Source organism: Coenobita brevimanus, chromosome 68 (assembly GCF_032717465.1).
Source record: "Coenobita brevimanus isolate Jiangsu-jjx chromosome 68, ASM3271746v2, whole genome shotgun sequence".
Classification (NCBI taxonomy): Eukaryota; Metazoa; Arthropoda; class Malacostraca; order Decapoda; family Coenobitidae; genus Coenobita; species Coenobita brevimanus.
Window position 1 is genome coordinate 26,465,943 of NC_137021.1, and position 72,089 is coordinate 26,538,031.

The 72,089-nt window shown below is 42.1% G+C and overlaps 1 protein-coding gene across 1 annotated transcript; it reads left to right on the plus strand.

Moving 5' to 3' along the window:
- The first annotated feature begins 36,937 nt into the window (after positions 1-36,937).
- On the plus strand, positions 36,938-47,725 carry LOC145405870 (uncharacterized). The gene is made up of 3 exons (XM_080277128.1): positions 36,938-37,074; positions 40,699-40,867; positions 47,516-47,725. The coding sequence occupies exons 1-3, from the start codon at positions 36,938-36,940 to the stop codon at positions 47,723-47,725; spliced, it is 516 nt and encodes a 171-aa protein (XP_080133254.1).
- The last annotated feature ends 24,364 nt before the right edge of the window (positions 47,726-72,089 follow it).

The following is a 72,089-nucleotide window of genomic DNA, read 5'->3' on the forward strand; positions in this document are numbered from 1 at the left end:
AAGAGGAGAGCCAAAGGTGGTGGTGAACATTGAAATCTCCAAGAATGGAGACTTCAAAGAAAGGAGAAATGGATAGAATGTGTTCCATCGTAGAAGATAGTCGAAGAATTTTTGATAGTCAGTAGAATTAGGGGATAACTAAACAGCGCAGATATATTTAGTCAGAGAATGACAGGAAAGCCGAAGCCAGAGTGTGGAGAATTCAGAAGAATCGAGTTCAGGAACACGAGAGCAAGATAAGTATATATACACAACAGCCACCTTTGGCTTTGAAATGAGTATAGAGAAAGTAGGAGGATACAGAAAAGGGTTTGCTGTCAGTTGCCTCAGACAGCTGAGTCTCCGTTAGAAAAAGAAGGTGAGGTTTAGAGGGGGAGAGGTGGTGCTCAACAGAGCGAAAGTTAGAGGAAAGGCCGCGAATGTTGCAGAAATGAAGAAGAAGAGAGTCAGACAGTGGATCCAGGCACCTCGAGTCATCACCTGGAGAGGGGCGGATGGTGGGGGCATTTATGGTCCCCCCCCCCTGGGGACTCCGAGGCTTGATGAATAGACGCCATTTTTTTTTATTTTGAATAGGAAGTGTAGTGTGTACTGTGCATGTAGTTTGGTGTAGATAGTTAGAGAAATTTGTTCTGGAGAGCATGCTGGCCTACTCTCTGTGTAACTGAGACACTGAAAAAGTTCAGCAAAGGGGAATGGTCAGGAACTAGTCCTGAGGGCTGATGAAATGGGAGCTCCAGCACTCCCTGTCATCAGCTTTCCATCCACCTCGGGAGTACTGCCCTGCTCGACTGGTGCTACAGTCTACTCATACATAATCTCTTGGACGCAGATTTTACGAAAGATGAAATATGATCTTTTCAAAATAAGTCCCGAGTGAATGAAGCCCCAAGCATGTTCAAGGGTGATGCAGGATTAAGCTGAATATTATTTAACATTAGCGGGTACACCTGTGGAAGATTCCATCGGGTTGATAGGTGTAAGAACTGAGTCTTTGATGCATTAAAAAAAAACAAGATTATTTTTACTCCAGTCAGAGATACAAGCCAAGTCAGACATTAGGTGTGCCGTGGCCTCATCCTTTCTTTGTTGAAGTAACTGCTGAGATGAACGTTGCGGGAAAATAAAAGTGAAAGGTGGAGTCATCAGCATATGAGTGGACAGGATTATATGTACAGCTTAGAAGGTCATTGATGAATAAAAGGAAGAGAGTTGGTGATAGGAAAGAGCCCTGACTGGTTATGCATTGTTTTCATAGTGTCTAGCATTATATTGAATATTCCCATGTGTGTTTTGATGTGTAAATACGTACAGTACAGTAGATGAAAGACCGAAGAACATTGCCACAATTAGAGGAGGTACTGTACATGTGGGCCGGGTATAAGTAGGATATTGGTAGGTAGGATATTGCTCTGTATCCGGATTTCGTCCACAACTGGATGCATCGATGGCTTTATTACGTCGGATAATTGAGGGATTTCTGTGTGTGTGTGTGTGTGTGTGTATATATATATATATATATATATATATATATATATATATATATATATATATATATATATATATATATATATATATATATATATATATATATATATATATATATATATATATATATATATATATATATATATATATATATATATATATATACCAGAGGCAGGATCCCACTGAATGTGAATGAAGAGTTTGGGAGGAACCTGAGTGTGAAATGGAGGGAAAGTAAGAAATTGTTTTGGAAGGAGGTAAAGGAAGTAAGGCAGTGTGAAAGAGGAAATAGTAGGGGAGTGAAAGATAGGAATGATAGATTGTTGGTGGAGAAGAGAGAGAAATTGAGGAGATGGAAGGAGCACTTTGAGGATTTGTTGAATGTAGAGAGTGACAGCAGTGTGAGTATAAGTAGTTGGGGAATGGCTGGGAGAAGAAGAGATGAGAGGAGGGAGGAAGAGATCAATAGGTCGGAAGTAGTGGAAGTGATGAAGAAGATTAAGCTGGGAAAGGCCCCAGGAATTGATGGAGTGTGTGGTGAAATGCTTAGGTATGGGGGTGAGATTGTTGTGGAGTGGATATGGAAGTTGTGTAGATTGGCTTGGGAAGAGGGAAGGGTTCCAGAGGACTGGAAATCAGGTATAATTGTTCCTCTGTACAAAGGAAAAGGGGAGAGAGAAGTATGTGGTAACCATAGGGGTATTTGCCTTCTTAGTGTGACTGGTAAAATATATGGTAGAATACTCATTGATAGGGTTAGGCATATGACAGAGGAGCTAGTTGGAGAAGAACAAGGGGGATTTAGGAAGGGAAAAGGGTGTGTAGATCAGATATTTGTTCTAAGATGTTTAGTGGAGAAGTATCTAGAGAAGGGAAGGAAAGTGTATGCTGCCTTCATGGACTTGGAGAAAGCTTATGACAGAATAGATAGGCAAGGTATGTGGAAGGTATTAAGAATATATGGAGTTGAGGGGAAATTGTTGAGTGCTGTGAAGAGTATGTACGAGGGAGCTAGGGCTACGGTGCGAGTGGATGGTGAGCTGAGTGAGTTCTTTGATCTCAATGTGGGACTGAAACAGGGGTGTGTAATGTCTCCATGGCTGTTTAATATATATATGGATGGGGTTGTAATGTAGGTACAAGGTAGGGCAGTGGATGTGGGGGTGGCCCTAATGAATGAGGGTGAGATTTGGAAGCTTCCGGTGTTGCTGTTTGCTGATGATACAGTATTGTTGAGTGAAGATGAATGGGAGTTGCAAGGTTTGGTGAATGAATTTGGGACAGTGTGTAGGAGGAGGAAGCTGAAAGTTAATGTAAACAAAAGTAAAGTTATGGTGTTTGAGAGGAATGAAGTCACAGAGTGTGCAGTGAGGTTGGATGGTGAGGATATGGAGAATGTGAGTGCATTCAAGTACTTGGGTAGTGTGATGAGTAAGGATGGAACTTTGGGGGATGAAGTACGTGAAAGGGTACAGCAGGGAAGAAAGGTTGTTGGTACACTGAAAGCAGTGATGAGAAATAGGGAGGTGAGTATGGAAGTTAAGAAGTCACTGCATGATGGTATTGTGATCCCTACCCTGACGTATGGAAGCGAGGCGTGGACATTGCAAGAGGGGAACAAGTCAAGAGTGAGAGCAGTGGAAATGAGTTACTTGAGAGGAGCATGTGGAGTGACGTGGAAGGACAGCTTGACGAATGAAGAAGTGAAGGAACGTTGTGGGGTAGATGTGGATGTGGTTGAAAAGATTAGGAGAAATACACTGAGGTGGTTGGACATGTGGAGAGAATGGAGAATGAAAGACTGACTAAGAGGGTGTATGTAGGTGAGGTGGAGGGAGGGAGAGGGAGGGGTAGACCGAGGATGAGGTGGAGGGATGGAGTTGAGAGGTATATGAGAGAGGGGGGGTGAGTTGGGGGGAGGGGAGTCAAATGGTGGGTGACAGAGTGACTTGGAGGCGTTTTGTCTGCGGCCACCCTTTGCGGGATTAGGGCGTCGGGCTATAGATAGATAGAATAGGATCCCACTGTAAACTGGCACATCCCTGGATAGCATATAGGGGAAGGCCTTGCAGATACAAGAGGTACCACCTTAGACAGCGTGGACCATGGGACGCCGTAAAGTTATTTAGGGCTCCACTGAATGTACTGAATAGGTGGCACAAAAAAAAAAATCTCATCAGAAACTAAATGGTAGGGAGGTAAGATTATTTCCCACAATCCTCCCAATCAAACATGAGTTCTGCTGTTAATTATTTGATGAACGTTCCTCTTGGATCATCATCTTCTAAAGGTCCAACAGCACTGCCTCCTGTGCATATGGTCAGTGTACCATTGAAGGTGAGAGCCACTGTCTAGGCAAATCAGATACCGGGACATTAAACAAACTAAAATCCATGAAGATCTATATGTACAATGTATGAAGCCTCGCAGATTATTAGAAATTCGATAACCTAGTAACAGTATTAGATAACATTAGTTTGGATATTGTCGGTCTGAGTGATATACACAGAAAAAAGGAAAAATTATTTCAGCTCCAAGGTGCACCAAGATGCAACTACCTATTTTACCAAAGAGGAAGGCAAAATGAAGGAGTTAATGGTGTGGGATTTCTAATAAACACAAGTCTTGCAGGAACATTTGTAATTCAGCAGTGCATTTGAGAGAGTAGCATGGATCATAATTAGACTACGCAAAAGATACACCTTGAAAATAATACAAGTATATACAATGACTTATCAAAGTTCAGGTGAAGAAATAGAAACATTCTATGACATCATCTACCACATTATGGATGAAGAAACACCAGATATACTATACCCTTTGGAGACTTCAATGAAAAAATTGACTAATCCAAAAATGGAGAAACATGGATTGGAAAATTCGGTGTGGGAGAAAGGAATGAAACAAGAGAAATGGTAGTAAATTTTGCTGAAATGTGTAACATGAGAATAATGAACACATTCTTCCACAAAAGAACAGGAAGAAAATGGACCTGAAAAAGTCCAAATGGAGAAACAAAAAATGAAATCGACTTCATCATAGCAGATAAATGTAACAAGATAATAAATGCAAGAGTTATCAACAAAGTAAATATAGGACATGGTCAGAGAATGGTGGGTTGCACAGTCAGATTCAGTTTCAGAAGTGAAAGAACGAAGATGATTAAAACTAAAAAGATATGCTCAATAAAAGTAAGAAAAAACAAAGCAGCCTTTCAGCTAGAAATCAGGCTCGAAATTTTGCTGCATGCGGCGTTCATGAGTTGAATGCTAGACTAAAAAAAGTGCTAAGAGAAGCAATGAATGTAGTAGGGAAAGCTAATACAACCAAAGGAGTAGACTGTAGCACCAGTCGAGCAGGGCATTATACCCAAAGTGGATGGAAAGCTGATGACAGGGAGAGCTGGAGCTTCTGTTTCATCAGCCCTCGGGACTAGCTCCTGACCATCCTCCTTTGCTGAACTTTTTCAGTGTCTCAGTAACACAGAAAGCAGGCCAGCATGCTCTCCAATACAAGTTTCTCTAACCATCAACACCAGACTACATGCACAGTACACACTACACTTCCTTTTCCAAAATTCAAAAAGAAATCATGGCTTCGAAAAATATAGTCTTGGAGTCCCCGGGGGGTGGAGGCATAAATGCCCTCACCTTCCCCCCCCCCCCTCTCCCGGTGATGACTTGAGCTTCCTGAAACCACTGTCTGACTCACTTCCTCATTTCTGCAGCATTCACGGCCTTTCCTCTAACTTTGCTCTATTGAGCACCACCTCTCCTCCTCTAAAGCTCACCTTCTTTTCCTAACTGAGACTCAGCTGTCTGAGGCAACTGACAGGAAACCCTTTTCTGTATCCTCCTACTTTCTCTATGCTCATTTCAAAGCCTAAAGTGGCTGTTGTTTATATATACACAACGACTTATCTTGCTCTTTTGTTCCTGAACTCGATTCTTCTGAATTCTCTGCACTCTGGCTTCGGCTTTCCTGTCATTCTCTGACTAACTATATCTTGCTGTTTACTTATCCCCTAATTCTATAAAAAATTCTTCAACTATCTTACTTCTACGATGGAACATATCCTGTCCATTTCTCCTTTCTCTGAAATCTCCATTCTAGGAGATTTCAGTGTTCACCAGCACCTTTGGCTCTCCTCTCTTTTTTACTGATCCACTTGGTGAACAAGACTACATCTTTTCTATACTTAATGACCTAGAGCAGCCTGTACAGCATCCTACGAGTATCCCTGACCACCTTGGAGAGAGCTCCAACATATTTGACCACTTCGTTACAACTAAACCTTTTGCTTACACTGTTAATCTTTTCTCTCCATTGGGCTCCTCTGATCAAAACCTTATCACCTGAACCTGTCCTATCGCTCTAGTACTGCCTGTGGACCCTCCAAAGAAACGTCTGTGGCACTTTGGAGCTGCGGATTTGGAGTACCTCAGGCAGTACTTTGATTTTTCCCTGGAATGATTATTGCTTCAGTGGCCAGGAGTCATCTGGGTGTGCCTTGCACATTACAGAGGTTATTCTCTCGGGCATGGAAGCATACAATCCTTTCTCATATCGTTTGACTAATGCATGAAAGCCTTGGTTTAATCACGCTTGTTCTAATGCTGTCCACAACAAGGAGAGGGCCTATAAAAGGTACTGGAGCCAACCTACCCCTGAAACACATATTTTTTTACGCTTATGTCTGGAATCATGCTAAGTCTGTTCTTCACTCTGCTAAAAATAATTTCATCCATACTAAATGCTCTCAACTCTCCAACTCGAATTCTTCCCGCTCCTTCTGGCACCTTGCCAAAAATCTTCCTAACAACTTTACCTCATCATCCTTCCCTCTTCTTTTCTATTCTGAGTGTTCTGTAGCTACTTCTTCTACTGATAAAACAGATCTCTTCACTCAGACTTTCTCCTCCAATTCCACCATAGTTGATTCAGGTGATGTTCCTCCATCACTTCCCTTTCTGATTTCCTAATGGCTGACGTTAAAATTTCTTCAGCTGACGTATTTTTTTGTCATCACTCAATCCCAGGGAGTGTCTGAGTAATCCAGCCATCCAGGCGACTTAAACCATTACGTATGAAGGTGGATGTCAGTGAGTGCTTGGTAGCATCCAAGTGATCTGGGCAGCTGGGGGACTTCGACTGTTTAGTGAGGAGGCAGATGGCAATATTTGTTCAGCTTCAGGGTTAAGGTCTATTACCCGCGCTTGGCCAGAGAGAGACCGGCCAGTCACCAAACCAATTTTTTGCATTTGTTGGCAGCCCAACTGGAGATGTCAGAAATTTTGTGTCTGGGTACGGACGGATAAATCCAAATACGGAAATAATAGAGCCAAGGCCTATTGGTCGGATACAGAGCATGTGGGATGCATAATGTTTGGCATTGCTGAATCCTACCAGGGAGAGGAGGTTGCCATTGCTGAGTTAGTCGCCTGAGCTGTTCGAGCTGCTCGATGTAAATAAGTCGCACCTGGATGCTCAGACAGACCCTCGCAAACCTAACCAAGACCACTAGCCTGTCGCCATGTCATTCCAGGACGATCTAGCTAAGTATCCTTAGAGATTTGGCCAAGTTGAGAGGACCTAGCTATGATATGAGGATGATAATAGGTGAGCTAGAGTATCAACTATACCCACTCACCGACAAAGACTCCTATTACTTTTAACATTTGATGTTGATAGAAGAATATCTTCAAACCGAATTTATTTTATTTTTAATTTTTGACATTTTGATGCCCAGAGTGAGAAAGGCAGATGTGTGCTGGGGACTTAAACAAGTTCAAGGTTAGATTCTTGAGTCAGAAACTGCACTGTCCTCTTTCTGGGAGCAAAAGATTGTGGGACAAAGAAATAACCCGAGCTGTTTATCAACTAGGGGAACAGATCTAAAAGAAAACGCTTCTCTACAATCATCAAAATTAAATGTGATTAACTGCTATTGGACTTAGATAAATCTGTTGTTTACTTATGGGTTCTGATTGTGGGGTAAAGGTATAACCCAAGGGGCTTAACAACCCAGGGGGAGAGGTGTAAAATAAAACTCTCCCCACAATCATAAAAAATTAAAGCGTAAATATAGGATGTTAAAACGTAAATAAGGTAATCAGCCAAAATGTTCATTTCCTTGTTAAAGAAGTTAACGAGTGATCAATCAGGGTGGGTAACAAGAGCTATAAACGATTATATGGAAGTATTAGAGGAAATACCACTGTCAAAGTTGCAAATAAGTATTCTTCTGAACATATTATTGGACAGACGGACTAAGTATGAAGAAAGTTATGCTAATTTAGAAGTATCTGTTGTGAAGGAAGATAATGAACATCTGCTGGAATCAGAAAATATGAAATATGAAAGTAATGCAGAGGAATAAAATTAATAACAATCATTAAGTTGCTTGAAACAATTTTGCTAATTCTACTGCAGGAACTCGAATTGTGGAACCGCGGAATAAAGCCACACTTCCAGAAATTTCGCAATTGGAAATCCTTTTGGGATAATTTTAAATACTTAGTCCATGACAGAACAGACCTCTCCAATGTAAGTAAACTCACCTATCGATTAGGACAGGTCAAGGGCACGCCTTACAAGTTGATAAGTGAATTACCAGTTGGAGAAAATAATTATTAGGTGACTTTGACCATCCTTAGATAGAAGTATGAAGATAGGGTGCAGGTCATTACCAAGTTACTGAAGACTCTAATTGAATCACCCATACCTAGTGATGATTTTGACTCCTTGCAAAACTTTCTGATTGCAGTGAGTTGTAATTAAAAGTTTAGGAACTTACGAGGATGTAGTAGGAGTAGACTGGGTGATTTCAAGAACTGTACCTCTAAAGTTGCTACCTAGAACCAAGGATGCATTGTATGATAGGTACCAAGAGGATAATTTCTCCTGTGTGGACATTGAGGTGGGCTTAATGCAACTCCGTAAACATCTGCAAGGAACAGTGAAGCCTGCTGAAAGCAAACAGAAGGTTGAATTGAAGAAAACAACAACTAACCAACTGGCTGTGAAACTTAAGTCAGGGTCAATTAAACCTGTAAATAAAGATGAACTTGACACTTTTATTAGCTCCTTATAATCTGAGGAGAAATTACCAAGGACAAAGAATGGACAAGTGGATGATCATAAGGAGGGAAAAAAAGGTTGTGTGTTTTGTAGTGAACAACATACACTGTATTTTGTCAGAGTTATCCTGATTATGTCTCTAAAATAGTATGAGTGATAGAACTTGGATGTTGTATGATTAATTTGAATTCAGGACACTCATCCACGGACTGAAAAAGTTAATTAAATCTTTGTTTCAAGTGCAAAGGGGGTAATCATATTGCTTTTCTTCCAAGGGTGGTCAAGTACGGTATGAGGTTCCTAAACCAGCAAGTGTCAGATTTAATATGATTGTTTCGGAAACAAATACTCCAGTAACAATGCCAGCTGCAATTCCAATTGCAGATGTGAAGGTAATGATAGAAAAAAGAAGTGTAGCAGCATGTACTCTTTTTGATACGTGTGCACAGAAAAGCTTTGTTTCTGCTGATACTGTAGAGAAATTAACGTTACCCGTTACAGGCAAGTAAATCTAGCCATTACAGGATTTTTAACTATTAACCCCTTAACCGCGGGGCGTCACTTTCGTGACGCTTGGGAGCAAGGGATCATACCGCGGGGCGTCGCTTTTGTGATTCTGTGTTATTTTGAATTCACCCGGGCTTTCAAGTGGGGGCTTGTATCATCTATCAGTACTGACAATGTCCAACACTAGTCAGCACTCCTAATCTCATCTGTACTCCCATCCATTGTTGACAATTTAGCCATTTCTCCCCGTTCTTGACTCCCCTCCCTACCCCCCCTCCATTACCCTATCCTCTCGCCTGCCCGGCCATGCTACGCTAAGTAAATCTTCCCTGGAATTTTTCACTGATTTCATCCATTGAAATAAGCCCTATGTCGTATTCTTATACCAAATAATATATACAAGAAAGAAATCAGGTAAGTGAGAGTGCCATACACCTGGAATTGGCTAATTATCACCTGACAACACCTCACGTGCACTCGTTCGCTAATTTTCGCTGTTTTTTTCCCCTTGAAATATGCCGTATAATCTATTTTCGTAATAAATATACATGTAAGGAGAGAAGGGAGGAGCCTAAGTGATATTTACATTCACCTGGAACTACCTAATTTATAATGTATTGTCTAGATTTCCTGCCAATCATATCAGTGCTACACAAAGCTGTTTCAAGATTTAACATTGGTAGCTCTGATTATATATCTCCTAAGTAGGCCTCTAATCTATTTTCGTAATAAATATACCTGTAAGGAGGGAAGGGAGAACCCTAAATGATATTTACATTCACCTGGAACTACCAAATTTATAATGTATTGTCTAGATTTCCTGCCAATCATATCAGTGCTAGACTTAGCTGTTTCAAGAAGTAATATTGGTAACTCTGAATAACCCCTAAAGCAGGCCTCTAGGCTAGCTGGCCTGGCAACTGCGTTATCAGTGTAGTCTCATCTTCCGAAGTGAGAGGACGTACGTTTCATCTTGCTAACTTCAAGGCCTTTTTTCACCCCCATGCAAATGGCTCTGTGACCTTTACCCCCTACTAAACCTCGTGTGGAAAGAGGTAAAGGGCTGACAATTGATAAAAGAGTGACTACGATCTTTCTATTGAGTAAAACAGTGCAAGTGGAATTGTAAATAATGTGTAAATAATGTGTAAACAGCAAGTGAAAGTAATGAATGTAAATATACGTGAACAATGGAAAATAGTTTTATAAGTTATTTCAAGTGACAGTGCATAACACTGTAAATAAAATAGAAATGTAAATAACGTAAATAAAATAGAGAACGTAAATAAAATGTAAATGAGTAGTATTATAAGAATACGAGTAGGCCTATATACCCTAGGAGTAATGAAAGTGAAAGTTTCACTCTAGCATGTCTGAATGCTATGAGTTATGAGGGTGAAGATGAAAGTGACATTCACTCTCAATGCCAGTATACAGGACGAGAAAGTGAATGCTACGTATTTTACTGAAAGAAATTGAATCCCTACAGTGACAATAAACTAATACTACTGAAGGAAACTTATGGATAAAGACTGTAGATATATATAAGTGTTATATAGTAATAGAAATATAAAGTGTGAGGGGTTTTATGAATAATAAATGACAGACTACCATGAGCGAACTAGTGCCAGTGCGACGATCAGACGCGCTCGTAATTTCCATTGCTTTCACAGTGTTTTTTTTTTTTTGAGTATGGATCCCAAACTACTTGAAAATTGTAGAATAGTGTTTATAGTGTTTGTATCTGGCTGTGGTAATCATATTACGGGTTGTTGGGAAGTGTAAAGTGGAGACTTCGTTACCCTACTTCAGAGGTCTCCACAAGTCCTACGGTAACCGACGAAGGCTCAACAATCATTCCAGGAGAAAGCTGAAGGTATGTGCCATAAGCATATGTAATTTTATTGTTCTAGGACTAATAACTGATTTTTGGCAAATATTTTTTGAGAGTCTGTCGGAGCCCAAATAACCCCGCGGCACACGCAAGTAATTGGTAAACAAGCCCGCGGTGTAGGGGTTAAGGAAGCACAATCCTTTGAATTAGTTAGACTTTTGTACAATTTGGCAGATATAAATGCCGTGTAACAGCAGCTGTACAGGATAAGATGGAAACAGGTATATTCATCAAGGGATTGAAGCAAACCTCTGATCATCTACAGAGCTTAGGGATAAGGTTAGCTAAACGGAATGTGAAATCAGACACTATGGGTCCCATAAAAATGATTACTGGGTCAGATTACTGTGGAAGATTCCTACATAGGATTTTCAAGAAAAATAAAGTACAATTGTTCAAGAGTCCAAGAGGTAGCCTTATTATGGGTCAATTGCCTTTTCCAAAGCAAGCCAGAGGAGAGGCCAAATTATCAGATGCAGTCTTTGTTACCCTCCACACATTCATTGATGGTAGCTAGAATAATTGCAGAATTAGAACCTACTCAAATAAATGACTTGTTGAAGGAGAAAATTGAACCTGTACACAAATTGTGGACTTCAGTACTGTTGGAATACATCCAGAAGAACCAGCTCCAGAAGAGAAATTAAATATAAATGAGTATGATCAGTCTGTGGAATTTAAAGATGGACAGTAGTGCGTTGGATTACCGCAGAAGCTAAACCATTCAGCGTTATCAGTGAATTATCAGGCAGCTAAGACTAATTTAAATTATCTTCTAAGAAAGTTGAGAGAAAACCCTGAATATCTATTAATATATAATATTATAAGCAACGTTGGGTCTGGTTAGTACTTGGATGGGTGACCGCCTGGGAACACCAGATGCTGTTGGCATCCCTACTTGTCAAGTGGGGTTGGTGGAGGATTAGTGCCCCTCCCTGTAAAACAATTAACTCTAAGCCCTTGACCACCCCGTTTGGGATACATGGCGTCTGGCAATGGATGGAATAAAGGATCAATTTACAGAAGAGGTAAAATTCCCTGCTAATCACAAAGGTGGACACTGTTTGCCACATCATGCTGAAAGGAAAGATTCATTAACAACTCCCATAAGGATAGTTTTTAACTGTAGTAGTAAAGCATCCAAAGGATTAGCTAGCTTGAACTGCTGCCTATGCTGTGGACCTGCATAAATAGAGAAGTTGGCAAATATGTTATTAAGATTTAGCCCGAGACGTCCCGTCGACGTATGGGTACGTTGCAACATTTTGCATTTGCCAGTCCTGACAACGTACTGGTATGTCATGCAATTGCAAGGTCCCTAATCTGCACAATTTTCGATTTTCACTCGTGATTTTTCGTACATATACATGGGACACCTTCCTCTATTCCTCTACAAGATGCCAAGCAGGGACAATGCCTTACACCGCATAACCTCCTCCCCCCGCACGCCATTGTCTCGGCAATTCACCTGTTACCAGTGACCTGGCCAATAAAGACATTCAGGGCCGGAGTGATTCCCCAATCGATGACAATGTGGAGGACAAAGTTGACATAGCATTAGAGGAAGGAACTGTCAGAAATTATGATCAGGTAATGTAGCAAAAGAAGGTCAGGTATGGTGATGAGTTAGTGAGTGAAACAATGCTTATAATGCCTATATTACTGTTTGAAAACCAATATACTCTTGTACTACATATAAATTCGTACCAAGTAAATGAATAAATACCGTTTATGAGTGGTGTGAAATAGTTACCCTACCATAGGACTCGTTTTCCTTGATCGAGTATTTTAAACCTCAGGGGAGCAATTTCTCTATGAAATTTCGATGTTTCTCGCCAAAAGCGGAGGTATTAGCCAAAAAAAAAAAAAAAAATCGAAAATACCTCGGGATTTGGGGGGTGTCAGAGGTGCGAAATAGCTCGGGACGTGACGGGTTAGAGAGAAACCTTATGCTTATACAACAGACATTAGTAAGGCTTTTCTCAAATTAGGATTGAAAGAAGAGGATAGGAAATTTACAATATTCATCTGGACTCAAGACCCTCAATATAAGGATAGGCCTTCGAAAAATTACTATTTCCTACTGTTGCTCTTTGGCTCTTGTGATAGTCCTTTCCTGCTATGCAACACTTTGAAGCATCATTTTGAAAATGCCAGATGCCCAGAAATAGGGCAAGCCTTCTATATGGATAACTTACAAGGTGTTGTTGATACAGAGGCGGATACATTGAAGGCTTATGAAGTAGCCAATTCTGAATGTGGGAAGGCAGTTTAGCTGTTATACAGCTGGAATACAAATTCACCGCTTTTAAGGAATAGAATACAAGCAGAATATCCTAATAATGACATGCCCAAAACCCAGAATGTGTTGGGTCTCAACTGGGATTAAATAGCTGATGAAATAAGTTTAAAATCAATTAAGTTCTCTGACATAACACTCACCAAGAGATCCTTGTTTAGTCAGGTTTCTATGCTATTTGACCCATTAGAATAGGCCAGCCCTATAGTTATTAGGAGCAAATGCTTAGTGCAAGAGACCTGGTGAGAAAAGTTGAACTGGGACACAGAATTAGGTAAAACATATGTTGAACAATGGAAACAGATTAGAAAAGAATTGGAAAAATCATCAAGCATATCTGTTCCCAGGAAAATAAACAGTAACAAGCAGTCACATTTGCATAAATTTCGTGATGCATCTCAAAAGGCATATGGGGCAGTAGTTTATTGTGCAACAATAGATTATAGAAATATTATCATGTCCAAAGTCAGAGATGCATCAGTTAAAGGAAGAAACTTCAAATGGAATTGGCTTCCATTGACGTAGGAACTAAATTGGCTATGTATGTAACCACTTCTCTTGACACTCAGTTTGAGGATATTACTTACATATATGGAGTGACAGTGAGATTTATCTTTACTAGATAGGAGAGGAAGACAGTAAAATTCATTTTGTCCACAATGGAGTGAAGACCATAAAAGAACTGTCTTCCAAATTTAGATGTGTGCATGTATCTTCCAATCAAAACCCAGCTGATCTCTCTAGAGGCTCGACAGTAAAGATATTGATCAAAGATGACTTGTTTAAGGGTCCTATACTGTTACTTACTAAAGAATGGCCTGAACAGAAACAGTATAGTATTCCTGAGGGAGGTGTTGTAAACCTGGACCCTGTAGTATATGAGCCAGATGTGATAGACATCAGTAGATTTTAATCAGTAAGACAACTCCTTAACACTGCTAAATATTATTAGCTGTAAAATTTTTAAATAAGAAAGTGGAGTTTGAAGAGTTTGATCCCATGGAATATTTGGTGATAAAGCTTCAAAGAAAATGTTACAGAGAGATTTTTTATGTTTTAGGCCAAGGCACTAGCAACAGTGATAAGCTGATAAGTGATTTATTATATTCTTAGACGGAATGGGTCTAATCAGATGCCGTACAGAATAGTAAAGGCTGATTTACCTCTCCAGACTATACATCCTATATTGTTACCCAAGAATGCTTATTTTTTAAAATTAATTGTTAAGGAAGTCCATGAGTTAACTCTTCATGGAGGTGTGCCACAGACTCTGTCCGAAGCTGAGAAAGATATTGGATTATTAGAGGTAGAGAGGTTAAAAAGAAATATCTCAAGAGTTGCATTATATGTAGGAGGTATGAACAACAACCATATGACTATCCAGGCCCACCGGCTTTACCAAAGGACAGGGTAAAATTTAAGTTGACCCTTGAAAGCATATGGAGTTGATTACACAGGGGTCATAACTGTTATAGGTGAGGAACCTCCACATAAAGTGTATATATATATTTGTTTACTTGCACCTATACTAAGGCAGTCCATCTAGAAATGACAGATGATTTAAGTTCAGAGACATTCTCGAACGTATTCTGAAGATTTGCAGCTAGAAGATCTTGCCTTAGAAAATTAATAAATGACAACAGAACCGATTTCATTGGAGCATCACCTCTAATTATATGTAAAATGAATGACCCAAAGCTTAAGTCGACACTGGGAATCTGAAATTGTACCTGGCTGTTCATAGCTCCTAGAGCCCCATGGTTAATCGGGTTCACAGAACGAATGATTGGTATTGTGAAGAACTATCTGTCTATCTATATAACTACATACCTAGGCTGCTTCCCCCCAAAGAAAGGGAGGTAGCCGAGATAGGACGACACACTCCCAATTTACTCATCTACTCAACACATTTATTCTCATCTTAGCCCAAAGGGGAGAAGGGAAAGATTCTCACCACACCACACCGCACGAGGGTCAACTGCCCAGTGCAATCAGTGACATCCGCGGCAGGGCCCGACAGCAGAGCAGGTTTACCCCTGCCAGATCATAATATGCCCATCCCCTTACCCGCATCTGACCTGATGAGCTGATCAGACAAAATGCTGGAGAATATCCCCTCTGGGCTGCGTCATCATTTATTATCTCACAATTTCTTTCCATTCATTTCTGTCATGCACAGCTACTCTTCCTTGCTCAACAGACATCCCTCTCGCATCCAACACTCTCTTCACACTCTCCATCCATCCTATTTGTGGTCTTCCTCTCAGCCTTACACCTCGAACATCAGCTCTAGTTATCTTTTTCACCAGTCACTCATTATCCATTCTCTCCATAAGCCCAAACCATCACAACACCCTCCGCTCAACTCAATCAGCCATCTTCTGAACAACTCCAGTTCTCCTTCGTACTTCAACATTTCTCACTCGATCCATACATGTCACGCCAAACATACTCCTCAGATACCTCATCTCCATTACATTCAAACTTTTCCTCTCTGCTACACCTATTTCCCATGTTTCAGCCCCATATAATGCAGTTGGTACCACAACACCATACAGCCTTCTCTTTACAAACATTCTAAGCGAACGACATCTAAACACTTTTCTCATTCCTCCCAGCACCTTTCCTACTTCACTCATTCTAAACTTCACTTCTGCATCTATTCTTCCATCCACAGCAACATGTGACCCTAAATACTTAAAACACTCTACCTCCTCGAGCAACTGACCATTCAACACTATATTCATCCTCCTACCATCAACCAACCTCGTACACATAATCACTTTACTCTTATTCTCATTTACTTTCAAAATCCTCCTTTCACACACCCTTCCAAACTTCTGTACCAACTGTCTCAATCTCTCCTCTGAATCAGCCACCAGTGCAGTATCATTCGCAAACAGCAGCTGCTTCAGATTCCACTCTCCACCATCAACATTCACTAGACTCAGACCTCCACCTAACACTCTTGCATTCACAACCCTTACAACACCATCCATATATAAACCCGTTACTCGCGGGGATGGCTGGACTGCGGCGTGCCCCTCCCACAGTGATAGCAAATCTAGACAATACACGATAAAATAGCTACCTCCAGGTCAATGGAAGTATCACTTAGGCTTTTCCCTTTATATATATATATATATATATATATATATATATATATATATATATATATATTTTAGTATGGGAATAGGCCATAAGGGACATTTCAATGGGTAATGAATAAGGAAAATTAGCGACCAAGTGCACATGGGGTGTTGCCAGGTGATAAATTAGTTACTTCATGGCCAGTGGCAGTATCAATTAACCTTTTCCCTTTTCTTTTACATATATATTTTTTAGTATGAGAGTAGGACATAGGGCACATTTCAATGCAAAAAATTAATGGAAAAAAAACGGCTGGGAGTTGCATTGCTTGGGGGTAAGGGAGTGGAGGTGGGGAGGGAGGCAAACACAGAATAATGGCTAAATTGGTAACACTGGATGCGAGTACTAGCGGTATTATTAGCGCTACATATAGCTACACACTGGCAGTACTGACGGATGATGCAAGACCGCACTTGAAAGCCTGGGCAATTTAAAAAATCCGTGGATCACAGAAGTGACACCCAGCAGTATGGTACTTATGTAACAAGCATCACGGTAGTGACGGCCTGCGGGTAACGGGTTAAACAACCAAGGCGACATCACACATCCCTGCTGCAGCCCCACTCTCACGGGAAAACAATGGCTCGCAGTATTTCCCACTCTTACACACGCTCTACTATTTAGTCTTTTTGGTAACCTGCCATCAAGTCCATACAATCTCAAAACTTTCCACAAGCCTCCCTATCAGATCAATCATATACTTTCTCTAAATCCATGAATGGCCAAAACACATCCTTATCTTTTGCTAAATACTTTTCACACACCTGTCTCACAGCAAACACCTGATCAACACATCCCCTCCCTCTCCTAAAGCCACACTGCTCATCACCAGTCACTCGCTCCGTACCCTCTCTAACTGTCTTGACACTCTACCATACACCTTACCTACAACACTCAACAGACTTATACCCCTAACGCTACTACATTCATACTTATCACCCTTACATTTATACAACGGGACCACACAAGCACTTGCCCATCAATTGGAACCATACTTTGCACAAAGCACACATTCAACAATCTTACTAACCAGTCAACAATAGTCACTCCACCAGCTTTAAGAAATTCCACAGCACACCCATCCATACCTGCAGCTTTCCTTGTTTTCGTCTTGTTAACTGCCTCCTGCACTTCCTCCTTCATGATCAAAGAGTCATTCAACTCTCCCAACACATTTATTCCTTGCACCCTTCCATCCACCACAATCTCAGCCTCCCTTTCCTCCTCTGGATTTAACAATCTTTCAAAATACTCTGCCCATCTCTTCCTTACTGCATCCATCTCAATTAACATCCTTCCATCCTCTGCTTTCACTCGCTCTTCCTTCCCAGACTTTCCCTTTTTGCACCCTTTTCACCTCCCTCCAAAACATTTTCTTATTCTGTTGAAAATTCTCAGTCAACTGCCTACCCCACTTTTCATCTGCTGCCACTTTAGCATCACGCACAGCCCTTCTCACCCTATTCCTCTTTTCCTTATACCTCTCATATGACACCTCATCCTTCCTTTGCAGCCACACTTCATGTGCACATCTCTTCTCAGCCAGAGCCATACTTACTTCTTGCACCACCATTCACTTCCTTTTCTTACACCACCACTGCCTTAGGAAAACTTCACACAGAACTAAGATCAATAGAGGAAGGCTGAAGACAGTAATAACTGAAACTGAGGTTAAAAATAATGATACTCCTTTAACCTATCTGGATGATACTAGTGTATCAATTGAAGACTTGACACTAGCTCATATGTTGTATAGCAGATAGCTCTACCTGATGCCTTGTGCAGATAACCAGGAGGAAAGAGATGATCTCATCATAGAGAATAATGAACTAGAGCAACATCTGTGTAGGGGATATCAAAGTTTGAAAAAGGTATTGGTCATCTGGAATAGACATTGGGGCAAAGATTACCTTTTGACCTAAAAGGTTTTATGGGGCTCAAGCTGACAGTAACAAGTCAGTCATAAACATAGATGTGCTTTTAAGAGAAAGAGACCAACCAAGATCCCAGTTGCCATTAGCTAAATTCATCTCCACACCCTGAGATTTGGAGGGGGTGCTGAGACTTGTAAAAATTAAATGTAGGGGGATATGTCAAAAAAGAAAAAAAGAAAAATTCGTGCCTCTTGAGTTAATGGCTATAGAGATTGTGAAGGTTGGAGAACAATTGGGTCAAGATGCACAACCTTGAAGGGCTGCAGCACAGGGTTCTCAAGACTTGTGGAGAGATCTTCTGGCTAGGGGTCACATTTCATGATACAAAGTATCATTCATTGTCCAGCATCTAAACTGTGGAAACTATTTTCCCCTAGATCGAGGTACTGTATCATGTGTTTATTAGTAAAATGTACATGATTAAACTAGTTGTCCTTGTTCAAGGCAGGGGAAAATTCCAGAGAACGTTTATTGCTATTTCAAGCCAGTTACTAACCAAGATCCTGTTTAATAATCCATATTATTAATAAATTAAATGCTATTGTGTTTAACTCCTATGGACAACTGTATTGTAAATACATGCATAAATACTGAAGAAGTTGCCACTCTCCTGACTGCGGTTGCGTGTTTTGGTGACGTGGAAAATGGGAGAAGGTATCACATCTTAATATACTTTAAATGAGTATTTGATCATATTTGACAATAAGACTGATTTGTTATGTTTGACATTTCTAGAAAATTTCGAAAGGTAAATCATAGTATTCAAGTAATTATAATTAAATAATGTATGGCATCTCTGAATAATATGAGGGAGAGGAGATTGCCATTGCTGAGTTAGTCCCTTGAGCTCGTTCAAGCTGCCCTCTGTAAATAAGTCGCACCTGGATACTTAGACAGACCCTTGCAAACCTAACTAAGACAGCTAGCCCATCGTCATCTGTCATTCCGAAATGATCTAGGTGGGCATCCTTCAAGATTTGGCCATATTGAGGGGACCTACCTATGATATAAGGATAATAATAGGTGAGTTAGAGTATCAATTTTACCCACTCATCTAGAAATACTCCCATTACTTTTAACATTTGATGTTGATAAAAGAGTATCTTCAAACTGGATTTATATTATTATATATTTTTGACATATGCTACATGTTGGAGTTTGAACTCACACGGGAAGTTTCCTGCCATCGCCTGCACCTGGGGTTTGGTGCCAGCAGGCAGTCTGACTCATGCTGCCCTAGAGAGAGGACGAGCCCTTGCCTGTACCTGTTAGAATAAATCTCGAGCTGCCCTCGCTGTTTCCATCTCCCTCCTGGTTTTCACCCCAACATGGCTCAGTGGAGTTATATGGGTGACCCAGGAGTGGCATTGCCAGTGCTTGAGCAGGTGAACCCAGAGTCAAAAGACTGGTTCCGTTGCACGGTGCCAGGAGACCAAGTATGCAGCAACACAAACAATGTGCGACCACCCCAGCTACAACCTCCAGGAATGGGGATAGCCTACCAGGCTGGTGTACCCAACCCTGCACTCGTAGGCACAGGCCCAGTGGCAAGTACCTGCACTACCAGCAGCTCCCGGTAAGGCTAATATGGGAATGTCACCATCCCAGCTCAAGTCATGGGCCCACGGCATTGAGTGCTACAGCATTGGTTGCAGGTGGGTCCCATCCTTGGCCATGGGTTACGTGAGATTGCTGTGTGATCCTAAAGTGCAGCAATATATGGATGCATGGGTGGTCAAGCATAGATTCGAGGCCATGTGCACAGAGGAGGTGAACGGCATGGTAAGGAGTGTGGTGGTGGGCCCCAGGTGCCCTGCAGGAGCATGGTCAGACTTCGTCACATACACACAGAAGCCCAATGATAGTCTCTGGTCATATGTGGCAAAATACTGAGCCAAGGCAGTAGAGTGTGATTTTAAGTGCCCCAGTGTTCCATAAATCTCGACGATTTCATGCAATAAAAAAATGTTGTGATGGGGCTGTGCAACCTTAGTATGAAAACATAAGTGCAGCAGCAACTTCCAATATTGCAATCTATGGAAGAAATCACAAACGCCTATGATGTGTTTGAAACAACGGAGAAAATGGCATGACTGAGTGGCCATAGTTTGGCAGGTGCTTCAGTGAGTGACAAAGAGGAGACGGAAGCAGCTGGTGCCACTTGGATGCACCAAGTAGAGTAGGGCCACCCCAGCCTTGTGCCCCTCCCCCACCAACAAAGGGCTGCCGAAGGTGCGGTGGCAGCAAGTGCAGTGGGGAGTGCCAGTGCCATGCCATCAAGGCCACCTGCTGCAGATGTGGGAAGTTTTTATTTTTTTTTTATGCAAGGCAGAAGGAACCAAAGGCTATGAACCAGTAAAACAATTCCTTCTAAGAAAAAGAAAAATAATACAAAAAAGAGCCAAATTCAAGATCTGTTCATTTCGAAATGCCTGGACACACTGCGTTTAAAAGACTGGAGATCATTGGAAGTAGGAAATACAGACAGAGGGAGACAGTTCCAGAGCTGACCTGTTGCATAAATAAAGGATTGAGAGTAACGGTTAACTCTTGCATTACAGAGTTGAACAGAAAAAGGATGAGAGTTTATTGCTAGACGGGTGCCACGCATCTGTCATAGAGGTGGAGGGATGCAAGCAGACACTTCAGAGGAGCAATGACCATGGAAGTAACAATAGAAAAGAGATAAAAAGGCAACAGTGGAGCGAGGAGACAGAGGTTGATGGGAGCCAGTAAGAAGAGCAGAGTTCTGTCTGTCTATCTATTGCCAGATGCCTCAATCCCGTTTAGGGTGGCCACAAACAAATCACCTCCACGTCGCCCTGTCCCCCGCCATTTCACTGCCCTGCTCCCAACTCACACCCCCCTCACTCATATACCTCTCCACCCCATCCCTTCATCTCATCCTCGGCCTCCCCCTCCCTCTTCCCCCCTCCACTTCACTCACATTCACTCTCTTCGTCAGTCTTTCACCCTCCATCCTCTCCACATGGCCAAACCACCTCAGTGTGATCCTCATAATGCTTCCTATCACATCCACATCCACAGCACAATGCTCCTTTATATCCTCATTCGTCAGCCTGTCTCCATGTGACTACACAGGCTCCTCTTAAATAACTCATTTCCACTGCTCTCACTCTTGACTTGTGTCTTCCAACAATGTCCAAGCTTCACTTCCATATTTACAGATATTTTTTTGGCAAATGCTCAGACGAAGTTGCGTCCATGGTGCCACCTCTCCATGCCTTCCCTCGTGCTACACGGGCATTTGGTAGCGCTCATGACTGGAATGTCACTCAACCATATTGCAGAACTTCTGCCTATCAGAATTCTTTCATTCTCCGAACTGCATCTCTTTGGAACTCGCTTCCCCAGAGTTGTTTTCCTCCAAATTTCAACCCACAACTGTTCAAGTCTAACTGTTACAGATATTTTATGAACAGAGGACACCAGTAATCTGGTGTATGGATTATTATTTTTGCCCATTTGTTTTTCCTTCCTTCGTTCTGTTATTTATAAAAAAAAAAAAAAAAAACGTTAGAGTTGGTATCACAATACTGTCATGTAGTAACTTTTCACTTCCATGTTCACTTCCCTGTTTCTTATCACTACTTTCAAAGAACCAGCAACCTTTCTTCCCTGCTGTACCCTTTCAAGTACTTCACCCTCCAAATTTCCATCCTTACTCATCAGACTACCCAAGTACTTAAACGTACTCACATTTTCCAGTTCCTCACCATCCAACCTCGCGTACATTCACTGACTTCACCTCTCTCAAAGACCATCACTTTACTCTTCCCTACATTCACCTTTAGATTCCGTTTCTTACACACTCTCCCAAACTCATCCACCAAGCCTTGCAGCTCCCCTTCGTCTTCTCTCAACAACACAGTATCATCTGCAAACAACAGTACAGGGAGTTTCCAAACACTATCCTCTCTCACCAGGGCCACTCTGACATCCACAACCTTACCTTGTACCTCTTTTATTACCCCATCCATGTACAGATTGAACAACCATGGAGACATGACACATCTCTGTTTCAACCCAACCTTCGAAGAGAAAAATTCACTTAGTTCACCATCCACACGTACTGCAGCCTTGGCACCATCATACATAATCTTCACAGCATTCAACAACTTCCCATCTACTCCATATACTCTTAATACTTTCCATAATCCTTGTCTATCCACCCAGTCATATGCTTTCTCCAAATCCATGAAAGCCGCATACAACTTCTTTCCCTTCTCTAGAAACTTTTGCACTAAAGATCTAAGAATGAATATCTGATCTACACAACCTCTTCCCTTCCTAAAGCCTCCCTGTTCTTCTTCAACTAATTCTTCTGTTCTTTCTCTAACTCTGTCAATAAGTATCCTACAATACACTTTTCCTATTATACTAAGAAGACAAATGCCCCTATGATTACCACACACTTCTTTTTCCCCTTTTCCTTTGTACAAGGGAATAATTATACCTGACTTACAATCCTCCGGGACTTTACCTTCCTCCCAGGCCAATCTGCACATCTTCCACATCCATTCTACTACTATCTCTCCCCTATACTTCAGTATTTCACCACATACTCCATCAATTCCAGGGGCTTTCCCCAATTTAACTTTCTTCATTGCTTCCACAACTTCTGTCCCACTGATTTCTTCCTGTCTTCTCACCTCCCTCCTTCTCCCAGCCATTCCCCAGCCACTTATACTTGCATTACTTCCATCCTCTATGTTCAACACTTCCTTAAAGTGTTCTCTCCATCTGCTCACTTTTTCTCCCTTCTCCAGTAGTAATCTACCATTTTTATCTTTCACTCCCCTGCTAACCTCAGTTCCACCCTGTCTTACTCTCTTCACCTCTTTCCAGAACATTTTCTTACAGTCCCTACATTTTACACTCAAATTTCTTCCAAATTCCTCATCCACTCTCTTCTTACTCTCTCTTACTAATCTTTTCACCTCTCTCTTTCTTTCTACATATAAGTCTCTCTTCCGCCTCTCAACTTCTTCCAAGCCCCATTTTCTCATCCATTCATTGTATGCTTTCTTCTTTTGTGCCACAGCCTGTCTCACCTCTTCAGTCCACCACGCTGTTCCTTGCACTCCCCTCCATCTTCTCTTCCTCCCACACACCACATCACATGCTGCACATGTTTCTTCTGTAAATATCCTGCACACACCTTCTACGTCCCCCATCTGCTCCAATTCATATTTGCCCAATCGTTCCTCCACTTCTCTCTTATACTTTGCCTTTTTCTCATCCTCTTGTAACCTTTCCACTCTCCTTGCAACTACTCCTTCCTCTCGTCTTTCCCTTCTTCTATTTCTCGAACTTACTTGGATCCTAATTCTGACCACCACCAAGTAGTGGTCAGAAAGTCCACTTCCCCAACCTCTACAAGCTCTTGCATCCATTACACATCTTCGCATCCTTTTATCCACACACACATAATCAATCATTGCCTTCCTTTCATTCAGTTCACCACCCACCCTTCTCATCACTCGCATGTATACCTGTGGATCATTTTATGCCTGAAGAGGATATTGGCTATCACCAACCCCCTCCCAGCACAAATGTCCACTAATGCACTGCTATTCTCATCTATCTCAGCAGGCATACCCCACTCACCAACTATTCCATCCACCTTCACATTCCCTACTTTACCATTCATATCACCGATCAAAAATACTCTCTCATTCCTTCCAAACTTTTCCATGCACACTTCCACATTTGTCCAGAACTCTTCTCTCACTCTGCTAGCACGATCTTGCATTGGTGCATACACACACAATCGCCCACATTTGTATTCCAACTTTCAACTTTACCCACACAATCCTTGACCCAAGTGATCCATACTGTCTTATGCTCTTCTTCCATCTTTTACTCACAACTATACATACTCCTTCCTTTGCCCTCTCATTCTCACCTACTCCTGCAAATATACCCCATTCATACTCCCATTCTCTCACACTTTCTCCTCTCCATTTTGTTTCAGTTATTCCACATACATCCACTTTCGCACCCTCAAGCACCTGGACAATCTCTCTTTCTCTTTCACCTCATCATTCGCTCCTCTTACATTCCATGTTCCTATTACCAAGTCCTTTGTCTGGTCCTGGGTCATCATCGTTTGGTCAGTCCTTGTCCGAGGCTTCTTGTTTGTCTTTTTAGTTAGCTGTTTTCCGGGGAGGGGCACTAACCCTCCGCCAACCCTTTTAGTCGCCTTTTACGACAAGCAGGGATACTGGGGGAGGACTCTTGAAAAAAACCCCTACCCCCAGGGGTAGGAGCAGAGTTAATGAGACGAAATGCCTTTGATTCCACCATTTTAAGAAGAGCTGTATATGGGGAGCCTTCCCACACATGAGGGTTGTACTCCATACAGGAGCGAATAAATCCCATGTATAAAGTCAACAACTGTGCAGAGATAAAAAAGGTACGTAGTCGGCTTAACGCACCTAATCTCTTGGAAGCAGATTTTACCAGAGGTGTAATATGATCTTTCCACGATAAATCCCGAGTAAATGAAACCCCAAGCATGTTCAAGGATGATGCTGGATTGAGCTGGATATTATTAAATTTTAGTGGGAACTCCTGTGGAAGATTCTGTCGGGTTGATAGGTGTAAAAACTGAGTCTTAGATGCATTAAAAACAAGATTATTTTTACCCAAGTCAGAGATACGAGCCAGGTCAGACATTAGGAGTGCCATACTCTCATCCCTTGTTTATTGAAGTAACTGCTGAGATGGACATTGTGGGAACCGAATGGAAAGGTGAAGGGTGGAGTCATCAGTGTATGAGTGGATATGGTTAGATGTACCGCTTAGAATATCATTGATGATTAAAAGGAAGAGAGTTGGTGATAGGACAGAGCCCTGAGGAACACTACTGTTAATAGATCTAGGAGAAGAACGATGGTTGTCTACAACAGCAGCTATAGAACGACCAGAAAGGAAGCTGTAGAGAAAGGCACAGATGGAAGGATAGAAACCGTTAGAGTGCAGTTTAGAAATTAAAGATTTATGCCAGACTCGATCGAAAGCCTTTGAGATGTCAAGTGCAATGGCAAAGCTTTTGCCAAAGTTCCGAAAGGAGGATGACCAAGAGTCTGAATGGTAGGTGAGAAGATCGCCAGTTCAGCGTCCCTTACGGAACCCATACTAACGATCAGAAAGAAGGTTGTTCTAGGAAAGATAATGTAAAATTTTCTCATAAGAATAGACTCAAAAACTTTTGGGACACAGAATGTTAAAGCAATTGGACGATAGTTAGAGGGTTGGAAATGGTCACCTTTCTTTGGGACAGGCTTAATAATAGCAAACTTCCAGCAAGAAGGAAAGGTACAAGTTGAAAGACAAAGGCAAAAGAGTTTACCTAGGCAAGGTGTAAGCAAAGAAGCACAGTTCTTGGGAACAACAGGAGGGACTCCATCAGGCCCATATGCCTTGTTAGTACTGAGGCTAGTGATGGCAGAAAATACATCAGCTGAAGAAATTTTAATGTCAGCCATGAGGAAGTCAGAGGGGGGAAGTGATGGAGGAACAGCACCGGAATTGTCTAAGGTGGAATCGGAGGGGAAAGTCTGAGAGAAGAGATCTGCTTTATCAGTAGTAGAAATAGCTACAGAGCCATCAAGGTAGAAAAGGGGAGGAAAGGATGATGAGGTAAAGTTGTTAGAAAGGTTTTTGGCAAGGTACCAGAAGGAGCGGGAAGAATTCTAGTTGGAGAGTTGAGAGCATTTAATGCGGATGACATTATTTTTAGCATGATTCCGGGCAGAAACATAAAAAAGATGTGATTCAGTGGTGGGTTGGCGCTGGTACCTTGTATAGGCCCTCAGGCCCTCTCCTTGTTGTGGACAGCATTAGTACAAGTGTGATTAAACCAAGGCTTTCTTGCATTAGTAAAAGGATATGAGAAAGGAATGTATGCTTCCATGCCCAAGTGAATAACCTCTGTAATGCGCAAGGTACACTCAGATGGCTCCCGGCCATTGAAGCAATAATCATTCCAGGGATAATCAAAGAAGTACTGCCTGAGGGCCTCCCAACCTGCAGCTCCAAAGTGCCACAGTCGCCGTTTCTTTGGAGGGTCCACAGGCTGTACTGGAGCGACGACAGGCTAAGGTAATAAGGTTGTGATCGGAGGAGCCCAACGGAGAGAAAAGATTAACTGTGTAAGCAGAAGGATTAGTTGTAATGAAGAGATCAAGTATGCTGGAGCTCTCTCCAAGGTGGTCAGGGATACGGGTAGGGTGCTGTACAAGCTGCTCTATAATATTAAAGATAGAAAAGATGTAGGCTTGTTCACCAGGTGGATCAATGAAAGGAGAGGAGAGCCAAGGGTGGAGGTGAACATTGAAATCTAGAATGGAGATTTCAGAAAAAGGAGAAATAGATAGAATGTGTTCCATCATAGAAGTAAGATAGACGAAGAATTTTTCATAGTAGAATCAGGGGATAAGTAAACAGCGCAGATATATTTAGTCAGCGAATGACAGGACAGCCGAAGCCAGAGAGTAGAGATTTCAGAAGAATCAAGTTCAGGAACACGAGAGCAAGATAAGTCGTTCCGTACATATACACAACAGCCATTTTTGGCTTTGAAATGGGGGGAGGCGTGGCTCAATCGGTAGAGATGTTGCCTGCTGTTCTAATGGACCCAGGTTCAAATTCCCGGTGGGGCAAGGAACAGTTTAAGGATTTGAATTTCATTAATTCAGGCTTTACTGATCTACCAGAAGACTCGCTGACATGTCGTAAAAACACCCCCGCTAATACCAGTACACCAGTCCTGTATATGAGACAGCCCTAGCATGTATTCAATATGGACGGTGGGTGTTAGCGCCGAAGTGGTGACATGTAGAGGTGTATGGTATGTAGGAGGACTGCTAGGCCTTGATAGCAGGCTGTGAAGCCTATGCCTAGAGTCAAACACATAAAAAAAAAAAAAAAATAGAGAAAGTAGGAGGTTACAGAAAAGGGTTTGCTGTCAGTTGCCTCAGACAGCTGAGTCTCAGTTAGAAAGAGAAGGTGAGGTTTAGAGAAGGAGAGGTGATGTTCAACAGAGAGAAAGTTAGAGGAAAGTCCGCGAATGTTGCAGAAATGAAGGAGAAGTGAGTCAGACAGTGGTTCCAGGCAACTCATTGCGTCGTCATCGGGAGAGGGGCAAATGGCGGGGGCATTTGTGGTCCCCCCCTTGGGAACTCCAAGGCAAGGTCTAAATGTGTCGTTTTTCTTTTAATTTTGAATAGGAAGTGTAGTGTGTACTGAGCATGTTGTTTGGTGTTGACAGAGAAACTTGTATTGGAGAGCATGCTGGCCTACTCTCTGTTACTGAAACACTGAAAGAGTGGGCCACTTCCAGTGAGTGTGTAGGTCAGCGAATCAGCCCAGCTCTGCCAAGGCCACTGGCATCATCGTTGCAGCCAGCGCTGAGGCGTCAGAGTGCTTCAAAGTGGAAGTGAAGTGTGACGACCCACCGGCAGCATGCGAGATGATGGCAGTAGCTGACACGGGTGCACAGGTATGAATGGCGGGATGCAACATTATGCGGGGCCTCAAGCTGTCTCCACCAATTCTACAAAGACCTACTATGAGTATTCATCACCTAACAGGTGGGAGCATACACGTTGTGGGATGAAAGGAATGCAGCTTCACCGTGGGCAGAAGGTCTTCTAAGGCAAACTTGTACTTTACTGATGGGATGCAGTGGCTGTATCTATTGCTGCAGACATGCAAAGCACTGGGCGTGGTGCCACACAACTTCCCTAATGTGCCTGCAGCAGTAGGGACCGTTGAAGAGGTGGAAGAATCCCCCAATCCCCGTCCAACCTGATACTCTCCCATATGCCCTGACGGAAGAAATTGTGAACCTGTTGGAAGAGTGGGTCCTAGAGCACTTTGGGCACACGACATTCGCAGTGAACCGTGCCCCCCTGCTGGAGATGAAGGGACCAGCCCACCACATCCACCTGTGCTCCTGTTCAAAACCCTACACAGTGCACACACCAGCGTCTGTCCCCCACCACTTCTACAATGAAGTTCACCAGCAGTTGGAAGAGGACATAAGGAAGGGTATCATTGAGCCCATACTGGCTGGAGAACCCATAGAGTGGTGTTCTTAGGTGGTGGTGGTCCCAAAGAAGGACGGGCAGCCGTGCAGAACAGTGGACTATCAGCAACTCAACCAGGCAAGCCAGCGGGAGACCCACCACACCCACCCACCCATTCTACACAATCACCAGCATGCTGAATCACACTCTCAAAACAGTAGTGGATGCTTATTAGGGGTGCCACCAGATCCCCCTGGACGAGGAATGGAAGAAACTAACCACCTTCATTACTTCATGGGGCCACTTCCGCTACCGTGCACACCCATGGGCCACTGTGCAGGGCAGTACTCCTTTACCATATGCTTTGACGATGCAACAGCAGAGATCCTCAGGAAACTGAAATGTGCTGACGACATGCTCCTGCAAGACAGTTGTGTCGCTGATGCTTTCTGGCACACATACCAATTCCTGCAAATAGGTACAGAAAATGGGATCATGCTCTGCTTAGACAAATTCTGCTGCTTCAGGAGAAGCGTTATCCGTGCAGGTTATCAGCTCGGCTGGGAGGAGTATCAGTCTAGCCAGGACTTGCTAAGCAGTATGACCAATTTCCAGATGCCACCACATCCCTCCCTCACAGATATCCGATCACAGTTTGGGCTGGTGAATCAGGTGGCACCATTCCTCGCCATGGCACCACTTATGGAGCCCTTCAGAGAATTACTGGAAAAACCATTAGGGAAAATGGTGTACTGGTCAGTCCATCTTCGAGTCAACAATGAAGGCTATAAGCAAGCTTGTGGCAGAGGGCCTCCTGTATTATAACTCCACTTGGTCCTCAGGAGTGGTCACCGACTTCAGCAGGCTTGGCATCAGTTTCATGATCATGAAGCAGTACTGCCAGTGTGTGTCTCAAGAGGCCCACCTGTGTTGCAAGGGTGGGTAGAAACTGGCCCTATGCACCAGCCACCATCTAACAGCAGCTGAGAAGAACTAGTCAGCTTCACATGGTGCCTGAAAAAGGCTTAACTGTTCCTATTGGGATGTCTGGACCTCACCTTCATCACAGACCACCGTGCACTCACCAAGATCTTCAAGGACAAAGATCTGAAAGATATCAGCAACCCCTGCATATTCAACTTCAAGAAGACATTGATGTACTCATTTTGCATAAAGTACCTTAAGGGGGAGGTGAACCAAGCAGCAGATGCACTCTCAATATATCCCCTGCCATGGAGCAGACCAGATGAGACAGACCTGGCGGAAGATGAGGCTACATATGCCACGGTCGTGGCAGCGATGGCCTGCACTCCTGAAGATGAAGAAGATGCCATAGTGGACTTCCTTCAAGTGGAGGAGGAAGTGCACCAGGAGGAGGACTACAGGCTCCTCCTTGAGCGTGTGAGCACTGGGGACTGAACTGACCAGAAGGGCAAGGAACCGATAACACTCCACCTATATTACAGGATGAGGAGGCACCTGTCCTGTCATGCCAGGGGGACACTGCCATGTACGTCTGCAACAAGGGGCATCTGCGACTTGTAATTTTCACAGCCCTTCTCTTCAATGCGACTATACTTGGCACCGGGAATATTGCCTATGATAAGGTCAAATAAAGGTTCTGGCATGACAACTGCGCCTGTCGTACCAGTGTAAAATGGAGATGCCACCTGGATACGTGCCTCAGGGAACAATCTCGCTGATCCATCAATAAGGTTGGCTTGGATCTCTCGACCTGTGTACTCCTCAGGCTAAACTAGACTCTGCCTGACAGAGCAACCTGAGGACCCATTGTCTCTCACGACCTTCACAGGAACATTTCCCACAAACCCTGGCTGAACAAGGAATGTACTGTCACCTGTGGGAGGGCCTGTGGAGGAAGCAGCTAGCCACTGATTAGGCTGCTGAATAAATGATGCAGCAAACATGGTTCCCTGTGAACTAGATACCTGAGGGATCGTACTCACTGCCTGAGGAGATGGTACAGTGGCAATCTGTGGAGGGGGGTTCACTGTCACTGTGGGACTAGAGAACTGTGGGGGAGTACCCGTACTGGTAGGGACGTGACCACTGTGCTGCTGCTGAGGAACGAAGGCTGCGTTTGCCTCCTGTCTCCTATTCACTTGAGCTGGTGGTGAAAAGGACAGTCCCGACAGTCGGTTGAGTGGCTGATACTGCTGCTGGTTAGGGTACTTGTTGTACTGCTTCCACTTAGGTTTCTGAGTGTTTTGCCCCTGGTCCTTCTTCTGCGGTTTTGGACCTTGGCCATTATTCTGAAAACGGCCTTGTTGCTGGGGTTCAGTCTGAGATGGTTTCCCAGATTTATCAGGTTTCCTGTTCCAGGTATGCTGCTTGCGAGTTTGATACCCGTATGCAGTGAAGAATGCATCAGCCTTCTTCACCATTTGGCTGGCATCTCTTACCTGGCAGATCTTAAGCTGAGCCATAAGTTCAGTAGGCCACGACTTTTCTAGCTGCGAGCGCAGCATAAGGTCAATTATCCCCTCACGCATGGAAGGAGTTTCATCTTTCTCCATCCACTCATCTAAGTAAGCAGTAAGCCGCTCAAGAAACTGAACGGCAGTGTCTTTTTCCTGTAAACGCGCCCTCATGAACTGACTCTTGGCGTCGTCAACTGTGAAACCGTACGCTTTGGTAAGTGCGGCCTTCATCATCTCATACGTGTGATTGTCTCCATGAATTCTGTGGAGAATATTGAGGGCAGGGCCCTCAAACAGGCTAAGAAACTGAAGCTGCTTAGCTGCATCATCCAGCTGGTAAAGTTGAGCCATGTCTTCAAAATGAGCTATGTATGGCTCGATTCGCTTGCCTTCCTTGTATGGAAGAAGTTTGATGTGTGGGGTCGCCATATTATGTGCAGGGATAGCGCTCGTGGAGCTTGGGCCAGCTGCACCAGATGTGTCTGAAGCCAAGGAATCTCGCTTGAGCTTCAACATTTCAATTTCATGTGTTTCGCGTGCATCTCGCTCGGCACGTTTGTGTTCTCGTTGTTCTCGCTCGTATTCACGTTCTCTCTCTCGTTGTTCTAACTCGAGTTGACGTTCTCTCTCACGTTGTTCTCGCTCGTATTCGCGTTGTTCTCGCTCTTGTTCTAACTCGAATTTGCGTTATTTTTGCTCGTATTCGCGTTGTTGTCGCTCGTGTTCACGTTCTCTCTCACGTTCCTCGCATTGTTTTTGCTCGTGTTCACGTTCTCTTTCGCGTTCTTCACGAGCATCTTTCTCACGTTGTTGCTCGTAACCGTGAGAGGACGTAGTTTTGAATTTTTGGGGGGTCGCTAAGCCTCATATCTCTAGCTTCCTGTACATAGACGTTGGCAGCCATGATGCTAACTCAGTCTAAGTAAACTAGTGACTCAGTACTGACTGCAATTTGCAAAGAAAGATGCCAATAATCAAGAATAAAGAATATAGGCACAGGTTAGTGGTGACCAGTTTTATCTAATTAAACTGGTAAAGAAAGAAAATTAAACAAACAACTTGACTGTGAAAACTATTACGTAAATTAATAGAACTGAATCAATAATCACCAGTAAGATAATGCCTATAGACTTTAATGATAAATACCTAAGTATGAGTGAGTGAGTATTATCTCGTGAATAGCTTTAGAGCCAAGGAGTTAATATCCTGGAATGAGGTCGCCAATTGTCACGGGGTTTTTAAGAATATGCAATATTAAAGAATAATTATTCAATAATACTTAAGAACAGGACAATGAATTGTCTTGTGAAAATCAAGCAATGATTACTTTATGGCGGCTTACTTCGCCGATTCTCTAAGGACGAGAATTTAAAAACTTTCTCAACAGTACACAGCAAAGACTAATTATTCACACGTGCTATTTGATTAGTACTGTTGACCTCTGGAGAAACTGACTCCACCCCTGACAATATCTGTTAATGATAAACAGATTCTTGCTGGTGCAATTAACTCCTAGATGGCACAACGGATTTAAGTTAATAAAAAGGACTGGCCTAAGTACCAGCTGTGAATAGTGCAAAGCGTTTATGCAAACTAGGAGCTGCAACTAGAATAAGCACCTTTGGTGACCATATACCCAATTGGGACTTTTGACTTTGGAAGTCTGCCATGAAAAATTTTCATATATAAAAAAGTTTAGTTACCTTAGTGAATTTGTAGTAGAAGACGTCCTTAAACTTATGTTAGGTTTTAGTGAAAGTTGAAAAATAATTACTGAGGTTTATTCCATAAACAAAAAATTACTTGGGCGTAAAAAGTAACTTTGACACTTGTGGGGTGTAATGACAATAAAAATGAAATGACAGCCTTGAGGTTTGGTCAGCTTAGACTAGAAGGGCGAGGCACTTCGTTGACTAGTGCGCAGAATTTTCTCCCAAGAGACAGCCGATCTGTGGAAAATGAAAAAAAGTGTTAATTTTTTTACCCCAAAATCATGCCCCATTTCCTACCATTAGTGGGGGTACCAAAATATTGGGGGATTTGCATGAAATTTGACCTGCATGTGGCACAAGTACCCTAAAATACATAAGGAAGTGAAATAAGGAAATCCCACCATATTAGATGCCAAAATACCCCAACCTTGTATTGGCAACTTTCAGGGGGCCAAGTTTTGCCGGGTTCCGTACAATGAAAAAGTGCATAAGTGTACCTAGATATTGAGGGATTTGCATGAAATTTGGCCTGCATGTGCCTCAAGTACCCTAGAACACAAGAACATCTGAAATAAAGATATTCCAGCATATTAGATGCCAAAATACCCCAACCATGTGCAGGCAACTTCTCCGACGCTTTCGGTACTTTCCGTCATTCAGGAGTCAAAAATGCAAAGGTCAGCCACAACTCTGGAATCACCACCAAATTGTCTGAAAATAAAGATTAAACCTTCCTTTATAAGAAAATAATGTGTTTTTCTCTTACCTTTAGCTAAAGCAGTTGTGGCACACGACGTTGGAATGCTTGACGCACACATGGTTCCGACAAGTGACGCAGGCAACCCTGGACCTGGAGAACTGTCTTTTGGAGCAGAGGGCACATCTCTTCCTCTTCTTGGCGGGAGGTTCTTGGTCTTCTGGTTGGTCTTGTGAAGCGTTATCAGCCACTGAGAAGGTAGAGCATATAAGGACCCTGAGGTTGTGAGGTAGCGTGATGGCTTGGAGTCTTTTCATGGCCCAAGGCTTGCAGAGTTGCTCACACAACAGTAGACCAAATTCTCTCCTGGTAATGATGCCCTTCCCAGGATTCCTGGTTTGGTGTATGATGTAGGCGTTGGTGTATGCAATATTTATCATGCCGTAGAACATACAGAGGGGCCAGCGTCTCGTCATCCGGCTGCAGGATGTGCCACTGCACAGCTGGTCAAAGGTGTCAACCCCACCTTTAGTGGCATTATAGAACATCTGGATGTCCGCCTTCACTTTCTCGATGACTGTGGGATTGTGGTGCATGGTGCTGATGAGCTGTACCCTCTTGTCCTTCTTGTTGGCCTTATGGCAGATCATGGTCGTCTTCCTTTCGTAGCTGTAGAGAGCCACAGTCTGCCCAACTTCCAATGGGTAGTGCAGCAAATCGGTTGGCAGCTGGGGTTTGCATTTAATCGTGCCGACGAACTCGATGCCCCTCTCACGAAGGGACATGGCACCAGGTACTGTACTAAACCAATTGTCCGTCGTCACGGTTCGTCCGCTTAGTGTGTAAAGTTGTGTCAGCTTTAGTAGGTAGTACTCCTCCAGGGTCACGCCTCTCGGTAACTCCACCGTCCCCTTCCCCAAGTACGGAAGAGCATTGCACATATAGTGTGACTCTGCATCACACAACATCACAATCTTCAAGCTATACCTGTAGAAAAACGTGTTAGGTTAGTAAATCAGCAGATGACAGGTAAGTAAATCAGCAAGCGTACAGTTAAGTAAATCAGCCAATGAAAGGTAAGTAAATCAGCAAGTTTACAGGCAAGTAAATCAGCAAATGACAGGTAAGTAAATCAGCAAGTGTACAGGTAAGTAAATCAGCAAATGACTGGTAAGTAAATCAGCAAGTGTACAGGTAAATAAATCAGCAAATGACAGGTAAGTAAATCAGCAATTGTACAGGTAAGTAAATCAGCAAATGACAGGTAAGTAAATCAGCAATTGTACAGGTAAGTAAATCAGCAAATGACAAGTAAGTAAATCAGCAAGTGTACAGGTAAGTAAATCAGCAAGTTCACAGGTATCAGCAAATAACAGGTCAGTTGAAAATACTGTTACCAGTATATATAATTATAAAAATAACAGGTAAGTTGTAAATATTGGTACTAGTATATAAAAATGACTTATACTTGCAAACATTAGTACTTACTTAGCTGGCTTGTTGGCGATGTACATCCGAAATGTACAGTTGCCCCTGAACGCGAGGAGCTGCTCGTCAATGGTGAGGTTATGGCCAGGTACGTAGCTGATTGTGCAGGCTGTCACTAGTGCGTCCCACAGCGTCCTAATGGGTGCCAGCCTGTCTTCACATACCCTCTCTTCTCTGGTATCTGGGTCATCAAATCTCAAGGCCCTCATGAGGAAACAGAATCTTCTTTCGGACATTGTGCTCCGGTACAAAGGGCATCCATCCAGAGTAGACCACATCTGCTCACTGCTGACGTGGTTGTCATGCTTGATGCCAGCCATGACGAGGATACCCAGCAAAGCCTTCAACTCTATCAGGGTCAGGTCAGCTGTGGTCGTCTTGTCTTTGTACTTGAACTTGTCCCTGATCTCCAGTATTTTCTTGTTGGTGAAATAAACAACTGCAGCTAGCTCTATGTCAGGCAAGTACCACCCAAAGAGGTCTATTGGCTGGGTGAGTTGCAGTGTATCCTCTGTGGGTGAACCTGCTGGGAATTTTTGTGTTGCCGATATCCTTGGAAGGTCGGGGTTAGGGTCACGGTGCCACAGACTTTTGTCCTTGGCCAAGACAGTTTCCTTATGGAATCGAATGATAGGTTGTCCAACACCGGCACGGACAGGGCCTCTACTCCACTTCCTACTCTTCAACTCGACGGAGTTCAGCCTGGAAGTATCAACATCGACAGGCGGCGGCGTCACTGGTGACACTCCTGGAGGCACTACTGGGGCATTGGAGGGGCCTGCTGTGGGAAGTTCTGGCACTTGTGTAGCTGGAGACACTGGAGGCACCTGTGTGGAAGGTCGAGGCACTGTTGGCACCCGTGTGGAAGGTCGTGGCACTGTTGGCACCCGTGTGAAAAGTCGTGGCACTGATGGCACCTGTGTGGCACCTGAGGAATTCTTTCTAGGTCGCCCCCTTTTCCTCTTAATGACCGTGGAAATTGGCATAGACGATAAGGGCATGGGGTCGTCAGCAGTAGGCGAATCATCGTCATCTTCGTCCCATGTGGCTGCTAGTGGCACTCGAGTGGCACTTGGAGGTACTCGTGAGGTAGATGGTGGCACTGGGGAGGTATGTGGTGTCACATGTGTACTTGCAGACACTGGCACCCGTGTAGACACTAGTGGCACTTGAGTGGCACTTGGAGGCACTGGTGAGGTAAACGGTGGCACTGGGGAGGTAGAAGGTGGCACTGATGAGGTCTTTGAGGGCCCTGGTGGTGGTGTGGACTTTATGGGAAGCCCAGGCTCAAGTCCCGTTGAAATGGGGGCCAAACTATTGTGAGACACTGTAGGGTCGTTTGAGGGGGCCGCCTCTGCAGAACGTGGTGTGTGGAAACTTCCGTCATGAGCTGCTAGTTTAGCCCTACGCCTTCTCTGTCTTGGGGGAATCCCAAATAACAAATCCTCAACCATAGTAGAAGTGTTTAGAAGAGCAGCAGGTGGGGTTGAAGGGTGGGGAGGAGGAAAAACCTCACGTGTTCAGAGCGCCCCTTTTTCACCAACAGGCAATTTCAGAGGGCCGACTTCGTCGTCGTCGTCGTCTGTGTCGTACTGGTGGTCGGTGATCCTCAGAAATCGCTTGAGTGACTCCCTTATCTTCTTCCGTGACACTTTACTATAAAAAGATGAAGGGGAAACAGAAGAATTCGCTTCTGAGGAGGAACTGCAGTTGGCAGAAGTCCATCGTTGTGGCAACGGGACGCTCGCAGCGTTGTCACATTGCATTCTTTCCCCTGCATCACCCCACTCTTCCTCACTGACATCACCAGACTTATGTACCACCGACGGATTCGTACACTTCTCAGCGTCACTTGCATCACTGTCTTCCTCAAATAACATAGGCCAAATGTCCTCGTCCTTGACCCAACGTACAGACATTGTCTCCTACACAAACTGAAAAAAAAAAAAAAAAAAAAGGCGAAGTTACGTTAGGAAGCAACAGGGTACACGTGGCACACTAGAAGTTCATTCTACTCTCCTAGCCTCGCTCAGGGTCTCACCTATGTTGGCATATAGCGTCTCTTTCATTTCACGATTTTCACTACATAATATACTACAAAATATATAATATTCACTAAAAAAAAATAATGTTAAACTTTGGTAACCATATACCCACCTGGGCTTCGAAGGGGCTGTAGAGAGCAAACCATGGGAGAGCGGAGCGCAGCACGTCCACTCACCAGTGCAGCCAGCCGGCAACTGATGAACACAGGACAGAGAACCCGTGAAAAATGTGCGCCAACACACTTTCTCGAGAAAAAAGTGGTTCTGCGCATGAGCGGAAGGCCCGATTGTCCTAAGATTACCTATCCAGGGTTGCTCAAGAAAAAGAACTGTTAAATTTATTGATTACAAAGAAATAAATTTACGTTACATTTCAAAATGAATTCAAAATAAGGAGATCACACTCACTCGCTCACTCAGAAGCTAACTCTTAAACCTAGGAAAAATGAAAAGAAATACTGGTCAGAAAAGTGGACTAAGCTGATGACTGGGCGTCATTACTGAGGAAGGACACTGCACATGCTGAGCCTTTGGAATTCAACAGCGGCGGCGGGAACTGGGCATCGTTGCTGAGGAAGGACACTGCCACACACACTACCTGTTTTCACGGCGCACAAATCTTGACTGACTTCAAATCGTGAGAGAGGCAAGTGTCGAGCAGCACTTGCTAATGGCTAGAATGAGCGAAACACGCCCATAACAAAGTACTCAGCGGAGGTGCTAAAGTCGCACACAAGACGATCATTTATGACACAGTGAAAAATTGTTCTGAAAACACTCCCGATCGGGTGAATACGTGGCAGTTAAACTGAGCGATAAATACTGGGATTCCACTAGAATTCGCGGTTTCCCACCAAAGTTAATGTCACGAGTTTATTCAAATACTTAATCGCGCCGACTCGTGACACCTTTGTCGGGTATATAGGGCATGTCTACACTTGTTTTCCCAGTTGGTTTTATACAATCCATTATCAAAGTAATTCAAACCCCCTATGTCTTCAATCTTTCTCTTACGCAGGTCTTGGGAGACACCTCTTTCCCTCCCCCTCCCCTATATCTCTCTCACATAAACTCTAGTACACACGTTCCCACATCCCCGTTTAGAGTTTTCTTGTTTTTGTCATTATTATTATTATTATTATTATTATTATTATTACTATTATTAATTATATTAAAATTGCGATATTGCAAAGGCTATTGGGCCTAGACCTAGAGCTTTAAAACTTGGTCAGCTTAGTTGGACAGCTGTCCGATTCTTTTGGCTAAATATAGTGGCAATCAGTTCACCAGATCTCCTGATATTATTAGAAACACAGAAAAGTGAGTCAGCTACGTTATCTCAAGAACGCTTAAGCTAGGAAGCCGAAATATTACTACAAAATAACGTTAAGGTGGACGCAAACTGGAAGGGAGTATGGTTCCAATCTGTTGATGATTCTCTGAGATTGCCTGGGGTAAAAAAATTGGACTTTTCCTGACATTCCAGTTGTCACCTTATTATCCATTTACGATTAAAGCCAGAGCCACCAAACTTGGAACTTGTAGACTGTGATTACCGAATTTGACATGCACAAGATCAGCGCATTTGACCTCTCATGTGGCATATATATATATATATATATATATATATATATATATATATATATATATATATATATATATTGGGATACTCCCCATGAAGGATTAAAACTACAACCTACAAACTTGGCGGACTTGTAGATTGTGATGACCTAAGGTGACATGCACACAACCAGAGGCCTTAGCCTCAAAATCACTTTGTAGCTCGGCTTCTAGTAGGCAATGGCTGTGGGAAGTTTTTCTTTTTTCAAAATTGCCCTTGGACAATTTTATGGTATTCTGGTTGTTGTTGCTGTTGTTGTTGTTACTTTCTTCTTCTTCTTCTTATTATTATTATTATTATTATTATTATTATTATTATTACTATTATTATTATTATTACTATTATTATTATTATTATTATTATTATTATTATTATTATTATCCATCATCCAATCCTATGTTGCCCAATGAGGAGCGTAGGAACCCGGGGCTAGGCAAGTTGGTCCTGACATTCAAGATGAAAGGGACCAGCCTCATTCATCCCTGAGTGGCATTACGTAAGCAATAAACCCCAACCATCCCTTCGATATAAACCTACCCAGGCTCAATCCGACTGGAGTGCCTTAATTACTCACTAAACCACCAGCGCCATAATTTGCTTATATGGTTACCACCCAGGACAGGAAATGGCTTCCTGTTGTACGGAAACCATTTGGTTTGTCACTCAGTGTAGAGTCACCAATAGGCAGAAGGAAGAGAAATAAATGAAGGAAAAAAAGACAGAAGGGGAAGTGAAAAGTCACCCGTAGGCAGAAGAATGAGGAACGAATGAAGGAAAGAAAGACGGAAGAGGAAGGAAGGAAGAGAGGAAAGGGTAGATACCCAAAGCAGCACGACATCGAGTGATTAGATGCTGCTGCTGCTGATGATGATACTGATGATGATTATTATTATCATTATTACTGTTATTATACTGGTCGCGTTACTGATTCTTCCTAAACCTTCGCCGCTTCAAAGACACACGAGGAAATAGTTGATTTGTTAATATGGTTACCTTATAGTTTCTGAAGAGGATTATCGGTATTTGGGAAAACATTTGATTTGTTACTCAGTAGAGAGTCACTTGACTGTAACTTTCCATTGAGCAACTGGATAATGCGCTTCCCCACATACCAAGTATCACAAGTTTGTGATTATTAGTTTCTGATAAATAGTTTGAAGAATTCTTTTAGAGAAAAATACTGATGTAACACATTCATCTAGGAAATAAATTTGCGGTCTTCATTGGCCAATAACATATCAGTTAGTGCTTGTCAGATAATACCCATTGAAGTGGCCTACTGATAATTCTTTAGAGAATTGTGTTAGCTGAAAATTTATGCACTGAAATTGTCTTCACTTCACTGTTGGTGCATCACAATGAAGACAGATATAGAATAGGTGCTCCCATTCCCCCCCTATCCCCAAGTACTTAAATCAAAATTTGATTGTGGGATGCTCCCCTCGCATCGTGCATTCTCTTCCCCAGTTGCTATATAGTAGGTTATATGCGTCGTATCACTGTAAAACAGTCATTTTCAAAGATATTTTTGACTTGAATGGTGTCGTTTCATATACGGAAATTAATAGGAAAGGAGGAGGTTTTAGAAGACTTCCACATCCGATAGAATAGATTTCTAGTGAATAGCCAATCAGATCATTGTGGGACTGTTTACCCCTTCAGTTCGGTGTCTTTTTCATTCATATCAGGTTACAGTTAGACCATTTTATACAGCTTAGGAAGATTTCAGTTGACGAAGGGGGTGACTTAAGCCTACATATATAACCCCTTAAGTTGAAAGGTTTAACATCAACTGGATGTTGTCTTGGCAGTGCAAGAATAAGGTATAAGATATAAATTACGTTGCTGGTTTAAAACATACCTATAATAAGCCCCCAAATTGCTTACATTGAAAGACGAAGATGAGCAGAGTTAAAATAAGGCCCATAATCTCATAGAATGATGGGCCATGGTGCGTAGTGTTTACAATATAACTCATAATCCCATTCAGTAATAGGCTAAGATGTTTTTATAAGAAATCCCATAATCCCATAAAATGAGGGGCCAAGTTAGGTGGTGTTTATTAAAAGGCTACTAATCCCATCCAGTGATGGGTCCAGTTGTGTATTTATGGTAAGGTATAGAATCCCTTTCAATGATGGGCTAAACTGAGAAGTGTTTATAATAAGACAAATAATTCCTTCCAGTGGTGGGCCAACATTATGTGTATAATTATAGGGCATGTAATGCATCTCAGTGATAGGCCAAGCTGAGAAGTGTTTATATGACACATAATCCCGTACAGTGATGGACCAAGCTGCGCAGTGGACCAGGACCGGGAGACTCAGTACCACTCCAATGATGGATTGGTGTATCCGTGGTGGGTGGTGGACCTGGGCTCTACCCGCATCATTTACCTCATTAAGATCCTCTCCAGGCAGAACCAGTACGATTTCCGCTTCCATGACATAGAGGTAAGGGGCTATGAATCTCTCTCTCTCTCTCTCTCTCTCTCTCTCTCTCGAAAACCAGATTCCTAGACCTTTGAATCAGGCGGCGTACTTTTACTTGTATTCATGCTACCTAGAAACCATTTTATCTTTCAGCCACATACTTTTCAATCTCGTCTGTCCACCTTTTCCCGTGTCTTGCCCTCTTGTCAGGCAAACCCCGCACCACTCTTACTCATATACCTTTTTCCTCTTATTCGGTCTTCCTTTCCTCTACCTTGGAGCATACACCACTATTTCCATACCTTTGTACCTGGTCCCTCTTTATCTTACTCACGGCCTCCGTCTTTCCTTCTCCCATAATATTCTACGTTTCTTTAATACGGTCATAAATTTGGAATTCGAGTTATAAGTGTACTTAAAGCTTACACAACAAGAATTTTTTTACAATAATAATGTGAAATAACCATGCATTTCTTCACCATGAATACCTTATCCGCACTAGTATATTACCTTTGTTCTTCCTGCTACCAGGGGATTATGTTTCTGTTTGAAAGGGTTTCCGCACAACAGGAGCTTGCTGATGCAGTGTTAATCCTACTCTTGAGAAAAGTCTGGCCTAAACTGGATAAAATCATAAAGAGTTGACATGAATTAGATGAATATGGCAGACGGCAACTTTTATGGCCGCACCCGCCCCTGCAGTACTCTAATGAGAGAAAATATATCATAATTATTTAAGGGAGGGGGAGGGGTCTCCAGGGATCCCTCCTTGGTCTGGGTAGAGGTCTTCCACTGCAAAATTTCTTCTTCCTAGGTAAAAGAACGATGGATGTGAACAGGGGGGGCGTGGAAGTCTTCCCCTGTCTAAAATCTGGTAATCATGGAGTTCATACCATTGTATATAATTTATTTTTCTTAGGCAAATGAAACGCTATGCCTGGTCCAGTTGGAAGTCTACCATTGTGCAAATTTTGTGTTCCTTGGTAAGCAACATTGGCTGTACATACTGTACTAGCTTTGGTCTGGACCCTCAAGCTCCACCCACCCAAAGGAAGGCGGCCTTCGGTAGTCCCAAATTGTCAGGGTTTTATCTAGGATTGTGCAGTATTTTTTCATAGATTTAAAAAAAAAAAGATACAGAAGAAATATGTGGAGCATTTGATGTAATGTGTGGGATGAATAGAAGATGGAAGGGGTTGCAAGGAACAGCATTGTGGAATGAAGAGGTGAGACAAGCTGTGGCACAAAAAAAGAAAGCATACAATGAAAGGATGAGAAACAGGGGCATGGAAGAAGTTGAGAGGCAGAAGAAAGAGTTATATGAAGAAAAGAAGAAAGAGGTGAAAAGATTAGTAAGAGAGAGTAAGAAGAGAGTGGATGAGGAATTTGGAAGAAATTTGGGCGTAAAGTGGAGGAACTGTAAGAAAATGTTCTGGAAAGAGGTGAAGAGAGAACGACAGGGTGGCAGTGAAGTTAGCAGGGGAGTGAAAGATAAAAATGGTAGATTACTAGTGGAGAAGGGAGAAAAAGTGAGTAGATGAAGAGAACACTTTAAGGAACTGTTGAACATAGAGAATGGAAGTGATGTGAGTATAAGTGGCTGGGGAATGGCTAGAAGGAGGGAGGTGAGAAGACAGGAAGAAATCAATAGGATAGAAGTTGTGGAAGTAATGAAGAAAGTTAAATCGGAGAAAGCCCCAGGAATTAATGGAGTGTGTTGTGAAATGCTGAAGCATGGGGGAGAGATAGTAGTAGAATGGATGTGGAAGATGTGCAGATTGGCCTGGGAGGAAGGTAGAGTCCCGGAGGATTGGAAGTCAGGTAGAATTATTTCCTTGTACCAAGGAAAAGGAGAAAAATCAGTGTGTGGTAATCATAGGGGCATTTGTCTACTTAGTGTAATAGGAAAAGTGTATGGCAGGATACTTATTGACAGAGTTAGGGAAATAACAAAGAAATTAGTTGGAGAAGAACAGGGAGGCTTTAGGAAGGGAAGAGGTTGTGTAGGTCAGATATTCATTCTTAGATCTTTAGTGGAAAAGCTTCTAGAGAAGGGAAAGAAGTTGTATGTGGCTTTCATGGATTTGGAGAAAGCATGTGATGGGTGGATAGACAAGGATTGTGGAAAGTATTAAGAATATATTGAGTAGATGGGAAGTTGTTGAATGGTGTGAAGAATATGTATGATGGTGCTAAGGCTGCAGTGCTTGTGAATAGTGAACTGAGTGAATTTTTCTTTTTGAAGGTTGGGTTGAAACAGGGATGTGTCATGTCTCCATGGTTGTTCAATCTGTACATGGATGAGGTAATAAAAGAGATACAAGGTAGGGCGGTGGATGTTGGAGTGACCCTAGTGAGAGAGGGTAGTGTTTGGAAACTCCCTGTAGTGTTGTTTGCAGATGATAATGTGTTGTTAAGTGAAGATGAAAAGGGAGCTCCAAGGCTTAGTGGACGAGTTTGAGAGAGGGTGTAAGAATCGGAATCTAAAGGCGAGTGTAGAGAAGAGTAAATTGATGGTCTTTGAGAGATGAAGTCCGTGAATGTACAGTGAGGTTGGATGGTGAGGAAATGGACAATGTGAGTGCATTTATGTATTTGGGGAGTGTGATGAGTAAGGATGAAAGTTTGGATGGTGAAGTGCTTGAAAGGGTACAACAAGGAAGAAAGGTAGCTTGTTCCTTGAAGGCAGTAATAAGAAACAGGGAAGTGAGCATTGAAGTGAAAAAGTTACTTCATGACAGTATTGTGATACCAACTCCAGCATATGGAAGTGAAGCTTGGACGTTGTTGGAAGGACACAAGTCAAGAGTGAAAGCAGTGGAAATCGAGTTATTTAACCCGCCCCATCCCGACCAATTTTCCACCACTGACTCCCCCTGATCCCGACCAATTTTGGAAAAAAATTTTTTTGGCTCAAACGTCCACTTTTGGTGAGAAACATCGAAAATTCATAGAGAAATCGCTCACCTGAGTTTTAAAGTACTGTATACAGGTATCAGTACCCCGTATCTTATAGGGTTTTCTATCTGGCTGGCTCCAAAGAAAACGAGTTCTATGGGAGGGTAACTATTCCACATCACTCATAAATGGTGTTTATTTATTTATTTGGTACGAATTTTTATGTAGTACGAGAGTATACTGGTTTTCACACAGTAATAAAGGCAATATAAACATTGTTTCAATTACCAAACACATCAACATACCTGACCTTTCTTGGTGACATTACCTGATCATCATTTCTGACTGTTTCTTCCTCTAATGCTATGTAAACTTTGTCCTCCACATTGTCATCGATTGGGGAATCACTTAGGCCATGAATTTTGTACCGTGGCACGACATGTCTTTACTGGCCAGGTCACTGGTAACAGGTGAATTGCGGAGACAATGGGGTTTAAGGGAGTTGGGGAGATCATGCGGGGTAAAACATTGTCCCTACCTGGTAGCTTGTAGAGGAAGGTGTCCCGTGTGTACATACCAAAAATCACGAGTGAAATTTGAAAAATGTGCAAATGACAGACCTAGCACTTGCGGTGAGCTTATATATGTCAACAGGACTCACAGTAACAAAACGTTTGGATGTACATATACGTCAACTGGACGTGGCAGATGAAGAGGAGCCTGTGGAGTCACAAGGAGAGACAGGCTGACAAATGAGTATATATATATAAAAGAGTGCTGTGGTGTGAATGTGGATGTGATAGGAAGCGTTAATAGGAACACACTGAGGTGGTTTGGCCATGTGGAGAGGATGGAGGGTGAGAGACTGATGAGGATACTGTATGTGAATGAAGTGGAGGGGGGGAGAGAGAGGAAGAGGCCGAGGATGAGATGGAGGGATGGAGTGGAGAAGTATATGAAAGAGCGGGGTGTGAGTTGGGAGCAGGGAAGTGAAATTGCGGGGGACAGGGTGATGTGGAGGCGAAATGTTTGTGGCCACCCAGTACGGGATTGAGGCACCTGGAAATAGATAGATAGATAGAAGAAAAAAAAATCCTCATGAAGCTTGGACATTATCATTCATAAGAGTGAACTATGGGACGCACACTGCATTCCAACAGTATACTTGTATTATTTGTGATGTTGAAGGTGAAGATACAGCAATCAATTAGGTTCTGTGTATGTGTATATATATAAATATATATATATATATATATATATATATATATATATATATATATATGTACATATATATATATATATATATATATATATATATATATATATATATATATATATATATATATTGTTACGGAACAGCGAAAGATAATGTACACTTTAAGTGAGAATACTAAAAATCACTACTGTCCCGTAAAGTTCCAGGTTCAAAACAAAAGAGTTAGGTAAAATTACAAGTTAAAGTTTAATGCTCAAACTAACAACAAAACATTCAGGACTCATAAGGATAATGTAATGGGAAAAAACAGGTTAAATATATGGTTAACTGCAATAGCCTCTATTAACACGAAATTAGCAGGAGTAAATTTACCTAAGTCAGCCCTGATAAAATGAAAATACACTGGGTAATGCTCAGTTAATGCAAGAAAAATTATTACAGATACAAACTATTATGAACAATGGCTAACAAGAACCCTACATGAATTACAAAAACCTCACTAGGCCTACAAATTAACAACTTATGCTATACAGTACAAGAACAAAATGCAATAACACTTATACTCAAATTACACAGCTGCTAGATGGTTGGAGCACTCACAATAATAACTGTACAGGGGAGGACAGAGATGTGAACAAAATGAGGAGTAGATCTAAGTGGCAATGATGCAGAGACTGAGCTCATTATATAGGGGCCAGCAGAGCTTGATGCAACTTGTAAGAAGGATGCGCAAATGAAGCCATGGGGACAAAGAGTTGACAATCCCGCTCTGAACAACAGAAAGGACGACTTACTCTACTATAACGGTAGAAGGGGGGGACTGAGGCAGAACACGCTCGTGATCAAACAGGCAGCACACTGTACGTTAGAATTACACAAAGGATGATGAAATCATAGGCTATGTAACAATATATATATATATATATATATATATATATATTGCATATATATATATATATATATATATATATATATATATATATATATATATATATATATATATATATATATATATATATATATATATATATATATATATATATATATATATATATATATATGTATATATATATATATATATATATATATATATATATATATATGTGTGTGTGTTTATACATATGTATATATATGTGTGTCTATATATATATATATATATATATATATATATATATATATATATATATATATATATATATATATATATATTTCGCTTTGTTCCCAAAAATATGCTCGCATCTACAGGTTCGTCACGTTGAGCAAACAGCATCTCATGTCAGTGCAACCAACTATCCATATAACCCATAGCAGAGCGCACCAAAACTTTAGCCTTTCGGCAGATTTTCAACCAAATTTAAGGACACGATTTTCGTCTTTGTCCAGTCACGATACCAGAGGAAAACTGTTGATTCTGAATGAGATATGTTTAATATGCCTCGCTGTTTTTCATCCTTGTGTGGTAAACCGTTATTTCGAGATGCAACATGGTATGATGATGATAATGGATTAGGGGAAGACTGCAATTATTATAAAAGTAGGTGTTCTACAAAAAAAAAAAAAAAAAAAAAAAAATGCACCAGGCTTGCGCACGGTATTTGAAAGTTTTGATTAGGAAGAACAAGGCGCTAGTATCAACTGCTATAGTATGGTGACGTCATTAATACTGTATTCATTTACACAATCATATCTTTTTATTCAGTTTACGATGGACAGGAGATAGATGCAGCCTTAATTAACCCATGCACTGTTCGGACCTCTCTTTATCTGAATAAAATCGGCAAAAGAAAGCAAAAATAGTTTTTTTTTTTTTTTTTTTTTAAGACATCTAGAGATTGAAGGAGTTAAACATCTATCAATTTCTCTCACCTAAAGTTGTGAAAGGGATAAGGACGCGAGGACTCCAGCAACCTCACCCCCTAAACTACCTTCTATACCGATTTTAAGGACAACTGTTACATATTAATCTCTGTAGGTAGGTGACATTTTCATTTTAATTAATTCTTGGTGCGTTTAGACGACTGTATTCAGATTACGCTTGACATTTTGAACTGGAAGAGTTAGATACAACGTGCATTAACCTCTTCACTTGTAGGGACCTTTCCGAAACTTGGATACTAATCTAGAAGGTGAGCTTAAAAAAATGTAAAGACATCACCGACCTTACCGACCTGAGGTACCGTAATACTTCCATTTTAACCAGCACTCAGACTGTACTGAATGGCGAATGAAAGATTTAAGCATGGCACTACATAGTATCATCCCCATAGGTGCATGAGTGATCTGAAAGCATGAAATGAGAGGAAGATTATTTTAACTTGTCACTCATAACGTATTTTATTTCATTCATCGAGCAAGAGCATTAACTTTGAAGAGACTTTTTCAATTTCAGAGGTTAGATAATAGCCTCCATTAATCCCAAGAAAACCTAATTTCTCTTCATGAGATGAATCTAATCGTTTGGATGTATCAACAATTAATCCCAACATTAGGTCGTTCCAGCGACTGGTATCGAGATAATTGTAACATTTTAACTAACACTCAACTTCTGCCCAAAGATTCGTGTGGGATCAGAACGCGTGGACAACGGCAACCTCACTTCCTACACTCTGTTTTCCCGCTACCTCGGGCCCTACAAGGCCTCCTATGGCTACCTTTCGTGCCATCGAGAGGAGGGCGTTGAGGGGCGCTACGTCAGCATTCAGCGAGCCACAATGGAGGACGACATGTTGATTTTGCACGATGTGCAGGTTTATGTTGCTCCCTAGACAGTAGTCCGGCTATATATCGCTGTAGGGCTTTACTGTAGGTTCACACTCTGCCTGTATGGTGTTGAACTCTCCTAAGGTTAAACTAGAAGATCAGATGTTGGATCTACCTAATGTGTAGGTCTGTTTTGCCTTTCTCTATTGCTTTGTTGAAATTGTGGGATACACAGGCAAGTGTCGCTCCATAGAGACTTGCCTGTTCATTTATTGTACTAGTATATTGCCCTTGGGTTAGGGAGAATGATCACATTTTGAGTCTACTAAATGTGCAGGTCAGTGTTGCCCCCTTCATACTCCTGTTTTATTATTGCCCAAGATGATATGCTTGGTGCTTTGCCCCCTGGGGTCACCTCTTTTATTATCAATTATTTTGCCCCCCAGGCTCTTGCCTGTTTTATCAATATTCAAGGTGCTGATGGTAATTGATGTGCAGGATCATGTCTCCTCCTAGAAATACCTGATTAAGTAGAGACCTAGTATACTACTCTTAATTTATTGGCCTAGTTGTTGTCTGGGGATCACAACAGAGAGGTACTTATATCAATTCTGCCTGATGTGCAGCCATGAGCAAAAGTTCGACGACATTCCTTTGCCTCTACTTTGTCGTGCTTTGCATATTACTCATTCCCCTCCAAACGACAGAGGGTATTGTTCCTTCTCATATTCATCTGCTTTGTGCTTCATATTTCTGTCACATAAAAACATTTCATACAACACCTTCCATCGTCACAACAGCCAGGGAAGTGTGAATGAACTTTTGTTTATGGCTGCACAGGTGTATGTCAGCCTCTACAGATGGGGCTGCTTCCAACTGTTATTAATAGATTAGATGACAAAACATGACATGGTGTTTCTGTTTGCCGAATAAAATCGTTAAAAGGTTTCCAGAAGGAATAAAGTTTTCAATATAATGAAAGGGATGGCGTTTTATTTACCCTTTGTCGACGTGGAATTCCTTTCTACTGGAAAACTTGTTACTGTGCATAATTAAGCTAAAGTTTTCATAGTGTGTCTCTCCGAAGACTTCACAGGACCTCTACCTTAACTATTTATTATGCACAGTACACCTCAATATAATCACTGTATGGCATTAATGCAAACTGTGTCGATATTAAAACAGTATCATCAACTTCGAAGAGAATGTTAATTCATAAATCGCTCGTCCTATTTATAAGGCTCCAACATGCTTGCATGCTGGGCCTTGGTCACCTAATGGCAGCTTTCCACCTTGTTTGATGTCTGTTAGCCTCTCTATTCAGTCCTTTTTCACTGAGGTCACACACTATAATTCATTTCCTCATTCCACTGCCACAACCACACCCACATTAGCTGACTGAACCGTCCCCGCAACACAAAAGACAGTGCTACACGAGTTTCTAGCACAGTGCTATTTTCCGGCCACCCTGTATACGTCACTAGATTAAACGTCATACGTGAAATTCCAGCTTTGTAAATTATTCACTGGGCTGTATTCTCGTTACTTTGTGGGGTACCTAAAAATCCCTATCTCGGGGAATGTGATTCACATATTACTTCGTAACACTGGTTCTAATTAATGGAGGACACCTGTAGTCTGGTAAATGTTTCTTTTTCCTGTGTTTAATATATTCTTCCTACTTCTGTCCATCTGTAAAAAAAAAAAAACTAGCACTCAGTTCATGAGAAAACTATATTTATCCTGACACTGAGCGAATTAATGATGACAGTATTATCATCCTGCTATAACTTACTCCTGGCTACGAAAAGGTGTTTGGTGACAATCACAGTACGCGTACCCTATATCAGGTTGATCAGACTACTTCATATTAACGCTGTATGTATTTAATTGTTACTGTCGTAAATGATGTTGACATTAAAAAGATACACCCTATAGATATGCGTTGTAAGATGTAATATACAAAAATAACTGCAAAAGAAGACTTGGTCATGGTCTTTTACGCGGATGTTATTAAATGGAATATTTTGTGCGTAGTCACAGTGACTGGAAAAGACCTATGGAACTGATTATTGTGCGTTTCACTCCATACTCGATTTTCATGGCTTGAATTTCTGTTTATTCAGGCACGTTGTTTCTGATCGACATATGCGCCTCTGCGTACTAGAGCATTTCTCACCCACTCTCCATACACGCTATGACTTTCCTCGGAATTTCTGTACTGCTTCCCCCAAAGAAAACAAACCTTGACAATCCATTACCTACTGTAATTACCCAAATGCTGCATTCTTGTGGGGCTATGACAGTGTGTCTTATTGCAAGTGGTATTCGATGTTTTGCAACACCTCTTCCTTAAAATTTTACATCTCAGCATCTTCTGAGTTATTAATACAACTCGTAAATTACCAATATGCTGGGAATCGAACCAGGGACTCTCAGATGAGAGCCAGGCAGCATACCACTACACCACGACCAGGTAAAAGTTAAATCACGTTGTCACAATCTTGTAACCAACGTCCCTCCGCCCCCACTGTGGGCATCAAGAGGATGAGTTAACCCCCTGGCACTCGGGCAAGTAGATGCTTTTAATCTATCCCAAGCACTTACGGCAAGTCAGAATGAAGAGAGAAACCTGTACTGTACACAGTGGGGGCGGAGGGACGTTGGTTACAAGATTGTGACAACGTGATCTAACTTTTACCTGGTCGTGGTGTAGTGGTATGCTGCCTGGCATTCACCTGAGAGTCCCGGGTTCGATTCCCAGCATGTTGATAATTTACGAGATAATTTTTCCTGTGTACAGTACAGGTTTCTCTCTTTATTAATACAACCTCATCGGTGTGAAAGGTATATAAATACAGTATACGATATGTGAAAAATACATCGCTAGGGAAGAGGTGTTACGAAGCGTTCTAAGGCATTTACAATACGAACCTGAGATCAAACTTTACATTAAGCAAGATCTGATGGGCCACATTCTTTTGATTATGCATGCATGTAAGAGAGAAGAACACTAAAACTGGTCCAAGTGCAATGTATTGCACGAGCTATTACACTGCTACTCTTACTGAAGGATGGCCCTTGTATCACTGAACATAATAATACTGATGGGATTGTCAACAAATATTAAAAGCTATGGTTTGGACACCAAAGTAAGTAAATAAACCAAATAAAAACTGGATGTAGTCGTATTTTTGATGCATGCAAAAGTAAAGGCGCTTAGTTATTGGTCTTCGTGACTGAAGCCTTTGAGCCTGTGGCGTTATTCAGACACTATCTTGGGCTATGAGACCACTGCATCATCCAGCTTGCGACACTTACGTCCTCGTTTTATCTGCTAACTCACAAAGGGTTCACGGACACCTGGGTCGAGTGACCCCAGCTTTCAAGTGCTATCGGGCGGACTGCTTGTAGCTAGCGTCGCTAACCACTCGGCTGCCACGGCAGTATAATGAAACCGGCTAGCAGTTGCTGGCAGGCAGCTGGTTGGGCTTCCCTGGCTTAGTAGGATTTTTAGCACCTCTTCGTTAGGTAAATATTTCTGTCTTTCACCCCTCGATGTTCAACTAGCCATCTCTTATTTATGTCGTTTTAGTTACGTGTAACTTTGCATAACTAACTATTAAATAAAATATGTACGTGTCATAGCTAGTAACAAACAGGTAAAGTGTTTGAGATGATCTTAATACCTTCTACTCGACATCGAGTGTTTCATTTTCTTCTTGTTATCCAGATTTCATTCATCTTTGGAGGGATCTGTAGTAATGGAGATGTTTGTAAAGGCTGTGTCCTCTTTGTCACATCAAAATATCTCGTCAGCTGAATAAAATCATCTGTAGGTGGCAGGAGTAAGCTAAAAATCACGTTACAGGATTCAAAGGGATAAGAAGGCAAGAATAATGTCCAATGAGTTGTATTCTCGCTGAAACCGTAGACACTGGCGTTTAATTAGGTATGATATTTATATCTTATTGTTCACATTTTTTTTTTTTTTAAGTAACATATATGATAATATGTGTATAACAATATCGTTCTTACTCAAACCTGGCCTAAAAATCCAATATCTCAGTTTTTAATGCTCAATAGACGTGTTTCCGGTTCTCGGTAAACATGGGAAGTACACTCTGCCATATACTTAGAAGCTTACGGTACATGTATCTTTTAATATACTTTATCAGTTGCAGTGATCAAGACGTGGTAACTTTAATTTTTTGCGGCAGGAGGGAAGCAACCACCATATTGGCGATGACGTCAGTATTCATAATGCAGACAACGCTCAAATCCATCACACAATTTTTTACCAATAACAGCGATATTGGTTGTCAAGATATTTACCGACATGGCCACTGTAGATCCAGACTACCCTCTTCAAGTAGGTTGTGAAGGAATGCTTTTCGTGGTGAAATTGGGTGATACCCATTAGGTAAGTAAATTGCAGTGAAATCGACTACAGCTACACTATCCCCGAGCGGTGCTCGTACACCTCATAAAGTGGAAAATGTTTAATGTATGGCGTACAGTATCAGTTGTATGAGCTTTTATTGGTGTTATGCGCATGCATGTTTAATACTTGACCTCTTCATTACTAGTTCTCTGAAAGAACAGTTTCAATGAGTGCTCTGAACTTTAAGGATATAGCAGTACGTTTAAGAGGGTGCAACGAAACACCAAATTGGCGGTCATATACCGAATCACCGCCGAATTGGCACTTTTAATTGGTAAATGTTATAGATTTTGTCACTATATAAGTTCATTCACATCCTTATTATCTGAATCCCGTCAAATTTTTGTTTAATTTGTTAATAGATTCAGAGCCAAAAAGCGCTAAAGTTAGCGGAAGTGTTTCTCTACCTCAACACCTTGCCTTGGCAGCCTTATACTTTGTATAAATATTAATTTAACATGCAAATACATTTATTTGCACTGTAAATCAGTATTTGTGCAAAACAGAAGTCTTTCAAGATGTGCTGGCGATCTAAAGTAGAAATACTTGCAACCCTTAGCACGTTTTCGGTCTGAATCCTAATTTTCTATTCACAATCAATTTAAGCATAATTTTTTGTCCGGATTTCAGATATTTAGGTGTGTATGAACTTATATCGGGAAGAAAATTATATTTTCACAGCAGTAAAGACTGTATTCCAGCACTGGGAACTTCCAACGAGCAGCCGGCCACCACTGCTTTCGTTCATTTTTATTGTCTGCTACACAGGAATAATTTCCCAGCTACTTTATCATTTTTCATGTATCTGCACAGTTTTATTGGAAAAAATAGTTGGCATAGTAATTTTCTGCGTATTTTTTACCAATGCAAGTATCTTACGTAACCCAAGGGGTCTGGCACATATTCCCACGAACCCTTTCCAAAGCCAGGCATTCCTGAGAAAATAGTTTGTTTTTAAACCTTCATCTCTCAGTTAATACTTAACCAAAATTAAAAGACAAAGTGTCCTAACACTCACCAATCCTTCGACTTCAAGCTGAATGCATCACATGGTCCATGAAGTGCGTGTAGGGAGAGTGAATGAGTGGGGAAAGGGGGCAATTTTTGCTGTATTTTTGTACGTGTCTGTATGCGTGGCAGAGGTGTGGTGACACACTAAGGCATAGACTAGCCATCCACAAAAATAACACTTCGATAACAATTCCAGAAGACCACAACCCACCACAAACACTATTTACGTGAAAAGTTTCCATGTTTTTTTTTTTTTTTTAATGCAAGTGAGAAGGAACCAAACGCTTTCTAGAAGCCCACAAACAATTCCTTCCAAGAAAAACAAAAACAATACAAAAGTGAGCCAAATTCAAGATCTGTTCATTTCGAAATGCCTGGACACAATGCGTTTGAAAGACTGCAGATCATAGGAAGTAGGAAATACAGACAGAGGGAGACAGTTCCAGAGTTGACCTGTTGCATAAATGAAGAACTGGGACTAGCGGTTAACTCCTGCATTAGAAAGTTGGACAGAAAAGGGATGAGAGTTTGTTGCTAGACGGGTGCTACGCGCCCGTCATAGAGATGGAGGGATGCAAGCAGACAGTTCAGAGAAGCAGTGACCATGGAAGTAGCAACAGAAAAGAGATAAAGAGGCAACAGTGCGGCGATGAGACAGAGGTTGAAGGGAGCCAGTAAGAGGAGGAGAGTTAATGAGACAAAAAGCCTTTGATTGCACCCTATTGAAAAGAGCTGTATGTGGGAAGCCTTCTCACACATGAGAGTTGTACCCTACACAAGGGCGAATAAAACCCTTGTATAAAGTCAACAACTGTGCAGGGGTAAAGAAGGTACGGAGTCGGCTTAGCACACCTAATCTCCAGGAAGCAGATTTTACAAGAGATGTAATATGATCTTTCCAAGGTAAATCCCGAGGGAATGAAACCCCATTCATGTTCAACGATGATGCAGGCTTGAGCTGGATATTATTAAACATTAGTGGGAACTCCTGTGGAAGAGTCAGTCAGGTTCATAGGTGAAAAAATGAGTCTTTGATGCATTAAAAACAACAAGATTATTTTTACCCCAGTCTGAGATACGAACCAAGTAAGACATTAGGTGTGCCATAGTCTCATCCCTTGTTTGTTGAAGTAACTGCTGGGATGGACGTTGCAGGAACCGAATGGAAAGGTGAAGGGTGGAATCATCAGCGTACAAGTGGATAGGGTTAGATGTACAGCTTAGAAGATAATTGATGAGTAAAAGGAAGACAGTTGGTGATAGGACAGAGCCCTGAAGAACATCACTTTTGATACATCTAGGAGAAGAACGATGGCTATCTACAACAGTGGCTATACAACAACCAGAAAGGAAGCTGTAGATGAAGCCACAGATAGCAGCATAGAAACCGTAAGAGGGCAGTTTGGATATTAAAGATTTATCCCAGATCTGATCGAAGCCTTTGAGATGTCAAATGCAATGGCAAAGCTTTCGCCAAATTCCCGAAAGGAGGATGACCAGGAGTCTGAAAGGTAGGCGAGAAGATCGCCATTGGAGCGTCCCTGACAGAACCCATACTGACAATCAGAAAGAAGGTTGTGATAGGAAAGATGCTTTAATTTTTTTTTTTTTTTTTTTAAGAATAGACTCCAGAACTTTTGAGACACAGGATGTTATAGCATTTGGACGATAGTTAGAGGGTTGGGAATGATCACCCTTCTTTGGGACTGGCTGAATCAGAGCGAACTTCCAACAGAAAGGAAAGGTACAAGTTGAAAGACGAAGGCGAAAGAGTTTACCTAGGCAGAGTGTAAACACTGAACCACAGTTCTTGAGGACAACAGGAGGGACCACATCAGGCCCATATGCCTTGTTAGTATTGAGGCCAGTGATGGCAGAAGATACATCAGCTGAAGAAATTTTAATGTCAGCCGTGAGGAAGTGATAGTGGAACAGCATCGGAATCGTCTAAGGTAGAATTGGAGGAGAAAGTCTCGGTGAAGAGATCTGCATTATCAGTAGAAAAAATAGCTACAGAACCATCAGAGCAGAAAAGAGGAGGGAAGGATGATGAGGTAAAGTTGTTAGAAAGGTTTTTGGCAAGATGCCAGAGGGAGTGGGAAGAACTTGAGTTTGAGAGTTGAGAGCATTTAGTATGGATGAAATTATTTTTAGCAGAGCGAAGAACAGACTTAGCACGATTCCAGGAAGAAACACACACAAAAATGTGAGTCATGGATGGGTTGGCTCTGGTACCTTTTATAGGCCCTCTCCTTGTTGTGAATAGCATGGAAACAAGGGTGATTAAACCAAGGCTTTCTTGCATTAGTCAAAGGATATGAGAAAGGAATCTATGTTTCCATGCCTGAGAGCATAACCTCCGTAATGCGCAATACACACTTAGATGGCTCCTGTCCATGGAAGCAATAATCATTCCAGGAAAATCAAAGAAGTACTGCCTGAGGGCCTCTCAATCCGCAGCTCCAAAGTGCCACAGTCGACGTTTCTTTGGAGGGTCCACAGGCTGTACCCGAGCAATTGGACAGGTTACGGTAATAAGGTTGTGATCAAAGGAGCCCAACAGAGAGGAAAGATTAACAGCGTAAACAGGAGGATTAGTTGTAAGGAAAAGGTCAAGTATATTGGAGCTCTCTCCAAGGAGGTCAGGGATATGGGTAAGGTGCTGTTCAAGCTGCTCTAGGTCATTAAGGATAGAAAAGATGTAGGCTTGTTCACCAGGTGGATCAGTGAAAGGAAAGGAGAGCCAAGGGTGGTGGTGAACATTGAAATCTCATAGAATGGAGATTTCAGAGAAAGGAGAAATGGATGGAATGTGTTCCATCGTAGAAGTAAGATAGTCAAAGAATGTTTGATAATCAGTAGAATTAGGGGATAAGTGGACTGTGCAGGGATATTTAGTCAGAGAATGATAGAAGAGCCGAAGCCAGAGAGTAGAGAATTCAGAAGAATCAAGTTCAGGAACACGAGAGCAAGATAAGTCGTTGCGTACATATACACAAGAGCCACCTTTGGTTTTGAAATGAGTATAGAGAAAGTAGGAGGATAGAGAAAAGGGTTTGCTGTCAGTTGCCTCAGGCAACTGAGTCTCGGTAAGGAAGAGAAGGTGAGGTTTAGAGGAGAAGTGATGTTCAACAGAGAGAAAATTAGAGGAAAGACCACGAATCTTGCAGAAATAAAGAAGTGAGTCAGACAGTGGTTCCAGGCAGCTCTTAGAGTCGTCACCGGGAGAGGGGCGGATGGTGGGGGCATTTATGGCCCCCCCGCCGAGACTCTGTGGCTTCATTAACATGCGCCATTTTAATTTTTCAAATTTGAAAAGGAAGTGTAGTGTGTACTGTGCATGTAGTTTCGTTCTGACAGTTAGAGAAACATATATTAGAGAGCATATTGACCTATTCTCTGTGTTACTGAAACACTGGAAAAGTTCAACAAAAGGGGATGGTCAGGAACTAGTCCCGAGGGCTGATGAAACGGGAGCTCCAGCTTTCCCTGTCATCAGCTTTCCACCCATCTTGGGAGTACTACCCTGCTTGACTGGTGCTACAGTCTACTCCTCAGAGTACTTGGGCGTACTTCCTGCTGGGAGTCCAGTAACCATAGGAACGACCTTGAGGCTGGCTGCCTGCTCACCTCACCACCACACCGCCTCACACACACACACACACACACACACGGAGATGTATGTTTAGCTTGCGCTGTTGCTCGATTCGGGCACCGCTGTGACTTCAAGTCTGGGTATTACAACTACTGCAAATGCTACTATTACTACTAATGCTACTACTACTACTACTACTAGCAATACTACAACTACCACTACTACAACTACCACTAATAATACTACTACTATTACTACCACAAATACTACACATACTACCACTTCTACTAAAACTATTACCACTACTACTACAACAACAACAAAATTTTGAGCAAAGTAGTTATTCACGTACTGTCCATAATCGAAAATACTTACCACTGAGTTTTTTTTTTTCTCTTTCTCTCTGATTTGTACTTTTTCATCATAACAAATGTTTACATGAAAACTTTCAATAAGAAGTAAGGCACCGACATCATCATGAAATAAATTTCTGCTTCCAGTATTCACATAAATATCCACAGAGCAGCAAAATAATTTTTTCTACATACACAACAACCAACACACCAGTATGTACTAAACTAACACTAACTTAGGCATACAACCCAAACTTCTACCACTCGGACTTTGAGTGAAAGTCGAAGAGATAGGTAGTGCACAGTGCCATCTCACATTCAGCACAAACCACCTCGTCATACGGCATTGCTGTGGTCGGCACGATGAATTGGTGCATACATTGCAAGGCCTGCGGAAGTTAAAGGCAGCGCTTCCATGTAATGGCTAGGGAGGTAGTCTCTGCACTGCAGTCAGTCAGGCAGTTTCTGTACACTGTGCCTCCATTTCACAGAAGGCGTTACTTGGCCATGTCTCTCCAGGAGGCAGTAAATTACATCCTACACAAACTGCCTGAGGGATATGCTGGTCTGTTACATCCTTGTACAGAATGAAGATATTAAGTACACAAATGTCAAGTGCATGAAAGAATGCTTTCTTGTACCAGTTACATCACCTCAGCCAGTCGATGGTGCCGATCTGCATATCAGATTTATCAACGAATTGCTACGTTATAATCGATAACAGCATCCTCGTTTTCTTATCAATCTTGCCTGTGTCTACCAACTTACCTTCATGGACCGTGGAGAGGACATTTACCTTTATCTTATCATGCCAGTGAACAGCAGTGGGTTTACTTGATTTCAGGGTCCTGCAATCCCACTTCACGGTGTCCTTTGAAAAGGATGGCCAAAGTTTCCTCTTTTTCACGGACATTGCCACACGATCCAATTTTGTGCTCTTGCAGGTACTTTGCAAGACTTGGCGCCGTGTAGTAATTCTCAGTGAACAGTATATGGTTGCCACCGAAGTACCTGTCCATGAATTTCTTCATGACTGAGCCAGAAAAAACATGGGGGTGGTCCTTCGATAACTCTGCATCACTTGCTGTGTACACAGTATAATATAACACATACCCAGTCTTGGAATCACACAAAACAAAAAACTTACCCATCTCATGCACCATAAGTTTTCAGTAAGTTTTCGTTCTATGCACAGAACCGAAACCTGGCTCAAGCTGGTTCTGCTTGTGCTGCAAGGAAAAAAATTCTATGGCCCAATTTACCCTCAGAAAGTGCTTATACAGTATTGTTATAAATCGCTTCCCATCATCTTCGTTGATGTTTATACTATCAGATAAGGAAAAAAAAACATCAAACAGATGGATAAATGTACAGACAGGAAGCCATAATAATCCTTATTTAGGTGAAAACTAGCTTCTCATAACCTCCCAACATCACTGTGAAATTTTTTTCCCATTAACCGCAGTTGCAAAGTATGTGTCTATATGCAGAATTTCACAATCTTTCATATGAGAAAGTTTCAAATTGATTCGTCCAATAATTTTTGAGTAAATAAAAAAAAATTACGAAAATTGCCTAATCGATAGATATGTTTATTATTTCGTATGTTATTAGTGACACTGTAAAACACATATGTAAATTCTATTCAGTTTTGTAGCCCAAAGATTAAGGAAGCCCATGATATAATTCACAGTGTTATAACGCTTATCATTATTGAGAAAATGAATTTTGAAAAGTTACGCTGGGTTGCGCACGGTGACACCACTTGCGCTCCGGCTTGTAAGCTATGTTCGTCTTTCGTAACTTTTCCCCAATTATTTTCACACATAGGTTACTGTGCTTTACAAAAGTATGCATAAGAAATCATCAGCTTGATCAAGCTTTCTTCAGATTTTTTATGCGACCTATACTTCACGAGTATAATGACTGAGAGAAGAGCAATGAAATGCACAACATTTTCCCTACAAGAAATATATATTAAACACATTTTATACCTTACAATACAATAGTATAAAAACTAGACAAATAAGCTAGTTACTCATGTCCTCTAGCAGTGTTGTAGTGTTTCTTGAGAGGAGATGGAGTTGCAGAGAGGAGGACAGGTACGATCACAGCCTGTGTGTGTGTGTGTGTGTGTGTGTGTGTGTGTGTGTGTGTGTGAGAGAGGGAGAGAGAGAGAGAGAGAGAGAGAGAGAGAGAGAGAGAGAGAGAGAAAGAGAGTATGTCTGTCTGTCTGTGCGTGTGTGTGTGTGTGTGTGTGTTCAGGTGATCGTGGTGATGGAGATGGTTGTGGTGATGGTTGTGATGAAAATGGTTGTGGTGGTGATGGTTGTGGTTGTGATGGTTGTGGTGGTGGTGGTGGTGTTGCTGCTGCTGATGGCTTATATTCAGGGGGAATGAAGTCTGAAGGGGACAGTGACTTTCCTGATTTAGCAGGGAAAGATAATATGGAAATATCTTTGTGTGGTGAGAGTGTAGGGTGACTGTGGGGGTAAAGAGGTCAGTTTTTGTGGTGGTGGTGGGGGGGGATGGAAGAGAGGTGGCGATAATGCGGCTCAGTCTCGAGGGTCAGGGTGGTTCCAGTGGTGACAGGCATGACATTAGTGGTGGTAGGACTAGTGGCAGTGATGGCAGTGGTGTCACAGGTCATAGGACTGATGGCAGGGTTCGTGGTTGTCACAAAAGCAATGGCAGACGTGACAATTGTCCTAGGAGAGATGGCAGTAGTGAAAGGAGTAGTTATACCAGTGGTGACAGTGGTGAAAGGAGTGGTGGTAATGATGATGATACTACTCTCTGTTGTGCCAATCGCTGCAGCCTTGACTATGACTTTGTGCTTATCTCCATTAGGGTCAGATTTAGCCCTCACTCTCCTGCTCCTCACTCTCTCCTCCTCAACATATTCACTTTCCATTTCACTTTCACTGCTTTTATCACTCTCACTTTCACTGCTTTTTTCACTCTCACTTCCTCTGAACAAGTATTTCATGTACTCTTTCTCAAATAAGCCCTTGCAAGACATTTTTAGGTATAGTGTTAAACAGCAGGGGAACAGTAAAAATCAGTTAGGAATTTTCAAATCTGGCTCTCTGAAAATATGTAAGAAACACTTATAAATCTTCTTCTCAAGCACACGGCACTATATATAACACAATATCACTATAATACGTGTAAGGTATAGGAAACGGGGGTTTAAATGGCTGGCCGCGTGCTCACACACCCTTCAAGGCTGACTGCCAGGAGAACACTGAGCTAAATATAGGCCGCTTGCCCCTCCGATAAGCTCCTGGGTGTTGCCCTATATTTCCCCTAGACCTGGCCACCCTGAGCTTTGACTCAAACGAATTTGATGTAAATCCATCCACAGGAAAAGTTTCTACGACCAATTATAGGGAAGTTGTGTCATGTTGTGTCATCAGTTACTCTTCAGATTACAAGGATTATGACTCACACTGAGTCACAGTGCACATAAGGGTTAATTCCAAAACGATGTCTCTTTCAGGGAATGTACCGTATGCAGGCAAGATGTCCCCTGAACAGAGCAAGAGACTCATTAATAACAACCTTCTGGAATGGCCTGAAATAAGATCTAAGTTTATCCTTCATCATTTCTAGAATCAAGCTTATTTTCCATAGCCTATCTTTCAGATGTGGGTCCATATTGGTGGAGAAATGCAGATACCTGAGGATGTCAAGGTACCTGTCCAGTGGCATATACCTACTAAACATTGGTGTTTCAGTGATGTCATCTCCTAGCCAATAATCATGAATATTATGTTTTTTGATATGAGGCATGAACATGGTCAATGCCAGCCAAACATACTTCTCGCTGACATTCGTCACTGTCCATTCTTTCATCTTTGCACTCTCTCTTATGTGTGAAGTTTCACCCCAATTGCAGCAGAATTCCCTGAATGCTTTTACTTCCTTTACAATGAATTCCATTACTGTTGTCATAAAAATGGCAATGAAAAAATCAACAGGGGTAGATGATGGATTGTACATGTATTCTGGCTGCACAACTGCATTTGTGTCATTAAACACAGGTACATTGGCAAGATGCCAGAAGGAGTGGGAAGAACTTGAGTTTGAGAGTTGAGAGCATTTAGTATGGATGAAATTATTTTTAGCAGAGTGAAGAACAGACTTAGCACGATTCCAGGAAGAAACACACACAAAAATGTGAGTCATGGATGGGTTGGCTCTGGTACCTTTTATAGGCCCTCTCCTTGTTGTGGATAGCATGGAAACAAGGGTGATTAAACCAAGGCTTTCTTGCATTAGTCAAAGGATATGAGAAAGGAATCTATGTTTCCATGCCTGAGAGCATAACATCCGTAATGCGCAAAGCACACTTAGATGGCTCCTGTCCACGGAAGCAATAATCATTCCAGGAAAATCAAAGAAGTACTGCCTGAGGGCCTCTCAATCCACAGCTCCAAAGTGCCACAGTCGACGTTTCTTTGGAGGGTCCACAGGCTGTAACCGAGCAATTGGACAGGTTACCGTAATAAGGTTGTGATCAAAGGAGCCCAACGGAGAGGAAAGATTAACAGCGTAAACAGGAGGTTTAGTTGTAAGGAAAAGGTCAAGTATATTGGAGCTCTCTCCAAGGAGGTCAGGGATATGGGTAAGGTGCTGTTCAAGCTGCTCTAGGTCATTAAGGATAGAAAAGATGTAGGCTTGTTCACCAGGTGGATCAGTGAAAGGAAAGAAGAGCCAAGGGTGGTGATGAACGTTGAAATCTCATAGAATGGAGATTTCAGAGAAGGGAGAAATGGATGGAATGTGTTCCATTGTAGAAGTAAGATAGTCAAAGAATGTTTGATAATCAGTAGAATTAGGGGATAAGTGGACTGTGCAGGGATATTTAGTCAGAGAATGATAGAAGAGCCGAAGCCAGAGAGTAGAGAATTCAGAAGAATCAAGTTCAGGAACACGAGAGCAAGATAAGTCGTTGCGTACACATACACAAGAGCCACCTTTGGTTTTGAAATGAGTATAGAGAAAGTAGGAGGAGAGAGAAAAGGGTTTGCTGTCAGTTGCCTCAGGTAACTGAGTCTCGGTAAGGAAGAGAAGGTGAGGTTTAGAGGAGGAGAGGTGATGTTCAACAGAGAGAAAATTAGAGGAAAGACCACAAATGTTGCAGAAATGAAGAAGTGAGTCAGACAGTGGTTCCATGCAGCTCTTAGAGTCGTCACCGGGAGAGGGGCGGATGGTGGGGGCATTTATGGCCCCCCCGCCGAGACTCTGTGGCTTTATTAACATGCGCCATTTTAATTTTTCAAATTTGAAAAGGAAGTGTAGTGTGTACTGTGCATGTAGTTTCGTTCTGACAGTTAGAGAAACATGTATTAGAGAGCATGCTGGCCTATTCTCTGTGTTACTGAAACACTGGAAAAGTTCAACAAAAGGGGATGGTCAGGAACTAGTCCCGAGGGCTGATGAAACGGGAGCTCCAGCTTTCCCTGTCATCAGCTTTCCACCCATCTTGGGAGTACTACCCTGCTTGACTGGTGCTACAGTCTACTCCTCAGAGTACTTGGGCGTACTTGCTGCTGGGAGTCCAGTAACCATAGGAACGACCTTGAGGCTGAGTGCCTGCTCACCTCACCACCACACCGCCTCACACACACACACACACGGAGATGTATGTTTAGCTTGCGCTGTTGCTCGATTCGGGCACCGCTGTGACTTCAAGTCTGGGTATTACAACTACTGCAAATGCTACTATTACTACTAATGCTACTACTACTACTGCTACTAGCAATACTACAACTACCACTACTACAACTACCACTACTACAACTACCACTACTACAACTACTACTACTACAACTACCACTAATATTACTACTACTATTACTACCACAAATACTACACATACTACCACTTCTACTAAAACTATTACCACTACTACTACTACAACAACAAAATTTTGAGCAAAGTAGTTATTCACGTACTGTCCATAATCGAAAATACTTAACACTGAGTTTTTTTTTTTTCTCTCTCTCTCTCTGATTTGTACTTTTTCATCATAACAAATGTTTACATGAAAACTTTCAATAAGAAGTAATGCACCGACTTCATCATGAAATAAATTTCTGCTTCCAGTATTCACATAAATATACACAGAGCAGCAAAATAATTTTTTCTACATACACAACAACCAACACACCAGTATGTACTAAACTAACACTAACTTATGCATACAACCCAAACTTCTACCACTCGGACTTTGAGTGAAAGTCGAAGAGATAGGTAGTGCACAGTGCCATCTCACATTCAGCACAAACCACCTCGTCATACGGCATTGCTGTGGTCGGCACGATGAATTGGTGCATACATAGCAAGGCCTGCGGAAGTTAAAGGCAGCGCTTCCATGTAATGGCTAGGGAGGTAGTCTCTGCACTGCAGTCAGTCAGGCAATTTCTGTACACTGTGCCTCCATTTCACAGAAGGCGTTACTTGGCCATGTCTCTCCAGGAGGCAGTAAATTACATCCTACACAAACTGCCTGAGGGATATGCTGGTCTGTTACATCCTAGTACAGAATGAAGATATTAAGTACACAAATGTCAAGTGCATGAAAGAATGCTTTCTTGTACCAGTTACATCACCTCAGCCAGTCGATGGTGCCGATCTGCATATCAGATTTATCAACGAATTGCTACGTTATAATCGATAACAGCATCCTCGTTCTCTTATCAATCTTGCCTGTGTCTACCAACTTACCTTCATGGACCGTGGAGAGGACATTTACCTTTATCTTATCATGCCAGTGAACAGCAGTGGGTTTACTTGATTTCAGGGTCCTGCAATCCCACTTCACGGTGTCCTTTGAAAAGGATGGCCAAAGTTTCCTCTTTTTCACGGACATTGCCACACGATCCAATTTTGTGCTCTTGCAGGTACTTTGCAAGACTTGGCGCCGTGTAGTAATTCTCAGTGAACAGTATATGGTTGCCACCGAAGTACCTGTCCATGAATTTCTTCATGACTGAGCCAGAAAAAACATGGGGGTGGTCCTTCGATAACTCTGCATCACTTGCTGTGTACACAGTATAATATAACACATACCCAGTCTTGGAATCACACAAAACAAAAAACTTACCCATCTCATGCACCATAAGTTTTCAGTAAGTTTTCGTTCTATGCACAGAACCGAAACCTGGCTCAGGCTGGTTCTGCTTGTGCTGCAAGAAAAAAATTCTATGGCCCAATTTACCCTCAGAAAGTGCTTATACAGTATTGTTATAAATCGCTTCCCATCATCTTCGTTGATGTTTATACTATCAGATAAGGAAAAAAAAACATCAAACAGATGGATAAATGTACAGACAGGAAGCCATAATAAACCTTATTTCGGTGAAAACTAGCTTCTCATAACCTCCCAACATCACTGTGAAATTTTTTTCCCATTATGCGCAGTTGCAAAGGATGTGCCTATATGCAGAATTTCACAATCTTTCATATGAGAAAGTTTCAAGTTGATTCGTCCAATAATTTTTAAGTAAATAAAAAAAAATTACGAAAATTGCCTAATCGATAGATACTGTATGTTTATTATTTCGTATGTTATTAGTGACACTGTAAAACACATACGTAAATTCTATTCAGTTTTGTAGCCCAAAGGCTAAGAAAGCCCATGATATAATCCACAGTGTTATAACGCTTATCATTATTGAGAAAATGAATTTTGAAAAGTTACGCTGGGTTGCGCACGGTGACACCACTTGCGCTCCGGCTTGTAAGCTATGTTCGTCTTTCGTAACTTTTCCCCAATTATTTTCACACATAGGTTACTGTGCTTTACAAAACTATGCATAAGAAATCATCAGCTTGATCAAGCTTTCTTCAGATTTTTTATGCGACCTATACTTCACGAGTATAATGACTGAGAGAAGAGCAATGAAATGCACCACATTTTCCCTACAAGAAATATATATTAAACACATTTTATACCTTACAATACAATAGTATAAAAACTAGACAAATAAGCTATGTTACTCATGTCCTCTAGCAGTGTTGTAGTGTTTCTTGAGAGGAGATGGAGTTGCAGAGAGGAGGACAGGTACGATCACAGCCTGTGTGTGTGTGTGTGTGTGTGTGTGTGTGTGTGTGTGTGTGTGTGAGAGAGAGAGAGAGAGAAAGAGAGAGTATGTCTGTCTGTCTGTGCGTGTGTGTGTGTGTGTGTGTGTGTTCAGGTGATCGTGGTGATGGAGATGGTTGTGGTGATGGTTGTGATGAAAATGGTTGTGGTGGTGATGGTTGTGGTGGTGATGGTTGTGGTGGTGGTGGTGGTGTTGCTGCTGCTGATGGCTTATATTCAGGGGGAATGAAATCTGAAGGGGACAGTGACTTTCCTGATTTAGCAGGGAAAGATAATATGGAAATATCTTTGTGTGGTGAGAGTGTAGGGTGACTGTGGGGGTAAAGAGGTCAGTTTTTGTGGTGGTGGTGGGGGGGATGGAAGAGAGGTGGCGATAATGCGGCTCAGTCTCGAGGGTCAGGGTGGTTCCAGTGGTGACAGGCATGACATTAGTGGTGGTAGGACTAGTGGCAGTGATGGCAGTGGTGTCACAGGTCATAGGACTGATGGCAGGGATCGTGGTTGTCACAAAAGCAATGGCAGAGGTGACAATTGTCCTAGGAGAGATGGCAGTAGTGACAGGAGTAGTTATACCAGTGGTGGCAGTGGTGAAAGGAGTGGTGGTAATGATGATGATACTACTCTCTGTTGTGCCAATCGCTGCAACCTTGACTATGACTTTGTGCTTATCTCCATTAGGGTCAGATTTAGCCCTCACTCTCCTGCTCCTCACTCTCTCCTCCTGAACATATTCACTTTCCATTTCACTTTCACTGCTTTTATCACTCTCACTTTCACTGCTTTTTTCACTCTCACTTCCTCTGAACAAGTATTTCATGTACTCTTTCTCAAATAAGCCCTTGCAAGACATTTTTAGGTATAGTGTTAAACAGCAGGGGAAGAGTAAAAATCAGTTAGGAATTTTCAAATCTGGCTCTCTGAAAATATGTAAGAAAGACTTATAAATCTTCTTCTCAAGCACACGGCACTATATATAACACAATATCACTATAATACATGTAAGGTATAGGAAACGCGGGTTTAAATGGCTGGCCGCGTTCTCACACACCCTTCAAGGCTGACTGCCAGGAGAACACTGAGCTAAATATAGGCCGCTTGCCCCTCCGATAAGCTCCTGGGTGTTGCCCTATATTTCCCCTAGACCTGGCCACCCTGAGCTTTGACTCAAACGAATTTGATGCAAATCCATCCACAGGAAAAGTTTCTACGACCAATTATAGGGAAGTTGTGTCATGTTGTGTCATCAGTTACTCTTCAGATTACAAGGATTATGACTCACACTGAGTCACCGTGCACATAAGGGTTAATTCCAAAACGATGTCTCTTTCAGGGAATGTACTGTATGCAGGCAAGATGTCCCCTGAACAGAGCAAGAGACTCATTAATAACAACCTTCTGGAATGGCCTGAAATAAGATCTAAGTTTCTCCTTCATCATTTCTAGAATCAAGCTTATTTTCCATAGCCTATCTTTCAGATGTGGGTCCATATTGGTGGAGAAATGCAGATACCTGAGGATGTCAAGGTACCTGTCCAGTGGCATATACCTACTAAACATTGGTGTTGCAGTGATGTCATCTACTAGCCAATAATCATGAATATTATGTTTTTTGATATGAGGCATGAACATGGTCAATGCCAGCCAAACATACTTCTCGCTGACATTCGTCACTGTCCATTCTTTCATCTTTGCACTCTCTCTTATGTGTGAGGTTTCACCCCAATTGCAGCAGAATTCCCTGAATGCTTTTACTTCCTTTACAATGAATTCCATTACTGTTGTCATAAAAATGGCAATGAAAAAATCAACAGGGGTAGATGATGGATTGTACATGTATTCTGGCTGCACAACTGCATTTGTGTCATTAAACACAGGTACATTGGCAAGATGCCAGAAGGAGTGGGAAGAACTTGAGTTTGAGAGTTGAGAGCATTTAGTATGGATGAAATTATTTTTAGCAGAGTGAAGAACAGACTTAGCACGATTCCAGGAAGAAACACACACAAAAATGTGAGTCATGGATGGGTTGGCTCTGGTACCTTTTATAGGCCCTCTCCGTGTTGTGGATAGCATGGAAACAAGGGTGATTAAACCAAGGCTTTCTTGCATTAGTCAAAGGATATGAGAAAGGAATCTATGTTTCCATGCCTGAGAGCATAACATCCGTAATGCGCAAAGCACACTTAGATGGCTCCTGTCCACGGAAGCAATAATCATTCCAGGAAAATCAAAGAAGTACTGCCTGAGGGCCTCTCAATCCGCAGCTCCAAAGTGCCACAGTCGACGTTTCTTTGGAGGGTCCACAGGCTGTACCCGAGCAATTGGACAGGTTACCGTAATAAGGTTGTGATCAAAGGAGCCCAACGGAGAGGAAAGATTAACAGCGTAAACAGGAGGATTAGTTGTAAGGAAAAGGTCAAGTATATTGGAGCTCTCTCCAAGGAGGTCAGGGATATGGGTAAGGTGCTGTTCAAGCTGCTCTAGGTCATTAAGGATAGAAAAGATGTAGGCTTGTTCACCAGGTGGATCAGTGAAAGGAAAGGAGAGCCAAGGGTGGTGATGAACGTTGAAATCTCATAGAATGGAGATTTCAGAGAAAGGAGAAATGGATGGAATGTGTTCCATTGTAGAAGTAAGATAGTCAAAGAATGTTTGATAATCAGTAGAATTAGGGGATAAGTGGACTGTGCAGGGATATTTAGTCAGAGAATGATAGAAGAGCCGAAGCCAGAGAGTAGAGAATTCAGAAGAATCAAGTTCAGGAACACGAGAGCAAGATAAGTCGTTGCGTACACATACACAAGAGCCACCTTTGGTTTTGAAATGAGTATAGAGAAAGTAGGAGGAGAGAGAAAAGGGTTTGCTGTCAGTTGCCTCAGGTAACTGAGTCTCGGTAAGGAAGAGAAGGTGAGGTTTAGAGGAGGAGAGGTGATGTTCAACAGAGAGAAAATTAGAGGAAAGACCACAAATGTTGCAGAAATGAAGAAGTGAGTCAGACAGTGGTTCCATGCAGCTCTTAGAGTCGTCACCGGGAGAGGGGCGGATGGTGGGGGCATTTATGGCCCCCGCCGAGACTCTGTGGCTTCATTAACATGCGCCATTTTAATTTTTCAAATTTGAAAAGGAAGTGTAGTGTGTACTGTGCATGTAGTTTCGTTCTGACAGTTAGAGAAACATGTATTAGAGAGCATGCTGGCCTATTCTCTGTGTTACTGAAACACTGGAAAAGTTCAACAAAAGGGGATGGTCAGGAACTAGTCCCGAGGGCTGATGAAACGGGAGCTCCAGCTTTCCCTGTCATCAGCTTTCCACCCATCTTGGGAGTACTACCCTGCTTGACTGGTGCTACAGTCTACTCCTCAGAGTACTTGGGCGTACTTGCTGCTGGGAGTCCAGTAACCATAGGAACGACCTTGAGGCTGGTTGCCTGCTCACCTCACCACCACACCGCCTCACACACACACACACACACACACACACACACACACACACACGGAGATGTATGTTTAGCTTGCGCTGTTGCTCGATTCGGGCACCGCTGTGACTTCAAGTCTGGGTATTACAACTACTGCAAATGCTACTATTACTACTAATGCTACTACTACTACTGCTACTAGCAATACTACAACTACCACTACTACAACTACCACTACTACAACTACTACTACTACAACTACCACTAATAATACTACTACTATTACTACCACAAATACTACACATACTACCACTTCTACTAAAACTATTACCACTACTACTACTACAACAACAAAATTTTGAGCAAAGTAGTTATTCACGTACTGTCCATAATCGAAAATACTTAACACTGATTTTTTTTCTCTCTCTCTCTCTGATTTGTACTTTTTCATCATAACAAATGTTTACATGAAAACTTTCAATAAGAAGTAATGCACCGACTTCATCATGAAATAAATTTCTGCTTCCAGTATTCACATAAATATACACAGAGCAGCAAAATAATTTTTTCTACATACACAACACCCAACACACCAGTATGTACTAAACTAACACTAACTTATGCATACAACCCAAACTTCTACCACTCGGACTTTGAGTGAAAGTCGAAGAGATAGGTAGTGCACAGTGCCATCTCACATTCAGCACAAACCACCTCGTCATACGGCATTGCTGTGGTCGGCACGATGAATTGGTGCATACATAGCAAGGCCTGCGGAAGTTAAAGGCAGCGCTTCCATGTAATGGCTAGGGAGGTAGTCTCTGCACTGCAGTCAGTCAGGCAGTTTCTGTACACTGTGCCTCCATTTCACAGAAGGCGTTACTTGGCCATGTCTCTCCAGGAGGCAGTAAATTACATCCTACACAAACTGCCTGAGGGATATGCTGGTCTGTTACATCCTTGTACAGAATGAAGATATTAAGTACACAAATGTCAAGTGCATGAAAGAATGCTTTCTTGTACCAGTTACATCACCTCAGCCAGTCGATGGTGCCGATCTGCATATCAGATTTATCAACGAATTGCTACGTTATAATCGATAACAGCATCCTCGTTCTCTTATCAATCTTGCCTGTGTCTACCAACTTACCTTCATGGACCGTGGAGAGGACATTTACCTTTATCTTATCATGCCAGTGAACAGCAGTGGGTTTACTTGATTTCAGGGTCCTGCAATCCCACTTCACGGTGTCCTTTGAAAAGGATGGCCAAAGTTTCCTCTTTTTCACGGACATTGCCACACGATCCAATTTTGTGCTCTTGCAGGTACTTTGCAAGACTTGGCGCCGTGTAGTAATTCTCAGTGAACAGTATATGGTTGCCACCGAAGTACCTGTCCATGAATTTCTTCATGACTGAGCCAGAAAAAACATGGGGGTGGTCCTTCGATAACTCTGCATCACTTGCTGTGTACACAGTATAATATAACACATACCCAGTCTTGGAATCACACAAAACAAAAAACTTACCCATCTCATGCACCATAAGTTTTCAGTAAGTTTTCGTTCTATGCACAGAACCGAAACCTGGCTCAGGCTGGTTCTGCTTGTGCTGCAAGAAAAAAATTCTATGGCCCAATTTACCCTCAGAAAGTGCTTATACAGTATTGTTATAAATCGCTTCCCATCATCTTCGTTGATGTTTATACTATCAGATAAGGAAAAAAACATCAAACAGATGGATAAATGTACAGACAGGAAGCCATAATAAACCTTATTTAGGTGAAAACTGGCTTCTCATAACCTCCCAACATCACTGTGAAATTTTTTTCCCATTACGCGCAGTTGCAAAGGATGTGTCTATATGCAGAATTTCACAATCTTTCATATGAGAAAGTTTCAAGTTGATTCGTCCAATAATTTTTGAGTAAATAAAAAAATTACGAAAATTGCCTAATCGATAGATATGTTTATTATTTCGTATGTTATTAGTGACACTGTAAAACACATATGTAAATTCTATTCAGTTTTGTAACCCAAAGGTTAAGGAAGCCCATGATATAATCCACAGTGTTATAACGCTTATCATTATTGAGAAAATGAATTTTGAAAAGTTACGCTGGGTTGCGCACGGTGACACCACTTGCGCTCCGGCTTGTAAGCTATGTTCGTCTTTCGTAACTTTTCCCCAATTATTTTCACACATAGGTTACTGTGCTTTACAAAAGTATGCATAAGAAATCATCAGCTTGATCAAGCTTTCTTCAGATTTTTTATGCGACCTATACTTAACGAGTATAATGACTGAGAGAAGAGCAATGAAATGCACCACATTTTCCCTACAAGAAATATATATTAAACACATTTTATACCTTACAATACAATAGTATAAAAACTAGACAAATAAGCTAGTTACTCATGTCCTCTAGCAGTGTTGTAGTGTTTCTTGAGAGGAGATGGAGTTGCAGAGAGGAGGACAGGTACGATCACAGCCTGTGTGTGTGTGTGTGTGTGTGTGTGTGTGTGTGTGTGTGAGAGAGAGAGAGAGAGAGAGAGAGAGAGAGAGAGAGAGAGAGTCTGTCTGTCTGTCTGTGCGTGTGTGTGTGTGTGTGTGTGTGTGTGTGTGTGTGTGTGTGTGTTCAGGTGATCGTTGTGATGGAGAGAGAGATGGTTGTGAGAAGAGAGAGTATGTCTGTGGTGATGGTTGTGATGAAGATGGTTGTGGTGGTGATGGAGATGGTTGTGGTGTTGGTTGTGTTGAAGATGGTTGTGGTGTGTGTGTGTGTGTGTGTGTGTGTTCAGGTGATCGTGGTGATGGAGATGGTTGTGGTGATGGTTGTGATGAAAATGGTTGTGGTGGTGATGGTTGTGGTGGTGATGGTTGTGGTGATGGTTGTGATGAAGATGGTTGTGGTGGTGATGGTTGTGGTGGTGGTGGTGTTGCTGCTGCTGATGGCTTACATTCAGGGGGAATGAAGTCTGAAGGGGACAGTGACTTTCCTGATTTAGCAGGGAAAGATAATATGGAAATATCTTTGTGTGGTGAGAGTGTAGGGTGACTGTGGGGGTAAAGAGGTCAGTTTTTGTGGTGGTGGTGGGGGGGATGGAAGAGAGGTGGCGATAATGCGGCTCAGTCTCGAGGGTCAGGGTGGTTCCAGTGGTGACAGGCATGACATTAGTGGTGGTAGGACTAGTGGCAGTGATGGCAGTGGTGTCACAGGTCATAGGACTGATGGCAGGGATCGTGGTTGTCACAAAAGCAATGGCAGAGGTGACAATTGTCCTAGGAGAGATGGCAGTAGTGACAGGAGTAGTTATACCAGTGGTGGCAGTGGTGAAAGGAGTGGTGGTAATGATGATGATACTACTCTCTGTTGTGCCAATCGCTGCAACCTTGACTATGACTTTGTGCTTATCTCCATTAGGGTCAGATTTAGCCCTCACTCTCCTGCTCCTCACTCTCTCCTCCTGAACATATTCACTTTCCATTTCACTTTCA

Bases quoted from the DNA above. Each gene is read 5' to 3' on its own strand.
- LOC145405870 (XM_080277128.1), top strand. From the start codon at position 36,938: ATGGGAGAGCGGAGCGCAGCACGTCCACTCACCAGTGCAGCCAGCCGG. The intron at 37,075-40,698 runs GCCCGATTGTCC...AATCCCGTACAG, and splicing joins GTTCTGCGCATGAGCGGAAG to TGATGGACCAAGCTGCGCAG. The intron at 40,868-47,515 runs GTAAGGGGCTAT...TTCTGCCCAAAG, and splicing joins TCCGCTTCCATGACATAGAG to ATTCGTGTGGGATCAGAACG.